Source organism: Chenopodium album, chromosome 12 (genome assembly GCF_948465745.1).
Source record: "Chenopodium album chromosome 12, dcCheAlbu1.1, whole genome shotgun sequence".
Taxonomy (NCBI): Eukaryota; Viridiplantae; Streptophyta; class Magnoliopsida; order Caryophyllales; family Amaranthaceae; genus Chenopodium; species Chenopodium album.
The window spans coordinates 47,358,979-47,423,286 of NC_137845.1; the positions used below are offsets into that span (position 1 = coordinate 47,358,979).

General features: G+C 35.7%; 5 protein-coding genes across 7 annotated transcripts; 2 read left to right on the forward strand and 3 right to left on the reverse strand.

The window, feature by feature from the left end:
• Positions 1-13,379: 13,379 nt before the first annotated feature.
• LOC145572476 (urease accessory protein D-like) lies at positions 13,380-25,927 on the reverse strand. 3 transcript variants are annotated; one of them, XM_081631448.1, is made up of 8 exons: positions 25,725-25,927; positions 25,563-25,628; positions 25,404-25,478; positions 24,868-24,912; positions 23,354-23,587; positions 22,174-22,256; positions 17,558-17,726; positions 13,385-13,856 (listed from the first exon to the last, which is right to left on the reverse strand). In XM_081631448.1, exons 1-8 carry the CDS (start codon positions 25,821-25,823, stop codon positions 13,743-13,745), a joined length of 885 nt encoding a protein of 294 aa, XP_081487574.1. In that variant the 5' UTR covers positions 25,824-25,927; the 3' UTR covers positions 13,385-13,742. The 3 variants fall into 3 exon arrangements, with proteins under 3 accessions (XP_081487575.1, XP_081487576.1, XP_081487574.1); XM_081631449.1 differs by lacking the exon at positions 23,354-23,587 and having other exon boundaries at positions 13,380-13,856; XM_081631450.1 differs by lacking the exon at positions 17,558-17,726 and having other exon boundaries at positions 13,382-13,856.
• Positions 25,928-28,712: 2,785 nt separating this feature from the next.
• Positions 28,713-30,504, forward strand: LOC145572477 (putative 6-phosphogluconolactonase 4, chloroplastic). Its single transcript, XM_081631451.1, has 3 exons — positions 28,713-29,005; positions 29,094-29,229; positions 29,836-30,504. The coding sequence occupies exons 1-3, from the start codon at positions 28,842-28,844 to the stop codon at positions 30,298-30,300; spliced, it is 765 nt and encodes a 254-aa protein (XP_081487577.1). The 5' UTR covers positions 28,713-28,841; the 3' UTR covers positions 30,301-30,504.
• A 2,846-nt stretch (positions 30,505-33,350) lies between these two features.
• On the reverse strand, positions 33,351-46,811 carry LOC145572478 (uncharacterized). The gene is made up of 6 exons (XM_081631452.1): positions 46,404-46,811; positions 45,202-45,784; positions 44,800-45,110; positions 34,314-34,361; positions 33,786-34,216; positions 33,351-33,639 (listed from the first exon to the last, which is right to left on the reverse strand). The coding sequence occupies exons 1-6, from the start codon at positions 46,677-46,679 to the stop codon at positions 33,567-33,569; spliced, it is 1,722 nt and encodes a 573-aa protein (XP_081487578.1). The 5' UTR covers positions 46,680-46,811; the 3' UTR covers positions 33,351-33,566.
• A 6,551-nt stretch (positions 46,812-53,362) lies between these two features.
• LOC145571239 (uncharacterized) lies at positions 53,363-53,857 on the forward strand. Its single transcript, XM_081630305.1, has one exon. It carries the CDS (start codon positions 53,363-53,365, stop codon positions 53,855-53,857), a length of 495 nt encoding a protein of 164 aa, XP_081486431.1.
• Positions 53,858-58,738: 4,881 nt separating this feature from the next.
• Positions 58,739-61,309, reverse strand: LOC145572479 (homeobox-leucine zipper protein ATHB-22-like). Its single transcript, XM_081631453.1, has 3 exons — positions 61,045-61,309; positions 59,628-59,983; positions 58,739-59,031 (listed from the first exon to the last, which is right to left on the reverse strand). Exons 1-3 carry the CDS (start codon positions 61,136-61,138, stop codon positions 58,807-58,809), a joined length of 675 nt encoding a protein of 224 aa, XP_081487579.1. The 5' UTR covers positions 61,139-61,309; the 3' UTR covers positions 58,739-58,806.
• Positions 61,310-64,308: the final 2,999 nt, after the last annotated feature.

Below are 64,308 nucleotides of genomic sequence, written 5' to 3' on the forward strand. Positions count from 1 at the left end.
TTAAATCAACTTTTAAATTTAATTTATTAAAGCAATGAAAAACAAATTTGATTATTTTATTTTCCAGAAATTTTATCGAGTACGGAAGTCGAAAAGTTTCCGAAAAACGCCGAAATTTTCCCAGATATCCCCAGAAAAACGGCGCCACTATTTTGCGTGTGTCGCCGGGCTTTTATGTCTGTCGCCGGGCGACAAGCTTTGTTGCTCTGCACTGCAGTTTGTCGGCAGGCGACAGACTTCATTCTGTGGCGCTCCTATTTCGTCGAATTTCTTCTTGTTTCTGGGATGCGAGGCTTGTAAAATTTAAAGTGGCCGCACCCTGTAAAGGGTTGCCTATGTATCCTCTCTTAAGGAATCAGGCCAAACGTAGCTCTCTTGAGTGTCCGACTTAAGTAGTTATGGGTAGTACTTTTTAAGTTGGTCAAGGTTCGTCATGTTTGAAAACTCATTGCCATCCATGTCAGTTAGTTTTGCTACTCCTCCTGATAGGATGGTTTTGACGATATATGGTCCGGACCAATTAGGCTTGAATTTTCCTCTTGGGTCCAAAACGTTTTTCCTTAGTGCTTTTAACACCAAGTCTTCTACTTTGATGTTTCTTGTCTTGACCTTCTTATTAAAGTGCCTAGCCATACGGGTTTAATAACATTGGGTATGATGTAGAGATTCTAGTTGCTTTTCATCGAGTAGGATTAGCTCTTCGTATCTTGCTCTAGTCCATTCGACTTCATCGAGTTTACTCTCTAATGCAATGCGTAGAGACGGTATCTCTAGTTCTACAGGTTGCACGACATCCATTCCATAAACCAAGGAGAATGGCGTATTTCCTGTTGATGTGCGAATTGACGTGCGATAACCCCAAAGTGCAAAATGGAGTTTGTCAGGCCAATCCTTGTAATTTTCTGTCATTTTCTCGATAATAGTCTTTAGGTTTTTATTGGCTGCCTCAACTGCTCCATTTTCTTGAGGTCTATAGGGGGAAGAAAGATGGTGTTGAATACCATATTTTTGTAACAATTCTTCACATTCAGCTTGAAAAGTGAGTTCCATTGTCACTTATCATCTCACGTGGGACTCCGTATCGACAAATAATATTCCTTTCAATAAAGAGTGCTACATGTTTCGCAGTGAGTTTAGCATATGATTGTGCTTCAACCCACTTTGTTAAGTAATCAATTGCTACTAAGATGTATTCATGACCTCCTGTCCGGGGGGGGTAATTTTACCGATAATATCAATTCCCCATGTAGAGAATGGCCATGGTGAAGTGTAGGTGTAAAGTAGAGACGGAGGGACATGTTGTAAGTTAGCGTAAATTTGGCACTTAGGGTATCTTTTTACATATTGATGACAATCCCTATTCATGGTAGTCCAATAGTACCCTTCTCGCATTATCTTTTGGACTAGCATTTTGCCATTAACATGGGTTCCACAAAATGCCTTCGTGGACTATTCTCATAACTCTTTGGGCGTCTTTTTTCCCTACACATAAGAGAGCTCGTCCCTTAGGTACCCTTTTATGTAACTCGTTGTCTATGAGTACGTATTGGGAAGCTAAGAGTCTTAATGCTCGTTTTGCTCTTTTGTCAGCATGAGAAGGATATTCTCCTTTGGTGACGTAATTGAGTATATCCGTATACCATGGTTCTTCTTCTTCTTCGTCTTGGACCACTTGGTCATCTTTTATGGCTTGGATGTAAGCCGGTTTATGCCTTTTCTCTATGGTTAGAGGCATTTGTTCGATTTCCACGGGAATCCTAACCATTGAGGCTAGTCTTGCCAAAGCATCAGCAAATTGGTTTTCCTCTCTAGGTAGATAGGTGTATTCTACCTTTTCTAGCTGGTTGGTGAGAGTTTCCAAATAATTTTGGTAAGGAGCTAGGCTTTCACTCCTTACTTTCCATCTTTTGGAAATTTGGTTGATGATCAACGAAGAGTCTCCGAATATTCGCAATTTCTTCACTGCCAATACCAAAGCTGTTTCAAGGCCTACCACGCATGCCTCGTATTCAGCAGCGTTATTGGTAACGTCGAAATCTAGCTTTATAGAGATTGGAATATGTTCTTCTTTAGGTGATACTAATAGTACTCCAACTCCACATCCTTTTTGGTTTGAGGCTCCATCGAAGTATAAAGTCCAAGTATCATCTTCTGTGACCATCAAGTCTTCATTTGGAAATTCGTTGTCATGTATTGGCGTCGAATCTTCTATTGGGAAATCCGCTAGGAAGTCTGAAACCATAGATCCTTTGATAGCTTTTTGAGGCATGAATCTTACATCGAAATGGGCTAGATTGACTATCCACCTTGATATGCGCCCATTAGTGTAGACTTTTCGAAGAGATACTTAAGCGGATCCATTCGAGAAACTACAAAGACTGTGTGCACGAGCATGTAATGTCTTACCTTGGTTGTGGCCCACACCAGTACGAGGCACAATTTCTCAAGCGGTGTGTAGCATACTTCATACTCGAGCATTTTCTTACTTAGATAGTAGATTACGTTTTCTTTACCTTCTATTTCTTTCCCAAGCATAGCCCCCATTGTCTCCTTGGTGAATGTTAAGTACAACCTAAGAGGGATCCCTGGAAGCGCTGGTGCTAATACGGGAGGATTTGTGAGATAGGCTTTGATCTTTTCAAAGGCTTTTTGACACTCGTCGTCCCATATTACTGGTACGTTCTTTTTGAGCTTCTTAAATATTGGTTCGCATATCGTTGTTAGCTTCGATATGAACCTACTTATATATTGCAACCGGCCAATAAATCCTTGAATTTGTTTCTCGGTTTTGGGCGGTGGCATTGACATGATCGCCTTGATCTTGGTTGGGTCTATCTCTATTTCTCTAGAGCTTATGACATATCCCAAGAGCTTGCTTGAAGTGACTCCGAAAGCACACTTAGATGGATTCAGCCTCATGTTGTATTTTCTTAGCCTTTCGAAAAAATTTCTTAAGGCCACTTGATGTCCTGGGCGATCTTTTGATTTTACAATCATATCGTCTACGTGTACCTCGACTTCTTTGTGCATCATATCATTGAGTAGGGAAGTTGCTGCTCGTTGGTAAGTAGCACCCGTGTTTTTCAACCCGAATGGCATTACCGTTTAACAGTAAGTACCCCACGGCGTTATGAATGTTGTTTTCTCCATGTCTTTTTCTGCCATGAGAATCTGGTTGTACCCTGCATATCCATCCATAAATGAGAGAAGTGCATGATTTGCTGTATTATCTACTAAAATATCGATGTGTGGTAAAGGGAAGTCATCCTTTGGACTTGCCTTATTTAAATCTCGATAGTCGACACACATTCTTACCCTTCCATCCTTCTTCAGAACTGGGACTACATTTGCTACCTATTCGGGGTATTTGGATACCCTAATAAAACCTGCAGTTATTTGTTTCTGGACTTCTTCTTTTATTTTAAGGGCTAAATCGGGTTTCATTCGACGCAGCTTTTGTTTTACAGGTTTCATTCCTGGAATTAGTGGTATAGTGTGTTGAGCTATTTCTCTATTAATGCCTGGCATATCTTCATATGACCAAGCGAATACATCGATAAATTGTTTGAGTAGATTAATTAAATCGGTTCTTTCTTGTTTGTTAAGTGTTAGTCCGATTTTAACTTCTCTTTTAATGGTTGGATCTTTTGAAATATCAACCGTTTCAGTATCCTCAATTATCAGTGTTTTCTTTTCAAGTGTTTCCATTGCTTTAATAATTTCTTTGTCATTTTCATTGTTAGTTAAGCAATGCTCGTCATCTTGGGTTAATGAAGAATACGATGAGTAAGAGGAAGAAGACATATTATTGAATTCTGAAACCATTACATCGAAAAGAGAAATGTCCTCAGGGACTTGATTGCTAACTATCCTAGGAATAGAATTAGAAACTAGGGGTGTTATGACTAAAGACTTAGAAGACTCTACAAGAAAAGACTCAGACTTAGACTCTGACTCAGACGATTCTTCAAACATTGGTCCTTGCCCTGTTGTTATTGAGATTTTCCTTCCATTCGGAGTAGTCACCTTAACCGTCTTGCGCCATCCTTGCATTGAACCTTCCGCTGGAGTGACGAGCTTTGAAGGGTCAAAGTTCTCGCTTTGTAGGACCGTTTGGATAAGCGAGGAATTATCCTCTACATATTTCGGCTCATCTTTTTCACGCCCAAAGAGGAGTCCCATAACATTAAAGTCAAAGCACGGGGGTGCTTTCTCCTTGTGAATAGGAGTTGGGATCTCATCTAGAAAGTAACAATCCAGAAAGATTTCGAACCCAGGTTGCCTTATGCCATTTACAACAAAGGGTTCGGGAAATTCATAGCATGGATAGTCTTCTCCTTCTCTTACGAACTGTCCGTTGAGAGTAAGAGGGTACTGGTCCATTGGGATTGCTTTCTTTTGGGTGCGAGCGTTCCTACGCGCTTTAGACTTTTCCTGGGCTCGCTTAAGATCTTCCTGAGTCAGTTCGAAACCAAGTCCGAAAGTATCTAACTTAGGGAGGCCAGGCGATTCCATTTGTTTTGCTATCTCCTTTTTCTTTCCTAGAGTCATTCCGGGAAAGTGTCCCTGTCTCTTGAGAATAGTATTTACCGTTATGTTGGAGTGGGGGTCGTAACAAGGAGGGGTCCTTTCATCCTCCTCGATTAAGGAGACCTCCTCACTAAAGCCCCACAAGTCTTCGTCATCTTCATCTGCTCCACATTAATGATCGGATTTTCAACAGCTTTAATCCTCATAGGTGAAGCATCGACCGTAATAGGGATCCCTCTAACTATAGCTTTTACTTGTTGGTGAAGAGATGAAGGGACTGCCTTGAGGTCATGAAGCCAAGGGCGTCCCAACAATAGGTTAAAGGAAGCCTTAATATCTACCACTTGGAAGGTAGTGGCATGTTCTATTGCTCCCGTCGTTACATTCATAGTAATTTTTCTAAGAGCTTGGCGACGAGTATTGTCGTAGGCTCTTATTCCTTGTGTTGACGGGGTTAAGTCCTCATCCCTTATGCCTAACATCCTTGCAGTTTTGAGTGGACATACATTAATTGCCGATCCGTTGTCTACAAGAGTAATTGGGACATTCATCCTCTTGCAGATTACCGTGAGGTTCAGAGCCTTGTAATGCTTATCACCTTCCGGAGGTACATCCTTGTCGGAAAAGGTGATTAGATTGGTAGGACTAGGGAGATCACTCGTAAGGAAATTAGCCAACCCCCCAGGAGTGGTATCGGAATCTATCCCTATCTTATCCAAGGCATTCATTACCACCATCCTATGTTCTCAAGATGTAGCTAAGAAGTTTCCATACATTCATTTCGACTTTGGTCTTTTTGAATTGTTTGATAATATCATTGTCCTCTATAATGGGTATGGGAACTTGCTGCACAGCAGGAATAGGCTGTGTGGAGATGGGAGGTTGCATTCTCCCGGATCTTGTGAGGACGTCTATGGGTGAATCTTCTTCATCCCAAAAATCGCTTACAGGATATACGACTGAAAGTGGAGGTTCTTCGATATCCTTAAGATAGACGTCTTCGTCATCGCTGTCCCAAACCCCATTAATGCTTATATCTTGTTCTTGTGGGATTTGAACTAGCTTCTTGTCATTAATCATCTTCTGAATTAAATCTTTGAATTTAAAACGATTTTCAATAGTATGTCCCCTGATTGATGGTATGGACAGTAGAACCTATCTGTCCTCTTTAGAGATTCAAATGGTCTTGGTTCGGGAGTTTTGACTTTACCACTCTCGGAGAGCATTTTGAACATTTTAGCGTAGGAAGTCCCAATTGGAGTGTAGAGTTTATTACTCTTCTTGGGTGTGTCAATTACTTGGAGAGGGAATGGCTTCTTCTCCCTAAGTGGAACCTTAGCATGTTTACTTTGAAGCTCTTTTCTTTGTTCTTTCACTAATTCAATAGCTTCACGTAACAAGTCTATTCCCTCCCACATTGATCGTATGAGAATCCATACTTCTTCCTTGGTTGCAAGTTCTTGTTCAGAAGGAAAATCATCCATGGCATTGAAAAAGGTTTCCTCCTTTTCTTCGATAGCATGAATTTCTTCAATAGGTTTGATGAGGGATGAAGGATCAACATGGTCTTCTTCATCAGAGATAGCCAAGGAATCGGAGAGAGGTGCATTATTAATACTTGGCTTCTTGCTTGCAGGGGGCAATGGTAACTTATTGTTGTCTATCAAATCTTAGATAGCTTCCTTAAGCTTCCAACAATTCTCAGTGAGATGGCCCCTACCTTGGTGATATTTGCAATGTGCGTTGGGGTTCCAATTGGCTGTCCTCTTTTCAACAGGTGGATCCCCGAATGGTCCAATAGGAGTTATAAGACCCTTTGCATTCAGTCGATCGAATGCGGTGTCATAACTCATACCAATAGGAGTAAAGTTCCTCCTAAATGGTTTCTTTTGTCCTTGGTTGTTCATAGCAAGGACTTCACTCAAATTAAAGGTGCTAACAATATTTGAGTGGGTGGTCTTGGAAGAAGAAGGGTTGTCGTTCTTCTTACCTTTCCAGCCACTGTTGGAGTTGTTGTTAGCAGCTTTTTGTTTAGCTAGGTCATCTTCAATATTAATTCCAATGTCATAGACAGCCTTGAAAGTATGAAGATTGTTTTGGTACCTAAGGTGCTTAGAGTACTTTTCTTGGAGGTTCTTAATGAACATCCTTACAGATTCTTTCTCACTTGGTACTTCAATCATCCTAGCAGAGGTTTCTCTCCATTTATTGAAAAAAGAAGTGAAACCTTCGTTTTCTTTTTGTTTAAGTATTTCAAGTTCCCTATGATCGGTTTCGACTTGGATATTGCATTTATACCTATCAATGAAAGCGTTTACAATTGATTCCCAAGTAGAGGTTTTCTCTTTGTCAAGGGAGAAGAACCATTGTTGGCAAACAGTCTCAAGAGATAAGGAAAATAAAGAATGAAATACTTTTCTATAAATACCCTTAATATTCATTATAGTTTCAAAGGCTCTTAAATGAAAATAAGGATTATCAGTTGCCTTAAACTTTGGGATGTCGTTGGCATTGAACTTATGTGGAAAAAGCTCCTTGTCCACAGAGACCCCTTGCGAGCTAATGCCCTGGAACCTGTAATCATTAGATATCTTGCTTAAGCTTTCTTGCATGAGCTCCATTTGTTGTTGTCTCACAGGGTCATTGATTTGGAGGGTCAAAGCCTTCAACACCTCAGTAACGCTAGCCATTTGCTTCTTGAGCTCGTTGACTTCTTCTTGACTTGCCATTATTAGCTTTTCTTTTCCAAGTGATTGGTTTGTCAAAAAGCTGAACTTGAACGAAGAGGTTATCCTTGATTAAACGCCCTTCCTTTCTTAACCACGCGCTGTAAATTAAACCATTTATTTGTTTTAATAACTTGACTCAAATTGACTTTAACTTTACGGGTTTATAAAGAAAAAGGAAAAAAGCAAAAATAGGGTATATTTTTGTGGAATCAAGTATATGGGTTCAAACAAGTGGTTAATTGGAGGATTAATATCCGGGTATATTTTTGGGGAATCAAGTATATGGGTTCAAACAAGTGGTTAATTGGAGGATTAATATCCGACTTACCCCCCTAAAAAAAATGACGGAAAACACGCGCATACAAGACTCTCTAGACATGGTCAAAGTGTACATACATGTTAGTGTGTGCTTTATTTGTGGGTGTAAGTGACATGCTTTGACTCTTGTGTAAGACCATGGGACTAAGTGTCTAGACTCAATTAAGGACTAAACAAGGGTATTGTTATTAACAAAATAATCGAACTGATTAGCAAACTGTTTAATTAGACTCTTCGTGATGACTCGAGCAAAATACCGAACTGTCGCCGAAACAACAGGACTGTCGCCTCCAGCTTCAGTGCAGCGCCTGACGACAGGGTTGTCGCCCGGCGTTGCACAGTAGTGTGCGGCGCTGCAGCCCAGATTTTTGCGCCATTACCGGAGTATTAATCTGGGACTGCTTTCGGTATTTTTACTCTACGGGACAGGCCTAAAGTCGTACTAAGTCAATTCTGATTAATTTATTCAACCTTGATAAAAAAAAAAATTAAATAATTAGGCAAAGTCCTTTTAGTCATTAATTAATTTATTTAGATTTGATCACGAGTCAACAAACGGTTAGGAAGAATATATAAAAGATGCACAACCAATAATGCACAAGTAGTCAAGTAGTCACGACATGATGCAATGAGTTTGCAACCTAACCATGGCTCTAGTTCTCTAAAGTTCGGGATATGGGTTAGTCAAAGAGGGTCCATGGTTATGAGTCCGGATGCACCGCGCGGAAGCCTTACCTTTGGAAGGGTTGGCGCGAGTGGATGGGACCCCGCGAGTTAAACTCGCTTCCATGGTTTGGTGGATTCAACATTCTCGGATGTACCCTTTGTTGCTCAGAGCGTTCAATCGGGTAGATGGAGCATGAATCCCCAGAGGGTTATGTCCATATGTAGAACACATATGGGTTTCAGAAAAGTGAGAAAAACTCAATCAGGAAGTAGAATCGAGCTAACAGTGCTAGAACTGGTCGAAATTAGAACTCATATTTCTGGCTCGGTATTGGAAGAACGCAGCGCCAGCCAACAGAGACTGTCGCCGTAATATAGACCTGTCGTCTGGCGACAGAGCCATATGTTTGGTGACAGGCTCTGTTTTCTGGACGCCGGTTCCTACATGCCTCAGTAGCTTTCTGTGTTTGTAAAATTTTCCAGTTTTTCGCAGCATTATTTCGGTTCTAGTTGTGAAAGATATTCCTCAAATTTCCTACGTGCAAAAATCCTATGTTTTAACTCATTACGGATGGTCTTTCCAATGAGATGTTTTTTATGCATATGACAATAATGTAAATCAAAATTACGCACATGAAATACTTAGAACTTTTCGAGTCTTATCCACTCATTCTAAATCATTGCCGAAATAAATTTCAGGAGTTAAAATAGAAATCCTCCCCAGTGGAGTCGCAAAAAACTGTAGGGAATATTTCAAGCATTACCCCAAACTTGAACCCCACTGTGATCATACACTTTAGTATGGTGGCGTCCAAAGGGAAGGAAGTTAGAGCAAAAGAGTCACCAACAAGTTTTAGGAACTTGTAAACCGTTCATGAGGTGAAGGTTACACCCCTTAACGATCCATGAGATCGTCAACTCCAATAGGTCTGGAACCAAGACTGGTGTTCGGGATGAAGGTACAAATCCAACCTAAAAGAGATTGAACCTGCCCTAATAATAGGCCTCTACTTTATTCTTCTCGTATTCATGTGCGCTTTCTAATTAACATGCAATCAATAGGTTAACCCTAAACCTGTTTCTCTATGTTGGTTGAATATTAATACACAAACAAAACTATTATTTGTGATCACTTGAATTATAATCATATTAGCCTAAACAAGATTATTAATTATCTTATTAAGCGTGATTACAAGTACAAATTCCCTTTAAACATGCATAAAAGGCGTGATCAAGCAATAACAATAATAATAAATATAATATCAAGCAACATAATAACAATCATAATTAAAATAATAAATAATCATGTTAAAAATAAAGCATAATATTAATAGCAAGATCCTAGGAATGATACTAACAAGATTAATAACAAACCCTAGCATGTCACTAAACAATAAAAATCAAAGCTTTAACCCTAACATGGTACTAACATGATATTGATATGATATTAGAAAGCATAGGAAGCACCCTAAACATGATACTAGAAAGCAATAATAACATCCTAACATGATGCTAGGAATTAATAAATAACAAACATGCTTTCTACAAGAATAGAGCCATAAGATTACATACTTTGATGCCTCGTATCTCTTTCTAATAACAAAATACACGTGTTAGTAACTTCAAGGAAAATAATAAAACAAACAATCAAATTAAATAATGGAAATAGAGATTAGGAACCAAACCCTCAGAAATTATAACCTTTCACGTCTAGGGCGAAGGCAACCTCGAACTAGGCTAGGTGTGTCAAGATCTTGTGAATGCGGAATTTTGTTCGAGGAAAGGTTCAGAAAAAGAGAGAGATGATTGTAGATGAGAATTGGTGATTGTTGATGATTGAAAACGGAGGTTTAAGGAGCCTATTTATAATGAAAATCAGCCCGGATATGATAAAAAAGAATCAGAGTTCGAAAAGGAATAAAACACGACGCTGTCGTCGCTATAGCCTCTGTCGCCGCGCGACAGGCCTATCTCCAGGTGACAGCCTGTGGTGCGGCGCTGCAGACGATTTTTCCACACGTTTTCCTATTTCTGATAAAATTTAGCGTACGAGGGATTAAACTGTAATTTTATTTAAAACGTTTCTTTTATTCTAAATAAAACTCATAAAACTCTTTTATCAATGCTAATCACATTAGGATTCAAAAAAACCTTCTAGAAAATTCTAAAAGACTATAATCAATCCTAATTGCGTTACGAATCATAAATCATAATGGGCCCTCCACTAGATCATTGGGCCGCATATAAAAGTCAAATCGGGCCCAGTTAAGTATTTTGACCATAACTTCCTTATTATTCATCGGAATTGAGCTTATAATATATCGTCGGAAAGCTCCCTTCGAGCCCAATCCAACTACATCATTATTGGACCCTTGCCATGGACCAAAATAAACTGGATTGGCTATTTTTATAAAATAGGTTTTCGAAAACAGAGAGAAAGAAAAAGAATTAAAAACTATCCGCAACACTAGACTTTCCACACTTTCACTTCATTCGATTATGATTCGACGTGAAAGGTACTCATCACCGGGTTTTGTTTTGGGGAGACACTTTTGGGTGTCTACACCCACAAATTCAAAAGATTCCTTTTCAACCAATAAGGTGCTTCTGTACAAGATTCTTTTGTACACCATGTGTACCCCTACTCCCTCCCGTGGTCATTTCTAAAAGAATAAATATGCATTAGAACATCGATTGAGTAATTCTCTACGAAAATTAAATACGTAGTAAAATTTTAAGCATGCATTATATGCATAAACACTATTTATTACGTAAGTCAGTTAATAAATCGTTTAATGTCCAATATATGAACTTTAATTTTTTTTTACTACCTCTTCATATATTTTAGTCCGTCTTGTGCGCTGCTTGCTACACCGTGTGACCAGTTGTAACAGAATAAAGTAACTCCTATAATACTGATAGGTAATAACCCCTTTAATATTGATCAGTAACCCCTTTAATACTAATCGAGTAACCCTTGTAAAATTGACAAAGTAACCTTTATAACACTGACGAAGTAACCCCTATAACACCAACGAAGTAATTCTTATTATGGTTGGCCCACTGTGCATATATTTTTCTAAAGAGATTTATATGGAAAATATTTAAGTATTGATTGACCTTTAATAGGAAAGATATTCAATAAAAAAAAGAATGATTTACAATTAAAAGTTACCTTATCTTAGCTTTATATTGTTTTTGTTCTTTCCATTAGTGTAATTTTTTTATCAAATCAAACATATTGATGAAATGGATTGCACGCACCGAACGCATATAAAGATAGTGTCTTATGAGGGAGGTAAACGTTACCGAATAAGGAAATTCATTGAAGTATTTGTTTTGGAATGGGCGAATAAGAATCAAAGAATTTAAAGCAACTAATTTCTGATGGGACTATAGCTTTTCCATCAACAAAGAATCAAATAAAGAGATTCACGTTTTTTTCATTTGGCATTTGGCAAAAGAGAATAGAAAGACATGAACTGTAAGTCTGTAAGTTAATTGAATAAATGACACAAAACACTAAAAGGCCCTAAGAATGCATTAATTTATACTTGGATAATAATAGTTTAAAACCACTATGACAAGAAAGGATTATTCTCGTTGAGCATCACAAGTTTAATGACTATACTAATCAGTAATCACATACTTTTCTACTTTCTCTATTTTCTTTAACTTGCAACTTAAGTTTATGGCACGCCTAATGTATACGGACAAAAATCATACTCTCTCTATCTCTTTTTGTTTGCTCCAATTTTTTTTTTTTTGAAATTGTTCCTTAAAGATTACTCCATACAATTAATATACATAGAGACTACTACTTTAATCTCACAAAAATACTTTAGGTCCTACCACTTTTCCCTCTCATCAATTCCATTCAACTAAAACTTACTCCATAATAAAAATGAAACATTTCTATGGCGCAAATAATTGGGTTACAGAGGGAGTAACAAGTAATAAAACTGTTGATATTGCCTTCTAAATTGTGTGGAACTTTTTTAATCACTAAAATTGACACAACAATGACTTTTACATTTTTTGAATACAAAATCTCCAATTTTTGCACAAGAGTCGAGTAAGAGCATCCTCCTCAGCAAGAGTCATTTCCTACTCTCTCTGTCACATTATATAGTCCATGTTTTCTTATTTTGAAGATCCAGAATGTTGTTTCTGTTTCTACTTTTAGATTGTATGTAAAAACCATTATAACCTCACTTTTTTAACTTTATTCATTGTATTTCCTAATTTACCCATGAATTTTACACATACTTTGTACTTTTTCCAATTTTTCTCTCTAATTTTTGTCTATGATTATAGTTTTCACTTTTATTAATGTAATTCATCCACATTCTCCTCCTATTTCTTAAATACTGTGAAAAAACACAAATAGAAACTATATTATGAGATAGAGAGAGTTTAGTTAGGTGGATCCTCTCATCATCTTGCACATTCATGAGGATCAGGATCCTCTCATCATCTTGCACATTCATGAGGATCCTCAAGATATGCAATAAGTGAATTAAAAGGATGGACAAACCTTATTGATGCCGGCGCTCTAACCATCCCAAATGATTATTGGTTGAGAATGCTCTAAGGGTCTGTGTCTGATTTACTGAACTGAGCTGAATTAGACTGAACTGAACTGAACTGAACTATTTATGAGAGAAGGAAATTAGGAATTGAATTGAACTAAAATGAAATGATTGGAGCTGAGCTGAATTGAACTAAAATAGACTAAAATTAAGCTGAAGAGAACAGACCCTAAATACTACAATTGGGGTTAGTGGGAGTGGAAAATAATAGATTACAATAGTATAAAAAGTCTACATCTCTTTAACTTAATTTAGAGATTTGATTTGTACTTGGTGAATTTGCGACCAGGAAAACTTTACAAGAATTATCTTGCACAAAAATTTCCTAGTTATTAACTTAAGGTCTGTAGGCTTTAGCCAACATATGAAATTGGGTGGGATTTTTTTACTCTTGCCATTTAAGAAAATTCATTTGTTTCTCGTGTATATTCAATTTTTATTTTTACATGCATTACATACAATAAGCTCACCTATAATAATTTGGAGCTAACTATTTATGCTTACCTTACTAAATCCTATATAATATTACTCCGTATTGTCTAGTTGTATATCTGCAACACTCTCCTATAAAAAAACGTGAACTTATCGAATTTAAGTTGTGAAGGGAAAATCAAGTTGAAGAGAAGAGTAAATACAATATTACTCCGTATTGTCTAGTTGTGGTATTATTATCCAATCAATTTTCCCTATACAATTTCAAATCCTACACAGAAGGACAGTTCAAAAACCATTGAAAGTTGTATGTCATCAATCAATATGATGACATTGTAGCTTGCATATGTAGCACTAGATTCTGATCTGTAGACTTCACTGAAATTCAACACATAATTGCAGCATTAACATGAATGGCAGTTTATTGCCAATTATTACCGATGCAGAACCCAATTTCACCATCTTCCCTAAGCATTCAGGTATATGGACAGGCCCCAAGATATGGCTCTAAGCAAGCCAGCTGATGGCGTAGAAATTGATGCACAGGTTCAGTTGTTAGAGCTGCTATGCGGACGATAAGACCAACACCCTGCCAAGGCATAACACAGATGATTTAGACAGTAGTAACCTGGTAGTTGGTAAGTCGAAAATAATAAATCATTAACAATTAAAGGTTCAAATTGCTTTTCACATAGGACACATACGTTGTTGTATGTCTCCATCATGTCATAAATCAACATGCAGCCATGACATGAAATCCCAGAGACTCAATGTATCCTTTGAACGTTAGTTATAGGCAAATGAAAATTTTGACCTCAACCCGAATTAATGCACCTAAAAAAGAACTCTGAACTTAATCACGATGATAAGCAGAAATTAAAAAAAAAAAAAAAAAGAAAGGGCTGGAAGTAGTTGAAATTGATGCTTGTTTGATTATTCATGGTTGCATGTTTGGTAAGGAAAAAAATGCAGAATTTTAACTAATACGGAATTCTTCTAGTTTACAATGATAGAATGACTGCAAATCACATGAAATATGGAGATAAGTGTAGATATTGAAGGAGTGAAGTAGAAGATCCTATGAAGTAAAGATGCTTAAAAAGTGGAAGCAACCGTTTTAACTTGCTAGCATACTCCACCAGAGGTAGTCAGTCTTGAGCTTGCTGGTTTGGTTAAAATTATTCACTTTATACTGATAAAATTAATTAAAACAAAAAATAAATAAGACAAGAAAATTGCTGTTTAGCCCTAGGTTCAAAGTGCATTGGCTCCATAGAATAACAGTCATTGTCAACATTCATTTGTATGATGTATATGCGACAATATTAGACATGTCAAGACAAAGACATAACGGAGAAAAAGGACCAGGATAATGTGGAAATTTGTCATGCCCAATTAGAGGCGGCTCCTAAAGGTTTCAAATGGGCCATTCAGATCGATTCCGATCAGATCATATTCAGTGATGAGCTATTAAATTCAGCAGGTATGTTGCGTTTAGTATTCTAGTCATGTTCAATAGTATCCATAAGTTATATAATATTCGGTTTATTGTATTCTACTAGGGATAGATTAATTAATCGACATTAGTAACATAAAACTTCAAGTCTGGTCAAGTTGGCTTTGGTTTCACACACATACACACAAAAGCACCTACTCCCTCTTCCATCCACATCCCCTCTCTATGTTGATTACCTTACGAAATACCAGTAGTCCTCTCCCTCTATCACTGCCTCTCCCCTCAACATGCGTCTCCATTGCGCAGACCAAATCATTAATTTTGGTTGCTCATGAGAGTGATAGCGGATAGCCTACAGTTATCAACTTATTCTTGTAAACCTTTTGTTGCAATCAATCAATTATCAAGCTTTCCACCTATTTTTTGTTCAATTTCAGTTGCTTAGTTCGAATTTCAGTTCATTACATACAATCAAGAACCTAATTGATGTTTTGGCTCAAGGCCTCAAGCTATCCCAAAAAAATTGCTTGCAGATTTAGGCTCATATGGTCATACATGATAAGATTCCTCATCGGCTATGCACACGTTAGGGTAATCCACGTTCAACATAGTCAAGGTAACTGTGTGGTAGCATGATAGTTTTGGCTCAAGCCCTCCTTTCGTACATGGGTGACCCCTAAAGTGTTTACATTACTCTGTAATTACTAATTTCTAACAAATGAGAAAAAGGGACGTGTTTTAACAGTGGACTAATCCAAGTCATCTTGCCCAAGCTTTAGGAGTGTAGTGAAAAAAATCTATTGTTGATCGAGTAAGCTAAGGGAGTCAAAATCATGATAAAAACCAAGAGCAAGAATGTAGTTCACAATTGAATTTGATTCTCAGTCTTATAAAGCTGCATTTGGGGTGTAAATTTTCTCTATCTAATAGTTTGTCACAGCTGGTTAAATTTCAGTTTTTTTTTTTTTTTTTTTTTTTTTTTTTTTCTGCGGCAAGACTGAGTTCTATTCTCAAGATTATATAAGTATTTTAAAATCTTCCCCTGGTCTTAACAAAGGGGATGATTGCCGAATCACATCCTTTCTCTTCTTCTTATTTAGAAGAGAATAATTAGTATCAATCAACAATTCCTACCAATTCAAATTTGCTATGAAAAGAAATCCGCTGGAAATCAGGTTATCTCAAACTACATTTTAGAAAGGGAGGTACTAAATGCAGGTATAATTTTACCTAAATGCAAGACAACTTAAATTTTAGTCAAAATTTATTTTTCCAAGATTACCCTTGTTTTAAACCTATACCCTATAATATTTAATTACCCTTATTTTAAACCTATACCCTATAATATTTAATTACCCTTGGTTTTAAATATAAAAAAAAAAGAAAAAAAAAAAAAAAAAAAAAGAAATTACCCTTAAAATTTAACTTGTAGACATGTCTCTTAGTCTTCAAGCTTTAACATTTCATCTTCAACAGACAATATCAAATACTTTACATGAACCAAGATTGAAAAATACAACGCTTAAATCCGGTTATTTCTCAATTTTCAATACCAAAGTCATATTATCACTAAAAAATTTCGATACCCAAATTCAACCCCGTTCATAAAAATTTCTAGGGCCTTCTTCATCTTATGACCGACTATGATTTCCGAGCCTCCTCGCTGCCTGCCGGAATAAAAATTCCGGGACCCTTCACTACCTACCAGAGTTAATTTCCGGGGCCCTGAACCACCTACCGGCGTTAAATTCCGGGGCTCTTTACTGCCTATCACCGTTATATTCCGAGGCCTTTATCTAGGGAGGCCTTTACCCAATAGCCTTCTTGGATTGCTGGATTTGGGTACCGGTAGTCCAAGCCTACTACCAACTAGGCAGTAGGCAACTACAGATGATAAACCAATATGTTTGATTTTTTTAAATTTTTTTTTTTTTTTTCAATCATTAAGAATCAACAAAATTAAATAGCCAACTACAACGGAAGCGAAAGGAAGAAGAATCATATTGAAGACCAAAAATTGTAGTTCCAAATAATGATGGAGAAGAAGCTGCTAGTTGGTTTGCTGTATTCATCATTTCTACTGTAGTTTGGAAGAGGAAGAAGATGGGACAGTAGGGGTAGGAGTGTAGATTATTGTAAGGGTAGTTCGGTCTTTTGTGTTTATACATGCATTTATCTATCCTGCATTTAGGTTATTTTGTACTGCATTTAGTACTTGTGTTTGGAGAAAGTGGCTCACTTGAAAGAAACCGTGAGTACTCTTGTTTGAACATCATCATAATGTTCATTGTTGAAGGACATTGTGTGCTTACAAGTTACTATATCTATGAAAACCAAGTGAATATAGCCTGTGCGAGGCAAAGGCAGTAGACAATGCGATTAACCAAAAGTAGCACAACACTAAGCTGCTAAAAAAAAAAACAGTTCCCATCTGTATAAATAATATCAGTACAAGGACTTACATCATTAATGGAAAAAAAATATTCTGGCAGTTTTGGCACGGCCATGACGATCCCAAACTATGTTTCAGAAAAATTGGCACACTTGAATGTGGAGGGAGTGTACTATTGTTGTATTTTATCCTTGCTATAGTGTTCCTAGCTATGGGAGTATTGTGTGCTTATAAGTTACAATATCTATAAGAAGCAATTGAATGACAAACTTTGCAATGGCAAGGGATGCTTTGCTTTATCGAAAGTAGCACAGCAGTAACAAAAAAAAAGGTTCCCATCTCTAAGCATTCAGTACATGATTAAGTTCATTAAAAATATAGGGAGCATAACTAACATTCAATATCAACTAACTGTGAAATGAATAAGACAAGAAAATCATACCTTGGGGCCAAAGGTACTACACGATGCAATAAAGCTTGGTTTCGTGAAGCAAACCTCAGAATTTGTTCTCATGCTAAGCCTTGGAATGCTAGTTTTGACTTGAAAATATCCAGACATCATATTTTCTACATTTTTTTGAACCTGGTTCTGTAATTGCTTCATCTTTGGTCTACAGCCAGTAAATCACTTAATCAAGCATGGTAAGTTCCATAAAACAAAAGAAAGGCCTATGTAAATAAGTACCGTCAAATTAAACAAGGATGTTGACATGATTCCTACATCATAGAATCCCATATAAGGCATCACATTACTGCATAATACAATTAACACAATTGTTCCTTCCCAACATAGTTTATCTAATTTACTTCTTCATCCTTTCATACTAAGTTAGTCTATTTTTAAAATTCGCAATGTATAGATTTACTAGCTAATATGTATATTTTTTTCATATTACCTCTCTCTTCCTACTGCTAAAAGTTAGGATCCCGCACAGGTATATAAAAAAACAAGCCTAGGTGAATAGGGTACTGAAAAATATAGGATAAGGACCCACCAGCCCAAGCCACATTTTAGTCCAAGTTTAGATATGAGCCTAATAGGCAATTTTGGTAGAGTTACCTAATACACAGTACACTCCATACACAATATGAGTACACAATATGCTAGTAATAATCCATAGTATGTTTACTAGTTATTTAGATAAAAATGTTATATTTCCAACGTTTATATTTGTATATAATAAAGGAAAATTTCCCAAGAATTACACGACCTTTCAACAAATCAACGTTCTTCCAAAAATGAAACGGCCTTTAGATTATTTCAAAATAACACAACCTTTGACACATATCTTCCGTAGTAGAACGTGACCTGTTGGTAACTTGTTTAATAGGTTACCTATGACACATGCCAAAGTGTCAGTGGTCAATTTCATTATTTTTAAAAAAAAAATTTTTTTAAAAAAAAAAACCTTAAAACTTATAAAAAAAACCTTAAAACATTAAAAAAAAAAAAAAAAAAAGATTACCCCCTGCCTAACCTCACCGACCCAACCACCCTCCTCCTCGCCAGCGTCGTCCCACCCATTCCCCGCTGGCTTTAGGCCTTCACCCAACCCCTTTCTCGGTGCCTTTCCTTCCCTTCCCCGTTTCCGTCCCTCTTTCCATCCCTGTCCGCGATTTCGACCCCACGTCCTACCCAGTTTTATCTCCTTTCCCTACCACGTTTCAGATGCTAGCACCCCTTTTCCTTCACGCTAGCTCTCTCTTTTCCCATAGTTTAGGGTTTGGTTGGGTTTCAAGGGTGGATCGGCGCGCAATTTCACGGTGGTAGGAAGGGATGGCGGTGGTTTTGCGGCGGACTCGAAGGAGGTGGGTTGGGATTTGTGGGTTTGTTTCAAGTATAGATGTGGTTTCCGAGGAGTTCGTGGTGGATGTATGTGGAGGTAGAGGAGGTTCACGGGAAGAGGGTTGTGTTTGTGTTTTTTTTTTCCTTTATTTTTTCAATATTTCAGTTTTTTTTTAATAAAATTAAGATCATTAGTATTAATAAAATGTTAAAATTTAAAAAAAAAATCTTAACAAATTACAACAAGACACGTGTCAAGTGTAATCGGTAAAACAAATTACCGGGTTTTCGTTCTATTTTTGGAAGATATGTGTCAAAGCTTATGTTATTTTGAAACAATCCAAAGGTCATGTTATTTTGGAATAATCCAGACTTTGTTTTATTTTTGAAAGACCGCTGAAAAGTCGTGTTATTCTTGGCAAATTTTCTTATAATAAAAAAGAATTAAAAAAAAAGGTACATGCATATTCCTTGATACATGCATAAGTACTCCATAATAAATAAAAAGGTACAACAAAAAAAATTTAATAAATAAAAGGTACTCTTGAAAGATAGTGCCAACAAAAAAAACAAGGTAATCTAGCTAAACACTGTGACATAATCTCTCTTCCTTTCACATTTCCCAATAAACCTTATCCCTTTCCTTTTCTTTTCTATTTCTTTTCTGTTAAACCATAGAATCAACACACTTGTGAGACATTTGGAAGAGTTGATGAAAATAAATGATGACAAGGATTCTTTGTAGCACGGAAAGCTTAGATGATGAAGTCGAAGAAGCTAAGGGGTACAAGTTGTTGCTTGACCAACCTCTATAACACAAGGAAAGGGAATATGATTTGCTTAATGTGGAGGTAAAAGAGTATAGGACTATACCTCCTCCTAAGGTTGAACTTAAACCCCTTCCCCTTCTACTTAAATATGTTTTTCTTGATGATAGTGAGAATTATCCCGTTATTGTCAATGCTAAGCTTGATGACACTTTTGTTGAGAAACTCCTAATTGTTCTAAGGGAGTATAGAAGTTTTATTGGGTATACAATTGATGACAATAAAAGGATAAGTCCCACCATTTGCATGTATAAGATCTTACTTGATGATGATCATGCTTCCTCAATTTAGCACCATGAAGGAAGTTGTGAAAAAAGAGGTTTTAAAACTTCTTAAAGTGGGCATAATCTACCTTATCTCCGATAATATGTGGGTTAGCCCGGCTTAAGTTGTGCCTAAGAAAGGAGACATGACCATCATCAAGAATGATAAGGGTGAGACCATTTCTACAAGGTCAGTCACCGGAGAATGTATATTGATTACCGAAAATTTAGTAAATTCACCTGGAAAAATCACTTTCCACTCCCCCTTTTTAGATCAAATTTTGAAAAGATTGGCATCACATAGTTCCACTATTGTTTCTTGGATGGTTATTTGGGATTCTTCCAAATCCTAATCCAACCCGATGATCAAGAAAATACTACCATTACATGCCCATTTGGCACCTTCTATTTTTCAAAAGTGTATGATGTCTATTTTTTTCCAAATAGTCAACAAGCAAATCCAAGAATCAAACCACAAGAAGGACAACTAAATCACACATGGAAAAGAATAAGACTGAAATAGAGTGAAATCAGTCGGACATGGCTCAAGTATCTCACTGGGTACACAAGTTATTCACATAAGTAGAGCGGGGAGACCATCCTAGCCACAAACATGCTCAATTCCAACCAAATCAGTAAATGGATTTTCGAAAAACTTTTCACAAAGCACAAATGTATCATAAAAACATGTCATATAGCCACCTTTGGTCAGTCGCTGACCCATGGGTAAACATCTTCCCCCTAAAGAGTTTTATTTTAATGTGGCTAAGAATTTCTAGCGAACACCTTTGTTACCTTAAATGGGCTCAACCACCTTGGAGCAAACTTGTGGTGCAATCCCATGATAGCACGGCCAGTGGGCTTTCGATAAGATGAAGAGCCAATATACTTTGATGCAGTCGGAATATTATGGTCTTAGTAACATGATGCGACATTATTTTGAGGGCGGTCCTAACTCCGCCAATTGGGCCTAGTGCTTACTTTCCCCTTTTAATGCTTTTATCATTATATGTACACATTGAGGACAAATGGACAATAATGGGAAATTTAGCTTGGTTGAAGGAATACTTTTTCTTTGTATATATTAGTTGTGTTAGTTTTCTTTATTTTTGAGTGCTTAGCATCTTTAGTGTCTTTAATACGACTAATGCCTTAACAATGATGTTAATGCATGTGCGACTTTTGAAATTGGAAAACTTGTTTTTGAAAACCCATTTACTGATTGGTTTGGAATTAAGCTTGTTGGTGGCCAAAATGGTCTCCTTACTCGACTAATGTGAATAGCTTGAGAACCTTTGTGAGATTTTTGAGCCATATTTGACTAACATGTCTTATTTAGTCTCTATCTTTTCATGTGTGTTAGTTTTCATTCATGTGAAACGATTTTTTGATTTGCCTTGCAACTATTTGAGGTTTATGATGCAATATGTAAGAATGATTGAAGTTTTACAGGCTATAAAAAAAGGCAGATTTTTAAGTACTGTAAAAATCAATATCTCTTTAGTATTTTCATTTCTTTTTTCCATTTGGTAAACTTTTTACATTACCTTCTATGTATAGAGTAATGATCTCATTATGTGTATAATTAGTAGGATTAGATGATTGAATGAAAAATGAAATTAAAAAATAATACTTGGAAGTGATTCTTGTTTAAAATTTATGGTTAACAGAATTCAGGGTTTTAGGAGGTCATAGTGTTTGTGGCATTTAGTAAGGTCAATATCCTTGGTTAGCAATCTGTCTAAGGTGTGAACCCTTTAATTCAAATGTAAGCTGTTTTATGTTGAGCAATCTGTCTATGAAAGCTTTAAAGTTCTCAGCTTAAATTTAGGTGAGGCATCCTTACTAGTTTTCCATACTATAGACTTGTCTATAACATTTTTTTTAATGGAATCATTTTTTTTTTTTCTTTTGGTCTTCAGTGTCCAAAACATTGCAGTTTGATGCTCTTGGCACCAAATGTGTTGTACTTCTTATTTTTCTGGAACCGTTGTATTATAAACAAAACTATCTTAGTAAAAATCTAAAGGCCGAAATCTAAATATGAGCATGCCGTAGAATTACAATGGGAACAGCAAACAGTTTCACTCAACCTCATACAGTTCATTAAAACAGTGTAAAGAGCATGATTATAGCATGCTAAAACGAAGCTCAAAGATCCAGCATAAAGAAATGATCATACCCCAATACTACGATCATTGCTGTAACTTGATAATCCTGCATGCACTCTGAAATACTGCTAATGGCTCCTTTCTCCAACAGTATCTGCAGCAGCAAGATCCAGTCATTCTTGAAAAGGGTAGATCATTGGAGCTAAACATCTACAGCTTCAGCAAGATATGATTTGCATGTGTGACACATTCTCAAACTACATGTCCCCATAAAGTCATTTTTTTTTAATAGCCCCATAAAGTCATACAAAAATAGGGTACATTGTTCATACTACATTCTCCATAAAGTCATTTTTTTTTAATAGCCCCATAAAGTCATATATAAATAGGGTATATTGTTCAAACAATGAGAATATGCGCAGACTATGGTATATAGTATGAATTGCTGCTTTGACCAAACAAGAAATCAAAGTAGGTTTAATTGTATTACAAAATATATATGTATAAAAATAAATAAATAAATAAATAAGCCTCTTGGATAATTTACGGTCAAGAAGTCAGACTGTGACTCGTGCTCAATAACCAAGCAAATGGTCTGCATCAGGATTTTGCTCTATTGGTTAGTAAGACTACAGAAGAAAAGGTATAATCTGTGCCATGGGATCACCTCATAAGTAACAGAAATGTAAAAGAAAACTACAAGAAGGCATTATATCAAGCAAGCCTGTCTTCCACCCCCTAAAAATTTTGGTAAAGAATACCAAGAAATTAGACGCTTTATTAGTCCATACTTATAACTGGATACTGCAAAAGACTAACAAATGCATACGGGCAATATACAAAGGTATCAACAGCCAATCCTGGTACTTTTTAGTAATAGATGAGTTTGTGCAACTAAATGCCGGGAAGAAATCAGAACTTCTGTAATTATATAACATTTCCATCCTCAGATAGAAAGCTAGCTGGCAGATGATTATACAGGTCAATATGCACTGACAAATATATTGCATTATATTATGAGTAATACATAAATAATTATAATCAGAGAAGTTTCATGACATATCATTTTTATGTAAAACACAAAGACTATGTACACAAAGGGCTTCTGCCTTTGGTGGACATGAGAACATATGTAGACAAACCAACCCAGAAAAAGCAGGGACGCCAGACATAATGATATATAAGGAATTCAAGCAAGGGAGTATCACTAAGTCAAGATATAAAAGTTGCTCATTAAAAGAAAGAGCAAACCGTATCAAGAAACAAAGGTTGGCCATCTTCACAGAAAATATTGTTGGTACTCTTGTATGATTCAAAATTCCATCTTTCTCCGCTTTCATAGCGTCCACTTGTAAACCAATCAACAACCAATAAGTTTGAGTCTGATAGCACCCTGAATACTTGCTTTTGAGTATACCTTGCGGTAGCAAAACATGTCACTGGATCTGGAATGATAGCCAGTAACGCTTCATGTCCAACCCGTGCCTATTGCATAAGAAATTTGGGTATTGTTACTAGCAATAATTGGTGTATACAAAACCCCCCGGGCAGATGACACAAGGACACTGCCATTATAAAACACTAAGCAACTACCTAACCACCGACTAAACCACCAGAGCTACAATGTTATAATGTTCAAATACGCTTAAGAGAATAATGACCAACAAAAAGTAATCTTCCAATGCCAAGATAACATAGTCCAATGGACGGGAATTGGTCCTTGATTGAACTTGATCAGGACTAGCAGAGAGCATGACTTAGAGGAGGGGATCTAACTACCAATCGGAAAAATTGTTGAAGCAAGCTACAAAAAATTAAGTAGAACAATATACCATCCAAAACAGCACCTTTGGATAAGCTTAAACCCACACTCTAGTGCACTGCCAAAAAACTAAAGCATCTAGTCAAAATAGCTTCATCTACATCATATTCTTTCATTTTTTTTTTTTTTCATTTAACATCTTAATGATCAATGATTGGGAAACCCTTACAATTTCAAGTCATAAAATGCATACAGGCTTGTCAGGCCAATTAACTAGAAAGAGAAACTCAACATGACTTAATTTAGGAAGTAAGCTTCCGAGGCACTTGAATAACCAAGAATCATCACAAGTAAAAACACAAAAGATTTCTAATGACCTTGGACCACATGAGGCTTCTTACAGAAACAATGAGATGGATAGGCTATCAAAAGCTATACAAATATGTGCATTCAAAAGATACATTAACAAACAAGTACTATGCTCTTTTACCAGTCACTAGGACTAGAGACATCACGACAATTCCTCATAACCTTGATAAGAAAATGGACAAGTATCTTAAAAATGATGAAGATCCACTTTCTCAAAATTTTAACTCGTGGAAGATAAGTTTGACGGAAGCTAGAATGTTATACCCAAAATGAGTGAAAAAGTTTCATATGAAACTCAAAATCTTCTTACGATAATTCTCTATGTTTGTTGTTTGGCTTCAACTTTCAAGTCTTGAGTTGCAATCATTAACTAAACTCAAAATGACTCATAACACATATAGTGCCTTAAGTCATATCTAGTCATACATAAACAAAAGAAGCTTCATAATTTAGCACTAATAAACAAAGTGGCATACATCATTGCCATCACCAATCAATCTATACATGGAAATCTTTGACAAAAAAGCCAAAAGATTTGTGCTGAACCAATTGTCTTCCTTACATCAAAATAAATAGAACCTAAAGAGTATGCTAGGTATAATAGCCTTATTAATTATTCAAATGGGAATCATACCTCCAAAATTTGCTCTGAGCCCTTTGATGCAACAGATTTGTATACCTTCACACATAGAAATATAAATTTTAATGTCTGATTTCCATTGAAACATATTTACCATACAAAATAATTCAGGATTCTTTCCTCCCAACCAAACCCATCATCTTTTCCCTCCCCTTCCCTCATATGCTGATACCAAATCAGCCGGTGAACACATTTTCTATTCTTGGAATTAAACCATCAAGTCGGTACACTATTGTATGGTAGCGGTAATATTAACGATTTTATATGTAATTTTGCAAGGAACATCACATGCTAATGTCAAAACATGTGTTTTTCTTACTCCACACTTATTGACTAATACCCAACAATTTTTTCCATACATAAATACTACAGTACGGAGTAAAACATAAAACGAGCATTACTCGGGTATTGTATTACAGAATTACATACACCGTATAAACTTATTATTATTATCGCCTACCAAACCGGCCGTTAACATCGAACAATAGACCACATTAAAATAACCATAAGTCCAAAATTAAAAAAAGTACCTTAGTTGAAGCCTGTGTAGTCAACACAGCAGTGCACCCATCTCCAATGGTGAAATTACATTTTATTGAGTCACCCTGAATCCCAACAATTTCCACAAATTCAGGCCAAATATAAGTTAATTAAAGGCAAAATTAAGGAAAAATTGAGAAAACACATACAGAAACAATTCCACCTCCATAGCTAAGAGAGTAAATCCAGACGCAATCAGCATTTCGATTACCCACCTGAAAAAGTGTTTTTTACAAGATGATCAAAATCAAACGCAAATGCTTGAAAAATCATAAACCCAGAAAATTAAAACTTGAAAATCTGTTGAAAACCTTATTGGGTACAATGAATTTGAGGGGATACTTGGAGAAACAGCGGGTTACAGTGGATTTGCCACCGACTTTTGCAACTTCAATCGACCCTGTTTCCATTGACTCTTGTTTAGGCGTTGGCACTTGTCAAAATTGAAATTTGAACCTGTGTAACGGCCTAACGGCTATCACTTACTGAAATGGAGTACAAGGTTTATAGCGTTTTTTATTCTATTCTAGTGAAGAGTATCTTGTAAATTTGAGAAAAAAAGAGTTTTTTATTCTATTCTAGGTAGTATTTATTTTTATTTTATTTTTTTTTAAGTGCTACCATACAAATCCACAATGTTAAATACTACCTCCATTTCATAAAATCTGCAACAACTTTCCAAAACAGAAGCATTGCCTTTTGAAATACTCCCTCTGTTTTTTTTTTTTTTAAATACATCACTTGAGTTTTCACACTTGTCGAAACACAACTTTGACCATTAATATCTTTAATTAGATATTAGTAAAATTATAACAAAATTATATTATGATAGTAGACATTGTAACAAATCCAACAATATATTACATGACCATGTTTATAAATTATATAGTAGTGAAAAAATCAAGTCAAATGTAACATATGAATAGCGCAAATTCTCAAGTGATGCATTTAATAAAAAACGGAGGAAGTAAATTTTTTCAAGATTTTAAACAACTAAATTAGTTGACATCCACAAGCAGTTTTTTTTGGTGTTTTATTACTCGTGGTATAACAAAGTGCAAAGCCGCAATGACGTTAGTTGAGTTGTAATAAAAAAGTATCCAAAGATGTAAAATGGAGGTTGCAAATAACCTATGCGTATGATTGTATTGACATAACAGTGTACATTATAATTAGTTGGTGAGTCATCAACATCTTTTTGTTTGATAAAAGCTTCATATTTTTTGTTGTGAAGGTAACCCTCTCGTTCAGTGACGGAGTCAGAAATTTTAAACCGGGAGGACAAATGGAAGACATCACATGACGTGGCAAAAATATTAAGAAAAAAAAAAGGACACAAAAATAATTAAATAGCTGAAGTTCAGGTTGTTAAATACTTGACATGTAAATTGTTACTAAGTAGTCGGAAAAAAAATGATTATTTCCTTTGGATTTCATTCTTTCTTGTAGGAATTTTCGAAAATCAAGTTGTTTTCATGTTGTCTTAGACTAGTTTGAATTAAGTGAATCATTTGACATGTTATGAATCAATACCATATATAATTTTACAATCAAATTATTAAAAAACTTAAATAATTAGTAAGTTAATAACCAAAAAACCTTAATATTCTAATAGAATAACATAATTTTATACTCCATAATATCTAATTCAAGCAATGTGGAATTTAAATTTCAACATACACCTCAAGTAATAATCCAATATATATACATATAAAAATTTTATCATTCAAACAATTAGAAATTACTTTGTATGATTACTGTAGAAAATATAGTATGAATTCTATGGAGTAGTTAACTAACTAATGATTGCAAAATAAATTCTTAATATAAATACAAGTTAGGAAAAAAATAATTAAAAAAATAAATTTTTTTTTTTTTAAAAAACCTGAAATTAGGTCACCAACTTCCTTGACCTTCTGGCCCTGGTAGGCGTCAACCCCCATACATGATCTTACGACTTTGCAGAGACCTGCCAAGATCTACTTTCGTGGGCGACTCTCGTGACTTCCTTTCCTACTATGTCTAGGGCGAGCCAATGAAAGCTCGGAATTTCATTCGACTTCGTTCAACCTTCCCTCTTTGGCCGAGCTTATACCTCCCAGACTAATGCTCGATATTCCATTCTTCTTATTATGATAAATCGAATTTTGGTTGTCCTCAGTGACTTATTATCAAGGTTTTTAATGCAATCGTCCATTGGAACTCTAATAAGAAAGGGACTCGTGCTCGTTGCTTTTCTCGTCTATGGTTTCTACCGATTCTAACAATTCTGCTAATACTAAATAACATGTAAAACCTTATAGTTCGTCTTTGTACTTGTATCTTGCTACATACTCTATAATTAACATACACATTGTGTTTGGGTAAAAACAATGGGACCTTCGGATGAGGTCCTTTGCTGTGGGATGAAGACTGATCTCGGTCCAAGTGATGATTGGGCCGAGGATTTCCTGCACAACAAACACACATAAACTGGCCTCAGGGATTGTGCCGAGGAAGGTCCCTATGATGCCGAAGTCAGTACAGTGTTTAGAGAGAGAAAGCTATGCAAGAGTATTAATTGCTTAAGGTTTTGTGTGAATGAATGTCAAGAGAGAGGTTTGATGACTTTTATACCTTTGTACAATTGGGAGAAATGGGCTTTGAGTCAAATGGGCTTGCCATGTTGACTAGATCTTTGACTGACTTGGCATAACTTGGGAGAGTTGAACCTTAGCCATGGGCTTGATAATTGAATCATTTATGGACTGAACCAATTGGAGTAAATTGGACCCAAACACACAATTTTTTTTTTATTTTTAAAATATATATCGTAATTTATTTGATGTCAACTTTTTCAAATATAATACTCCGTAATATGAACATAAAATAAGGTGAACCAAATACTACTCCTTCCGTCCCTTAATACAAAGCCCCATTTCCATAAAGGTTATATTTTTGACATTATTACCCTCTTTTTGATGAATTGTCATCTTTATTCCTTTACTTTTTTGTAGTCTTAACATCAATTCCCAACCCTTTCTCTCTCTATCTCTTCAATTATTTCTAACTATTTTATCTTTTTCTCTATCTCTCCCTAATCCCACATGTATATATGTACTTCTAATCATTAGTTTTAAAAAAAGTTACAACTTTCTTAATTCCCGCGCAAAAACCAAAGGAGGCTTTGTATACAAGGGATGGAGGTTGTATAGTTGATACAATTTCGAGTTGTGGCAATAAGGTGGGGGTACTCCTTTAGGAAAAACAACACGTATTACATACTACTTACACGAGGAACTCAACTTCTTCGTGCCAAAAAGTCAAATCATCCTTCCGTTATTCTAGTCTACAAAGACTCACATTTATTTTCTGACTAAAACCATCAAAATCCAGAACAACAATCTTTCAAATACAATAAATATACACTCGTAGATCAGAAAGCGTCAATGTCAGAAGTAAAATCTTCTGTTTATGTGAATATCTTAGATTCTGAAGAAGTTGTAGCTTCAGAATTGGCAAAATACGTCGCTGATTTGTCTGATAAGTTTGTCAGAGAAAGGGGCGTTTTTACTGTTGTTCTTTCTGGGGGATACCTTATACAAAATCTCAGGTATGAATTTTTTTATTATTTTCATGTATTTTTAAATTTGGTTAATTGGGTTTTTATTTTTATATATTTATTATTGGAAATAATTTAGGAAATTGGTGGAACCACCCTATTCAAATTCAATTGATTGGTCTAAATGGCATGTGTTCTGGCTTGATGAGAGAGTTGTTCCCAGAGATCATCCTGACAGTAATTATAAGCTTGCCTTTGATGGTTTCTTGTCTAAGGTATAATTTTTTCTAATTTCATTGATTATACTTTCATTTATATCTTTACAGTTAATGATCAACAATTCGAATAACTTGCATAATGTTTGGTTGGTCGTGAGAGTTACTGAGCTTTTGTTAGGGAGTCGATTACATAGATAACATGAAAAAACTTTATATATGTAAGAATTTATGACAATTGGATATTCTTTCGTCTCTAAATTTAAGTGTTACATTTTGACTAGCATATAGATTTAGACAATTTAATTGATCCAAGTAAAATGGATATTCAAAGTCGATTACTTAGACGAGTACGGTTTACTGTTAGCCAAATTTAAGGCCAATCAATCTATGTATCGAGTACAGATAATGAGGTGGTTGTTTTCTGACTATAACCATCTGTTTGTGAAATTAGTTTCACATTATTGTCAATTCTTTCAATAATACTGACTCTGGAAACTGTTACGGAAAAATCTAGAGGACAATCAGAGTGATATATGAATGAAAAAATTGGTTTTAATGATTGGTCAAAGTTGGGATTATTAAAACTAATTTTTCCTATATGAATTTGATGCAAATTTTTCATATGGCTATATATCACAATGTGACACCACCTAAATCTACCAGGTACCTATCCTAATTGGGCAAGTTTATGCCATCAATGATGCACTCTCCCCAGAAGGGGCAGCTGAAGATTACGAAACCCGTATCAGACAACTCGTCGAATGCAATGTGATAGCAACATCACAAGCTACAGGCTTCCCAAAATTCGACCTTATGCTTTTGGGCATGGGTCCAGATGGACATGTCGCGTCTTTGTTTCCTGGTCATCCTCTCCTTAAGGAGCATAAGAGATGGGTTACCTTTATTAAGGACTCGCCAAAACCACCACCTGAGCGAATCACTTTCACCTTTCCTGTAATCAACTCTTCTGCTTACATTGCTCTTGTGGTTTGTGGATATGGCGAGGTCAATGCAGTGAAGAAGGTGCTCGGTGACAAGAGTACTACTGATGTTCTGCCAGCTCAAATGGTTTCGCCGGAAGATGAGATGACTTGGTTTCTAGACAAAGAAGCAGCCTCGTTGTTGTAGATCAGATCTCATGCTTCTAGATGCATCAATATGTACCTCCTATTGTGAGGACTTGTATGTCTTTGATTGTATGGTTACTACTGAATAAACTTGATGTATGTCATGAACTTCATGAACTATAACTTATACTATGGAATTAGAAGTGAAGTTGCCCAGCAGTAATTGGGTTAGCTCTATAACATAATTGTTTTGCTAATCAGGTACATTTAACAGCACATCTTATGTTTTTATTATGTGTTAAATGGTATGATTATCTATCCTAATTTATTAAATAAGCCTTAATCCATATGGTTTTTATAAAGAGACATTTGTTTGGAAGTAAGTCTTAAGTATCATGTAGTTATCTTTTTATATATTTTTTTCCTTTGTCTCAATAAGATTGTCTCATGCCTCTACTTTTTGAAAGGAAGTCTATGAAACAATGCATCTCTATGCATATGGCCATATGGGAGGATACAATTATTGATGAGGAGAGGGATAGAACGAGAGAGCAAGTCGAGATGCAAGTGGAAAAGCTTACCAATTAAAGTGTAGAGTAAATCTTTGTAAACACTTTACACATATATATATATATAGGACAATCTTTTAGGGACGAAAGGGGTAACATGTGAAAGTTGTAAATAGTGGAAGAAATTCTAAATTTGATACTAGTATACGCAACTAAAACAAACATATTCACTTCGTAATATTTCTCCAAGTGTTGTTAAATTTAAAGAGGCTGCCCCCATTTATCTCCTAGATTAACAAAAATTAGATATCTCAAGAAAGGCTGAATAAAATATAATAAAACTTGAAAAAGGTGAGTGAAAAGTAGTAAGTGTGGGTCCTTTCATGAAAAAACGTCTGTTAGTTTTTGATTCTAAAGCTAACCCATGGTTAGAAGTGAACTAGTTTTCATTGCAAAAGCATGTTCTTCTCTCTCCTTCGTATGACCACCATTGCACAATGACCGTCGCCGTTAAAGCAAGCCGGAAGGCCAGCCGGCCGGCCATACAAACGATACCCTAATTGCAAAGCTTGTAAAGTGGGCCCATACTAACCCCTAAGGGAAAGGAATTAGCTTGCGCGGTGGTGTTAGTGGTTGTGACGGTGGTCCGATTTTTTCTTGTTCGTCTTCTTCTTGTTCCAGTTTCAACTTGAAGTCATCTTTTTCGTTGGAATTTTCTGGTTTAATTATTCTCTCTCCTCCATATTTCTGATTTAGTTTTTCTTTCTTCTCTCCCCTATAGTGGCTGGTTATAATTTTTCTCTCTCCTCCATTTTTTCTGACTTAGTTTTTCTCTCTCCTCCCCTAAAGGCTGGTTACTTTAGCTAACCCATGATTACCTTCTGTCAATAACGTCTGTTAGTCTAGTCATTCATTTAACTAATAAAATTACGCATTTACCCCTGAGATAAACATATCATGTTTATTTAGGAGATAAACTTGAATTTCCTCAAATTTAAATACCTTTAATTTGTTCCATCTATTATTTCATTTATTTATTATATATATATATATATATATATATATATATATATATATATATATATATATATATATATTTTTACAACAGATACTACTTAAATTTTAGTAGGTAACTTTAATGGATTTGGAAAACTCTATATATATATTTTTTTTTTATTGGTGCAAACGAGGGACTAAGCCCTGAGAAACAAAAAAAACAAAAAACAAACTAAGGGGGAACAAAACATGGCATAGCCACCCCCACTACATCATCATAAAGAAATCTTCCTAAAGCTAAAAGAGGGACTTGAATCAACTCTATAGAGTTGTTCGGGCTAACGCCTTGATTTGCCAACCAATCCGCAACACGGTTTGCTTCTCGGTAGATGTGATGCACCTCAATAGTCCAGCTGCTGTCCTCCAACATCTTCTTGCATCTAGCAATCATATGCACACATTCTCCATTATACGGCATAGGTATTGTTAAGCACCATTACCAAGGCTTGACTATCAAGTTGAACTTGCAGCTTCTCAATTCTCATTCTTACAGCTAACCCAAGCCCATACTCCAAAGCACGAGCCTCTGCCATAAAGGCCCTGCAAGCACCCAACTTCAGAGAGAAAGCATACACCATCTGCCCCATATAATCCCGGATTACACCCTCCACCTCCAGCAGGCCCCGGAGCTCCCTTAGCTGCTCCATCAGTGTTCAGCACCATCCACCCTTGAGGGGGAGCAATCCATCTTACAAAAGCCTCGGTCCTCCCCCTTTGCACTTGCCTTGTATCCACAACATCATCACCCATAACTCTCCATGTTTCTTCAAAGCAATTAAGCAGGAATTGTTTAATATCAATTGGGTTTTCATTCTCTTCCCAAAAGCCACATTGTTCCTCCACTCCACCAAAGAACCATAGCAAAATAAGTAGGCCAAATTTCGGGGGACATATCATCGTTTCTCACCTGAAACTTGAGGTTGCCTACTATCCATTGCTGTAAAGTACCTGTTCTGAAATTACTTGTGTTAGCCGGGCCACCTACTTGCCTCCATACTTCTCTAGCCATTCTACAATCTCTTAACACATGAAGTGAAGTTTCATCACAAGTAACACACGATTTGCATTTAGGATCCTCAGCTAAGTTTCTCTTGAAACGATTAACGTTGGTCATTATGCGATCATGGAGAACCAGCCATATGGAAAACTCTATAATTGTAATAATTTTTTATTCTTTAAAAATGCACTGGCTTAGATAACTCAAATTATTTAGAGGCATTATTGATTAAATTAGACATAAAGGTAAAAAATATACAACAGTAAAAAAGGGATAATAATTAGATAAATTCCTAATATATAATGATAAGCTGTTACTATGTTCAACCAACTCGGATCAAAGTTTGTAGATTCCTGTGAAACTCAAAAGCCTTTGGTACTTTCCACAAATTAGGGAAAATAAATATATTGTCAGTCAAAAGGGAACGGAGACGATTAGACTGTTCAGTAATTCTCTCGTGAAGAATCAAAATTCGGAGGTTGATATCAACCCCATTAAGGAAAAGACCTAGATTAACAGAAATGCGAATAATACAGTTGACAATGTATAACAGAGATGTGTGTACTCTTAAGCCAAAACCATTCCCTTTAAAAGCAAAGCAAAGCAATAGTAGACAAAATTTAGATCAATGTCATTAACAAATCAATAAGGTTGGTTGCAATATGGTACATTAATTCTCTTTTCATAATCGACAAGGTATCAACAGGACAGCAGTAGTAGAGGTTAGACTTGATCGTACAAAACAGAACCCCGTCAACAACTGCCTCAAGATTCGCAATAAAGTTCAGAATCGTTGGAGGGCTTTTCTTTGGAGCTACAGCTCCGGTCAAGGTTTTCCCTGCACAATAAAAGAATGCATCGAATCCCACACCATCCCACCCAACATCAGATCGAGCAACAGACAAGATTTTTAGAGTATAATAAGAAATTTAGAATGGTTAGGTTTAGAAGAAAGTTTTGCTCCAGCACAGAGTAGTTTCCTACCTGGATGAACCAATTACAGCCGCTTTTGAAGGTTTAGGAGAAGATAAAGGTTGTTTGCTCGGTTTTAAGTCTGTACTGATAGCAATACTCCCCATGCCTTTCTCCATCGCTTCTCTATCATCCTTTTCTTTCTCCGTTTTATCTAGAGCAGTAGAATCCACTGCCTGACTTTCAGGTGGCGAAGTCTCTACACGAGGAATGCCTCCAGCAATCCATGGATGAGAAAGGCATTGACCAGCAGAAGGACGCTTGTCAGGGACAAAATCAAGAATGGGAACTAGAAATTCTGCAAGGTCATTTGCATCTTGTTCATTGAACTCGTACTTCTCAACAAGGACCTTGTTTAATGGCCAAAATCGAAGCCGACGTATGTGTCGCAAGTCTCCATATCTGTTGAAGAAGTCCCGAGAATAACGTCCCCCTAATGCAATCTGGAAATGATTCATGGTAAAATTCACAGCTTAGAAGCAAATGCCTTGCAAAATTTACTTTAAAACATTCCCTGAAAACACTAAAATATATTCTAACCTTGCGCGGCATCATCCCCAAGAGCTCCATCATTAAAGCTAAGTGATCCTGAAGAAAAATGAGTCAAGACTAGCTCATACTTATGTATCAACTCATTAGATATATGAAGAGTAAAAACTACAGGCATCATCAGTGTTAAAGATGTGCACACAAGGTATAATAAATAAAAATTATTTTACAATAACCACAAGTATGTTTTATAATGTTGACAAGAATTCACAAGGGAATGCACATCTAATAATATTGGGATACCTCACTGATATTTGTAAACACTTTAATTACAAGTGTGCTAAATGACACTCACGCACTAGCACACTCACACTTGCTAGCTTACACTTAAGTGACACTCATACATATATCACAACTACTAACACTTGCTTAGCTGTACTTATACAGTGCTAATCTACTAAAGTCAGCTAAGGCTTTGTAGTGACACCCAACAACTAATCAAAAACACGTCTACCTATTGTACGCATGCTATCTAGATTTTTCTACAGCTAGCCACATGCCGACCTAATGACAATAAGATGAATGTGGACTCTTTCTATATTCTTTCAAGACTTGCGGAGGTGAGCAGCTTATTTGCTGCTTAGGTAGATTATTCTAGATTTTCTTTCTCACTCTTTTCTATTATTTTCGAACATGCACAGCAAAATATCAAAACCTATCACTACAAAAACTGCAGTGGTTAGTGAGTACTATTACCACACAACAATATCAAGTAAAAGCAATTAAACAAATTTGTACCAACAAAGGGACAGGTAGTTAAATATTGTGTGTAGATTATTTCATAACAGAAAGCCTGCAAATTAACATATGCACTAATCTATAATAAGTGGAGAAGAATAAAGCCTAAGGACCAACAATAACCAGCTAAGATGAGAAATGAGGTTTGGACCTTTGGGGATATGCAAGGACCTTAACCAGTTACACAACTACAACAATTGAGATTAAACTTTCCAGAAGTTCAACTAACCAATAACTTGTTAAAAATTATTTTTAAATTACTACAGGGGCAACTCATGGCACGAAGGCACAGTGGCGATGTCAAAACAAAAATCTTACCCAAATTTAGTCTTAGAATTATCTGTGAACACTATCCACAGAAAAATAATGATTCACATCCAAACAGAACACATTCTGAAAAGAGCCAATAGAGGTAAACAGTTAAATGTTATTACTTAACACGGATGATGGCGTACCATTTTGCAATAACTCAAAAGTAGCAAGAGTAATTGACATCTACACTAGCACCGTAGCACGCATAAGCATTAAGGCCAAGGTTTTAACCCACAACATGGTCCAGCTTATAAAATCATTTTGTCAATAAGCAACATTTGACAACGCCTCATAGCGCAATTGTTGCAACTTCGCATGACTCAATCAAATTGAAGTGAATAAATCAAACCCACAAGGTTATCAATTCAAAGTTAACGCAAACAAGAAAGCTCGTCCATTTCTCTAAAAGCATCCACCTCAAAAAAAGAAAATCTAGAAGAAAAGGCTAAAGACAAAAACTAGATTAACAGAAAATTGACCATATTCAAAAAGCTAATCTTTAGTCTTAATTTGTTCTTACAAGAGGATCCTATAAAGTATCTGACAGCAGGAACCTATGTTGATCAAACATTTCATGTCACTTCAATCACCCATAATTTAGGAGCAAATGCATGAAACTTTTTTCTGACACTTGTGACAAACTAGACAAACCCCCACATAAGGTACCCAAGTCTGAGACTGAATAACAAAGGTTGGAAGTGACCCTGATACATTAGTAAAGCAGGATACCCAATGATTTGTTAGAATTTGAAAGACCACCCTTGACAACACAAAGTCTACGCTCCAGCCCACTATGAGAATAAAATTATACCTTAAACCATTTGTCCCAGCCATTTTCCCGAAAGTAAATGAAACACCAGTGCAATGATACAGTGGAAACTGAATCAAAGCCATTTTCCCGAAAAAGAAAATGAAACACCAGTGCAATGATACAGTGGAAACTGAATCAATCCTTAGTCAAATTATGAAAAGTTCCTGTACTGCAGCCACAAGCAGCAAACTACATTAACCTTTTGTATTAGAGCCAATGATCGGACCACCCAAACGACCAATATGCTTTATCAGAGAAAGGGGAAGCAAGCCAAACAACCAGCCACACCACAGGGGGAGGAGACACAAGTGGCACAAGAGGAAAACCAAATTAATGTTCTGATTTTCTGAACAGAAGGGTGCACACAAGTAGTGGAGCAGCATTGCAATGTGGAATGAGACAAAAACAATTAAATGTCAGCTAGCTTTTGTAGCCTTGTTTTGTATATATAAGGAATGTTTTGATAGTAGGAGAGACATGTGATTAGACTTGTGTATTTGAGATTGTACCCACAGGATACTTCTTTGGAGAGTTGTAACCTAAAGTTACTAAATCATTCAATCAAACTACAATCTTTTGCTGGCTGAATCTCTTTGTTCTCTTTTATATTTGTGTGTGTGTTGTGGGTTGTTAAGTCCGTGACGCTTTTACCGTTTTAGAAAGCAGTTGGCCCAGATGAAATTCCTACTAAGGTTGAGGGATGTCTGGGGTAGGTTGGAACTAATTGGCCAACAGATTTATTCAACAAAGATCTGGAGGCAAGATTAGAGAAAGAACACCTTATACTAATTTATCAAAAAAAAGGGGATGATTAGGTCTACTCAATCTATTGAAGCAATTAAGCTTATGGACCATACCATGAAGTTGTGGGAGAGAGTGATAGAGCATAAATTGAGAAGATGTAAAGTATTTTAGAGAACCAATCAGGGTGTATACCAGAGCATTGTACCATGGAAGCTTTACATTTGATAAGGAAAATGATGATATACTATAGGTTGAGGAAGAAAGATTTATAGAAGATTCTCATTGGCTAGGAGACGGCTTATGATAAGGTGCTGAGTGACGTTATCTGGTGGGCATTGATTAAGAAGCCTTATTTCTTGTAAAAATGTTTGGAGAAGTGAAAACAAATTCAAGGGCTTTTGCTGGAATTATGAAGGACTTTCCTATCACCATTGAACTACATCAAAGAACCTACACAAGCCCCTTCTTCTTTACAGCAATTTTAGTATTCTCCCTCTCTCCAAAAATTGATTTTACACTTTCTTTTTCAATCACTCCAAATTAAAGTTTTTTACACTTTTATTTTGAAATTTGAAAAATGCCTCACTATTATTTTAATACATCTCTTTCCACTTAAAGAAATTTAGGGCTTCACTCTCACTCACATTCAAAAACAAAAAAACCTTCTATCTACTATAAAATTTAATTTTCATTAAAATAATACTCTGTTAGCTTCCTTCACGTCTTTCTCAAACAAAAAAAAAAAAGCTTCCTTCACGTCTACTTTTCCAATAAATAACAATTGATAGCCAAAAAATTTAAGAAAAATTAGAAATAATAATCACAACTTTCATCAATTTTGGTAGAATAATCCCAACTTTGGATTATTCTGGAATAATCTGAACTTTTGGGGGTCTTTTTTCTTCAATCCTAAACCGGTCAACAAAAGTCAATGACCTATTATATCATGTCGCTTGACACGCCCTGATTGGTCAAAAAAAATTTAAAAATTAAAAAAAAAAAAAAAAAAACCCAAAAATCACCAACCACCGGTCAGCCTCCCCTTCCCCACCACCCACCCTAACCACCACCTCAACGCCCAGCCTGCCACCCCTTTGTCGTCGGCCAGCCGCTTGAAGCAACCTCCACCGCGTCGCCGCTTTCCTCCCTCCCTGAAACACCCGCCATTCCCCACGAAACCACCACCGAGGAAAACCAAACCCACCACCCCAAATCCACCAACGAAACTCCTCCCCACTGCCGAAAACCCCCAATCATTCCTCCCACCACCCGAAACCCTAAGCAGCTAGGGTTTTCGACGGTGGGGAGGAGTTTTAGGGGGTTTTCGGGAGTGGGAGAGGAGATTTTAGGGGGTTTTAAGCAGCGATTTTCGAAAACGGCGCAGGGGGGAAAGGGAAGGGGAAATCGGCAAGTAGGGAGTGAGAAACCGACGCAGGGGGAGGAGGAAGGGGAAACCGGCGCAGGGGGAGGGGAATTAGCGCTGCCGTTCAGGGTTAGGCCGGTGGTTGTTGGGGTTGGCCGGTGGTTTTTGGGGTTTGCTGGTGGCTGGGATTTTGGGTTTGGTTAGGTTTTTTTTAAAAAAAAAATTATAAATTGTTTTAGCTAATTCAGTTGTGACGTGTGTCAATTTTTTAAAAAAAATAACTCATTCAACCGGTCACAGGTTTTTGGGATTGAAGAAAAAGAGGAACCTATAGAGTTCGGATTATTCCAAAATAATCCAAAGTTGAGATTATTCTAACAAAATTGATGAAAGTTGGGATTATTATTTCTAATTTTTCCAAAAATTTATCACCTACAACTGTGTGTTGTGATAAGCGTCAAAACTAATCTAGGATAGAAGAAATAGATGAATTAACAACCATGGTGTATGTTGGTTGCAGATGAAATAGTATTAGTGGACAAGAATAGAATTGGGATTAATTCTAAATGAGAGCTATGGAGGCAAAAGATGGAATCTTTAAAGTTTAAGTAGGAGCAAAGCTGAGTATATGGAATGTCTTTTTCCATCGAGTCATGCAAGGATGCAGTAACATTGGATGGTAAGGAATTGTCAAGAGAGAATGTTTCAAGTTAGATTCTATGGAGGAATGGATATATATACTAAGATGTGACTCACAATGGTCTAGATGGCACAAATGGAGAGGGTGTTGAGTAACCGTAATATACCTTTAAGGATAAATAATATTCAATAGATTAGTATGAGTCATCTAGGAGGGATCATATTTAAAAGATGGGACTCATGGGAGTGGCAGAAATACTTATGTTGAGATGAATGCGCAGAGACACCTAAAGGGATAAAATTAGGATAAATATATTCATAAGAAAGTTGGATTAGCATTGAAATAAATCTAGGGAGAACAAAGATGACTTCGAAGGAGTAAAATGAAAAAATTAGACTATAAGCATAAAGCACCTGATAAAGGTCATGGAAGGAGAGGATCTTGGTTGACAATAGCAAGAGACGAATTCTTGGTTCATGTAGTCAACCCCTTAATTGAGATTAAGGCACTAATATTGTTATTGTTGTATATGTTTATAATAAATATAATTTTTTTACTTTAAAATATAAGGTTTAAATAACCATAATAAAGTTTCAAATTCCCCCTTATTCCGAAGAAAGCTACTGCTCGCAAGGTAACAGCAACAATAAGTATCAGCCATATCTAACAAGCAATAAAATCATTGCATGCTCAATGGAGCCACAAAGAACACAATAGTACAACAATTAAAGCTGCTATATATCTATATCCAAGTCAGAAAGCATCTCCAAGGACCAATATGTGGATAAATATTAAATAAAAACCACCCTCTCCAAACAGATTTTAGGCAAGAATCAAGAGTGAGCCCTTTCAATTCCCTCCTTGGGATGAAGCATTGATCCTCCGCCCCCCCTAGTGGGACACTTGAGTAGGGGAATAAAATATCTAATCATTAAAATCTCGAAAAACAATCATTCGTACCCATCAAAACACACCATAAAATCGCCTAAAATTATTCTCATACAAGCTCCATACTCCCTATCCTTCCTTGAACCAGTATATTCAGGATGCTCCACATTGAAATTCAAATTTCTTCTCTTAACAAAAAAAATATCAAGTTTTCTCATATAATACGTTGCAGCTTACAGATAGGTTTAGGGTGAAAGTAATTCGGATTAAAACTGAACCGAATCGAAAACCAAACCGAATTAGTAATTCGGATTTTTTTTTTTTTTTTTTAAATTCGGTTCGAATTGAAAAAATAAAAAATATGGATTTTCGGTTTGGATTCGGTTTTGGCTTGTTAAAAACCGAAAACCGAATTAGAAACCGAATTTTAGGCCCAAATATACAAGCCCATCTCACCCCTTCACATAAACCCTTTAGACTTTAGGCCTTAGGCCTTTAGTATATAAACTTAAAAAACCCTAACCCATATTCTTATTTTCTCTCTCCTCCTAACAAACAGCCACTCCTCCACCTTTTCTCTCCTCCCTCAGATTCTCACTATTCTCCTTTCAGATATCATGCATCCTATCTATCCTCTCTCACTCTATTTCCTCTATTTTTCATTCTCTCTTTTGATCTTCTCTATCAAAACTTTTTAGCACTTCTCCTGCACTGATTTCCTCTTTCTTTAAGCTTTGATCTTTACGGATTTACCAACAACAAATAAGTGATTTGCTGCCGACGAATTCGTTCTTCATTAGGTTTGTCAAGCAAGCAAGAGGATCTGAGTTTTTCTTTTTCATTTTTTTTTATGTAATTTTTTTTTTTTTTTTTCATTTATTATTTATGTAATTTTGAAAGTTAAAATTGTTAGGACAAATTTAATCTTGAATATTTGTCAATTTATATATGTTGTTAATTTGTCTTCAAAATAATATAATTTGCTTGTGTTTTTATAATAAATATCGCGAATCTGCTAAAAAAATTTCGGTTTTCGGATTGGATTCGGTTTGAGCATTAGAAATTCGGTTCGGTTTGGATTGAACCGAATTCTAATTTGGAATGGATTTGGATTGAAAAATCTAAAACCAAATTATTTCGGTTAGGTTTTGGTTTGGGCTATAATTCAAACCGAAAACCGAACTTTCACCCCTAGATAGGTTGCATATTTAAGTGACTTAAGTCACTTATACACATTAAGCATACTATGTGCAATAACATTATTTGGCAATCAAATATAAAAGTATCCCCGTATAGAAATCCAAATATGAGCCTTCATCTAATGAGAGACTTAAATATGAGGCATCAACTATCCCTGTATAAGTAACAACTATCATGAGGTATCAAGTATATCCCTGTATAGAAATCCAAATATGAGCCTTCATCTAATGAGAGACTTAAATGCCAAACTAGAAAGATTTCGAATGGAGACATTTTAGCATAAGTAACACAAAGAGATTAGCAAAATGAAGCACTTAAAAAGTCCCCTTGCTATCCATTGAACCTTGGATGTTGAATAAAATCATAATCCAACACATAATTGTGTTGCAAATTTCATACAATGTGTGCTTCTATTGATACATAGAGTAATATGGAAATCAAAAAAGAAGACAAACTATAATGTTCAGGACAATAGTTCAATTCTCTTTTTCAGTAGTCTGGTGCATAAGATATAATGCAAACTACGGATTAATATGGGAAGACAGCCCAAACATGGATATTATAATGAATATTATTCTAAAAGAAAATTAATTATCCCAAATTGATGCACAAACAAACAGCTTGAAGAAAACAGAACTTCCTGATTGACAACAAAGATAAACCCAATGTATAAAAAAGCTCAAGGCGCACTAAAGCGAGAGGGGTTCTGCTGCGCCTAGGTGCACCTCTTTGAAGTGAGGCGCACTATATGGGCAGTTAAAAAAATTTGGCTGCGCCCAGTGTTTGAAAAAGCGCGCCTAATGCGCTGAGGCGCAAGGCGATCACAAAAAGCGACCAAGGCGCACATGAGTGCTTAATTAGGTTTGGGCAAGGCGTTTTGGGTTAGGCACACAAAAAGCGACCAAGGCGCACCTAAGGCGCATGAGGCGCACATGAGGCAAACTTCAGCCAAAAATTTTTAACTGCACATATACTACGCCTCACTTCAAAGAGGCGCAACAGAACCCCTCTCGCCTCAGTGCAGCTTGAGCTTTTTTATACATTGAGTGCGCCTCAAGTGCACCTCGTGCGCCTTGGGCGCTTTTTGTGCGCCTAACCCAAAACGCCTCGCCCAGACCAAAATAAGCGCTCACCCCTGATCGCCTTGCGCCTAGGCACGCCTAAAGGCGCGCTTTTTCAAACACTGGATAAACCTGCGTCCAAAATGCATTACTCTACCAAGAAATCTGATTTTGCATTGTTCCTTATTACCAACAAAAGCAAACATCCTCAAATTTTTCATTATAATAAAAAGTAAATTTAAAAAAAAAAAAAAAAAAAAAAAAAAAACAACAAATAGAAGATATCTAAACTGGGAATGAATGAAGCACTACAACCACATGCAAATAATTTTGGCTTACCCAATGTAATTAAAGGCTCTAGGCACAATGAGGCGATAAAGGTCCTACTGTGTCTCTTTGAAATGAGGCACACAATTTAAAACCATTTACGTGCACCTCTTTGAATGCACCTTGCCTAGAAAAAAGGTGCTATACCCTAATCGCCTAGCACCTCAGGCGCTCCTTTTCATACACTACCCAGACAGCTCCTTCTAGAAAATTCACAGAGTTTCTAGGGGGGAAAAAAACTACCCTTTCCCCATATCCAAAAGATTTCCTAGGTAAGTTAAACCCTACAATCTTATTAAATATGGCTAGGATAGTGATCCTAGAATACTAGATGTCAGGCAAGAACCAAATTTCAAAAACTATTGTTCCCATGCATTATAGGAAAAGGAAATAGAAGCCTCAGAAATACTAACTAAGCAACTTAAGTACAAGCGTACCACTTTGAAATACTTCAATAAATTATTAATCAAAACTGCATTTCCTGTCTTCTTTTTAAGATGATTGATTTCTTAACATGACGTTTCCTTCATACTTCCTCAGATTTAATTTACTTGACCTATAATCTTTTGGCACCCAGCTAAAGGAAGGGATTGAAGAAAATAAACATACTCTAAATAAAAATAAATTAATACCATAAAACCCCCAATATATCCCTTTTATTGGTGATTTTTTTTTTTTTTTGTGCGTGTGTGTGTATTAAGAACATTGTTTATCTTTTCTCTAATTTCTTCCTTAAATTGCATGCCATATAGGTCAAGTAAAAAGAAACGGAGGAAGTACATGATAAACTTAAATTCACATCCCTTAACTTCACTAACACTAATAATTTTCTGCCCTCTATTTCACTATATTCTTTGCTAAATTCACATCCCTTACCTTCACTTAAGTTAATACTTTTATGCCTTCTATTTCACTATATTCATTGCCTTCCCCTAATCTTCTCCTAGAGTTCGGCCCGCTCACTGCATAGTGTACTATGGGTACACATTTCCTAAAAAGTTACCCAAAATCAAACCACCTTAATTATTAAAAATAAAAAATAAATAAAGAGAGGCTACTATGTATAGCTAATATAGTGTAAGAGGTGAGAAGAAAAAACTACATACACAACATAAGGTAAGTTTTTTTTGAAGAGGTGCAAGAAAACCATCCCATAGGGTGCATAGTTAGTAGATTCTGGATATGGTTCTAAACGTTGAGCAAATGGGTAAAACAGAATTGAATTTTAGATATTGTGTTTTTGGTGTTTCTAGTGTTGTTACATGAAGCCATCAACTGTTCAACTACCTTACCTCAAAAAGAAGGAAGAAGATAAAGAACTGCAGGGGGAGGGGTGGGGGAAGAAGATAAAGAACTGCAGGGGGAGGGGTGGGGGGGGAGCAGTATCTTTATGGTGGAAGCCAAATAGAAAACAAAGAAATGAGGGGTTATTTATTATAATAGTTACTGAGTTAGTACAACATCCATGGATAATATTCACAGAATGAGCATAAAGTGCACTTCAAACATATTCAAAGGCCTCTAATCAACCATGATGAGATTGATGACACTAACATAAGGATACCATCATTGAAGCTCTCACAACTCTCCTATGTTTTAACAAGATTCAGATTCTCTCTTGTGGTATCAAGTGAGAAGTTGAAGACAAAATCCAGAGACTTCATAAGGGAAGAGAATAGTGGTCTACTAGCAATGTGGCAAGGTGCAGAACTTGTGGCAAAAGAGAGCGGAAAAGGAAAAGATGACTAGAAATCATAATTACAAGGAACAGATCCCAAAACTGGGCATAGAAGATAGACAAGAAACCAGAAACAAAGTTATACAAGGAAGGAAGATCTAGCCATAAGCAATTACAGGTGGGTGCACGTCAGATGCTAGAAAACAAGGATTGTGCTAGGTTAGGACAGCATAACACAGAGTTAACTCAATCCCAGAATAATACATACAATACATGTTTACAAGCCAGGAACTATATGATAGACAGGCTATATGGCTTAGGATAACATACCTTTTTATTTCCTTTAACGAAGTTATCATCAGATTAACTAGACCAAACACATGTGTACATAATCAACGTTATGATTTTAATCTAATATCAATCTGCTGGATGTAGGAATGCAGAATAAATACTGGTTGTTAATGACCTAAACAATACAGAATTGGAATCATGAAACAACCACTCTTTAATGTAGGAAATGCAGAAAGAGTTTAAAAATTACAAATATTATTAGACACTACTAAATATTTTCTAAATAATATTAAGAATACATTTATCATAGTTTATATAATCATTCTCTAGTAGCCATAATTGACAAAGCAGCAAAGATATAATGATATAAAGTAAAAAAAAAAAAAAAAAAAAAAAAAAAAAAAAAAAAAAAAAAAAACCATACCTCGTCTCTGTCGTAATTGTCACCGCTATGAGGATCAAAGAGAACATCACCAGTTGCGAGCTCAAAACAAATGCAAGCAAAGGACCACATGTCAGCAAAGGTAGAATATTTTGATCCAAGGATCACTTCAGGACACCTGTACTGCCTGGTCTGAATATCATTTGTAAACTGTTTGTAAGTCCAGCAAGCATTTCCAAAGTCGACCAATTTGCATTTGAGGTCCACAGACTCCAAAAGTTTCCGCCTTGTTGATCGGCTCCCTCTCTTATGAACTGAACTTCCTCCACTTGTCCTCTTCACACCATCGACATCTGATGATCTAACCACAGTGTTAGAATATTCAATTGAACTTCCATGCAATCCCTATTTGAAACTTTTACAATGATTAGAACTATACTCCACCTGATGCATCAGGATCTTGCTCAGATTCACCAGCAGCTTCCTTCCCAGCACACCCTTGTGCTGCACGTTTCGCCTTTCTCCGAATCTTTTTCTTTTGATTCTTTGTCAAATCTCCATTCAACAACTTACTATCCTTTGTGCTACTAGACTCATAAATAGTTTTGTCCTTGGTATTAGGAAGAATAAGAGGAGCACCAGTTTTTCTAGGGTCCTTAGATGAGTCTATCACCGACAACAGCAAAATGTTTTCTGGCTTTAAATCAGTGTGTATGATAGACAGCTGCTTATGCAAATAATCCAAGCCAACTAGAATATGATAACATATCTCTTTCACCTTAGCTAGAGGCATCCCACGATAGTCCGAATACTTAATAAGTGTCAAAAGATTGTCCCCCAAATACTCAAACACCATACACACATGCTGTCCATTTGGACCGGAATGTTTGAAGTGATCCAAAAGCTTCACAACACACTTCTTATCATCTGGATCACCATCAGCAATCTGTTTCAATATCATTATCTCATCCATTGCCGCTTCGGTGTAATGTTGCGCACTCTTTTGCACTTTCAATGCTACATATCGCTAATTCATAAAAACAAACAAAAAAAAAAAAATGAAAACAAAGCAAAGAAGAAAACAGAATAACATAAACCTCCTACCCAGCATTTTCAATAAAATTTGAGTGTTAACATAATGTAGACAGAAGGAATGGAAATCAGTACATAACAATAATCCCAACAAACTTACAGACAACATTTCAAAAGAAACCTAATGGTAACTACCACAGCCTAATCTTCTGTCAACAGTAATGACGACAACACAATACCTCCATCTTCATTACATTTATCAACAGTTTTTGCTAGAACTATAACATAATTTCAAAATCAACCAAAAAAAAAAATTAAAAATCGAAATTATAAGATAGCCAAAAACGGAAAAATACAAACCTCCTCAGTAGAACAATTTTTACAAATATTTTCCCAAACATTTCACAGAAAACAAACGCATACAACATACTGACTCCCATAACATTATCAATAAGATAATGCAAGCTTCCACAAACAAATTAATCATCAATCAAAAACCAAAAACAAGGTCAAAAACTCAAAATCAAACAAAAACAATCCAGATCAAAAAATCTAAATTAATTTTGCAATCAAAAATAGAAATTAATCAACACAACAAAAAATTGGAGAAATACCGAGTGTTTGGTATCCCAAGCAAGCCAAACGGTGGAGAAATGGCCCCAACCAAGCTTACTCTGAACAACATAAGCTCCATTTTTGAAGGAATCGCCGATTCGAACAGCATGATAACCTCCTCTTCTATAATCATCTTTACCTTCGTCTTCCGACGTATAATCGCTTCCACTTTCGCTTACTTCGTCTTCTTCCTCTTCGTCGACCGCCGGTTCTTTCTCTCTTAGCTCCGCTTTCTCCGCCGTGACCGCCACCGTGGATTTTCGCCGGCTGTCCATTTCCGGTGAGTTTTTCCGATCTGAAGGGAGGTAAGGTATATAGTCTTTGTATGTCAGAGAGGATGGGAAAAAGAATGAATTAGTTGTTTAACCTTTTGATGATTGGGGTTTTTTTGTTCTTTCGGGTTTATTTGTTCTTTATCGTATCATATGAATTTTTTTTTATTTTTTTTATTTTTTTTTTAATGAAAAATATAATGTGGTAATCGTTGCGTTTTCTGTGTGGGTGGCTGACGCACACCAAAACGCCACTAGGTAACTTCTAATCAATCTATTGACCGATCAAGTAACCCTTGAATAGATAATTCGTTGATGATATTTGATTGATAATACTTCTTTCATTTCTTTTGTTTGTCTCATTTGTAACCTTGAGAGATATCAATAGAAATGGAATCTAGTAATTTAATGGAATCTTACTTCAAAATACAGTCACATAACCACATGTGATCTTCTTATATTCATCTTGATAAGATATAATGTCATAGTTTCTAAATGTAATTTTTAAAATTTTTTTTTATAATGTGTAGCTTAAGATATTTTAATTACAATGTTGCATTGAAAACTGGTAGATATAAAAAATGACAATAATGTAATAACCGATAGAGTATAAAGGACAATAATTTTCAAAACAAAGAAAGCAATAGTCGTTAAATTTATTTTTATAAGAAAAAAAAGACATGAAATTTTGTAAAATTATTTTAGACAAAGACAAAATTAGTTGCAAATAGTTTAGGAATTATTTTAGAAAATGAATTCTATTGTAGCAAAAATAGATTCTAAATTGATTACATATAATTATAACATATGTTGCTCTAATAATATAAGTCTTTGTTCAATTCAACTTATTTTTGTTAAAAACTATCTTATTTGAACTTATTTAATTTTCAACGTGCCTTGTGTGTGGCTGGTTTGAAGTAAAACTTTTTTATATGAATTTGGCTTTAAAAAAACAAAACTTATTTTGCCCAATTGTATTTGAAATAAAGTTAATTTGTCTAAACTAATTTGAGCTTTCTTCACAAAAATAAAATAAAAAAGTTTTTTTTTTAATTAAAAAAAAAACCTAATTTGAGCTAATAAAGCAAGACTAGCTCAATTATATTCAAAGAAGCCCAAATAAAAAAAAAGTCAAATATAATAAAACTTAAAAGTGACACAATTATAACATTATAGCCTATCCTTGTTCCTTCCCACAGAGAAAGTGTGGAAAAACTCATTTAGATTATGGTTATAGTCGCAAATTCGCAATCAACAAGTGGGAAGAGGGTCTCCACCTACTAGGTCAACCTTGATTCTTTAATATAAGGTACATGCCTAAACTAAAAATGATTGTGTAGGTTTAGGTAATTCTCTACTTAATAATTGATTTTGTCTCTGCGTAATCCGCATGTCTCGAGCAATGCTCTCAATTTTTAGAAAAACTTGTGTGGGCCTGGTTCACAATAATATTATTCTAGACCCAAGATTCTACATGTGCGCAACTAGCTTTGTATTGAATATAGTGAACCTAATATTAGATATAGTAACCTTAATTTTAACATGGTAACCTTTAATAAAATTTGTATGATTTTTAATATTATTGCAAACCTAAAGTATGACATTATGACCCTAACTTTAACTTAGTGACTAATATTATTCATATTGACCAATATTTTAAAATTTTCATCAAAAAAATTAATCTCTTATGACCTTTATAAAAACACAATCACTTTTATTTTAACATAATAACCATTATTATAACATTGTGACCTTTTTTTTATTAATTAAACGACCATAGTAACTCTACTATTAGTGGTCCATAATAAATTAATGTGAAATAGGTCTATTTAAGAGTTTGTACTGAATTTTTACTTTGAATATCATATTGTAGTTTCTATACATGCATATTAGATTGATTGGATAGAAGAATTTTCCCTAATATAATAATTAGAAACAAATTAATAATTGTATTGAAATTCTTTATTTATTCTACTTAGATTTTATTATCATTCTTAGGTAGTTCATCTATAGTGAACTATACCCAATATCTGTCTTGTATGTCATGATGTGCAGACTATAAATTACTCTTCATTTTTGTGTTTTTGGGACATGGTAACTTAAAAGTCACAATTTTTTTACACCATAAAATTTCTAATGATAGTCTAATTAAAATTTAATTACTCTAGCATATAACAAATAAACAAATGAAAGTAAGGATATTAAGGATATTTACAAAAACTAAACAAGTTTTCCAAGTAAGTGAAGACTCCCTCAAAAGAAAGGGCTCCCTACCCCGATAGGCTGCGCTACCATACTCAGAGCGGTGTTTGCTGGTTTCCTTGCCGTTTTCTCTGACGAAAATGGCAAACGACCTTATCTCGCGCTACTCTAGACTTAAATTAAATGACAATGGTGGTGGAGTTGTTGACCTTGGCGAAATTTTGACGACTTAACCACAAGAAAACCTAGAATTATTACTTGTAGGTAAATTACTCACAGAAAGGCCTTTCAATGTAGAGGCTTTCAAGAGAACAATGCTGAAAATTTGGGTGCCATCCCACAAAATGGTAATTAGGGTTTTAGGACCCAACTTGTTTGGCTTCCAATTCTGGCATTGGAGGGATAATGGAGGACTGTGGTATTTTGACAACATCCTTATTCTATTGAAGGAGGTGGAGGAGGACGAACAACCAGAACATATTGAACTCCGAACTTCGCCTTTTTGGGTACGAATTAAGGGTTTGCCCTTTAATTGTCGTTCGAATGAACATGTCAAAGCCATTACTAGAGGCATGGGTGAATTTCTTGAAATAAAGGATGACACTTTAGGCCTTGATCATTTCCGGCGTGCTCGTTTGCTCTTGGATGTCACAAAACCCTTGCAGAGATTTCAGAAAATAATTGATAGAAGGGGGAAGGAGGGGATAGTTGAATTTGCTTGTGAGAGACTCCTGTTCTTCTGTTTCGCTTGCAACATTATGGGGCACTCAGAGAAGGACTGCTCTGCTTTAACTGAGGATGAGAAGAAAAAGGGCCTGGGTTGGGGTACTTGGCTGAAGGCTTCACCTAGGAAGGGGCGTATGAAGGAATTGGAAGAAATGAGTGATGTTCCTGACTATAAGCGCTCCCTATTTGTAACTAAGGAGAGTGAAATTTCAAAAATTAATGAAGAAGGGGAAGCAGAGATGTTGCACAGCCTGTGATCCTATTACCTGACCCTCGGACTTATGCGAATAAAGAGGGAGAGAAGGTGATTCCTCCTAGTACTATGATGGAGTCCACCTTTGAGGGTATTATTAACAATCCAAGCACCTTTGTGGTGGGCACACATGTGCCGAATGAAGAACGTAAGTTAGGCAAAAAAGTGAAGAGGGTGGATAGGAAGAAAGTGACATACAGAGTATCGGAAGGAGGGCCCCTTAATCCTCTTAAGAGGGTTAGTGACACTGTTTTTGGAGAAGCTGATGAGGGAGGAGGAGATTCTAAGAAGACAAAGTTGAATTTCCTTGATTCGTCAGATTTCATTATGTTGGCGGAGGTTGGCTTGGACCAACCCCGCCAGGGATTATGAGTCTATTATGTTGGAACTGCCAAGGGGTAGGCAACCTTTGGTCAATTCGACAGCTCCGCAAATGGAGTAGGAAATTTGCCCCCGACATTATTTTTTTGTCGGAAACAATGATAAAGAGATGTGATTCGGAGAAATTAAAAGATCGCTTGGGTTTAGCTCATGCTTTTGGAGTTGATAGTGTGAGGAAAGCAGGTGGCTTGTGCTTATTTTGGAGGGCGAAAATTGACTTAACTATTATTTCGTTCTCCCAGCGTCATATTTATGGCGATGTTCGTTTGAGTGGTAAGGCTCCTTGGCGATTTGTAGGGATATATGGATGGCCTAAGGAGGTGGAGAAATACAAGACTTGGGACTTGATCTGGCTTCTATACCAAGAATCGAGTTCACCTATTGTCTTTGGAGGTGATTTCAATGAGTTGTTATGCTAGTGCAAAAGGAAAGAGGAGCTGATAGAGTTCGTAGAGAAATTGACAATTTTCGAGTGTGGTGGATGAATGTTCTCTTCGGGATCTTAATTTTGTGGGGAACTAGTATACTTGGGAGAGGGGGAGAACCATTGCTACAAGAGTTCGAGAGAGGCTTGATCGTTACTTGGTGTCTGATGCATGGGCTGCTATGTTCCCGAATGCTTACACTGAAAATCTAATAAGAGTAAGCTCTAATCATATAGCCATAATCCTTCATCCTTTTGATAGGGGAAAGTCGAAGAAGAAGAAAAAAAAAGAGAGAGTTTAAGCTCGAAACATGTTGGTTTCTCAATGATAATTGTGAACAAGCAGTCAAGAGTGCGTAGGAGGCTTCCAATGTGCTTTCAACTGTGGAGAGAATTGCTGAGGTGGGCAGGGGTTTAGTGAAATGGAGTGGCAGCAAGTATAATAAAATTGGTCAACAAATTGATGATATAGAGATGGCCCTCAAACACGCACAACATCAGCCCATATCAAGTGTTAGTTGTGCTAAGTGTAATATGCTAGAAAAGAAACTGGAGGAATTAAATGAACGACATGAGGCGTATTGGTACATAAGATCGAGAGTGAGCGAAGTAAAGGATGGTGACAAAAACACCAACTATTTTCACCACAAGGCATTGTAGAGAAAGAAGAAAAATACGATTGAGGGACTTATTGATGACTCGGGCATATGGAAAACTGATGAGAACAAAATTAAACAGATAATTTGCCTCTTTCGTAAAAATCTGTTTAGTACTTCCTCTCCCTCAGAAATAGATTTTTCTACTGTTCTAGAACACATAGAAAAGGTAATCACCTAGAGATGAATGAGGACCTCATACGCCCTTTTACAAAGGACGAAATTTTCCTAGCTCTCTCTCAAATGCATCCCTGCAAAGCGCCTGGACCTGATGGTCGTTATGCATGCTATTTTTTACCAGCGTTTTTGGCATATAGTTGGGGATGATGTCACTAATTTTGTTAGTAGTATTCTGCATGGTTCTGGTTCTCTTTCGACTGTTAATCATACAAATATTGTGCTTATTCCGAAAGTGGACTCCTTTAACCTCACCTCGGAATTTAGACCTATTGCTCTTTGTAATGTGATTTATAAATTAGTGTCTAAAGCCATTGTTCTGCGGTTGAAAAATATTCTTCCAAGTGTGGTTACAGAGAACCAAAGAGCTTTTGTTCCCAGCAGACTTATTACTGATAATGCTCTCATAGCCCTAGAAATTTTCCACACTATGAAAAAGAGAAGCAAGGGTCGGAAAGGGTGGATAGGAATTAAGCTAGACATGAGCAAAGCATATGATCGAGTTGAGTGGGGTTTTTTGCGACATCTTCTTCTCACTATGGGTTTTAATGGTAGGTGGGTGAATCTGGTGATGGAATGTGTGTATACTTTGACTTACTCTTTTGTCATAAATGGTGGAGTTTATGGCTCGGTTGTCCCAACCAGGGGCATCCGACAGGGGGACCCTCTATCCCCGTACCTTTTTATTCTAATTGCTGATGTTTTTTCTAGAATGATTCAGAACAATGTGCGTAGTGGAAGAATTCATGGGGCTAAGGCTAGCCGTGGCGGACCAGAAATCTCTCACATTCTTTTTGCAGATGATAGCCTCTTTTTTACTAGGGCTAACCGACGGGAATGCACTGTGATAGTTGATATACTCAACCAGTATGAAGCGGCAGCCGGGAAGAAAATTAGTTATGAGAAGTCGGAAGTATCTTTTAGTACGGGAGTGAAAACTGAGCAGAGAGATGAGTTATTGGGTCTTCTCAATATGCGGCTAGTTGATATACTTGAGAAGTATCTCGGCATTCCTACAATTGTGGATTGATCTAAAAAAGCTACTTTTAGAGCTGTGGTTGATAGATTTGGAAGAAACTACAAGGGTGGAAGGAGAAATTATTGTCACGAGTCGGAAAGGAAATTCTCCTAAAATTTGTAGTACAAGCAATTCCGACCTATCTCATGGGGGTGTACAAATTTCCAGTATTAATTATTTTAAGCCTTAGATCGGCCATGGCTCGATTTTGGTGGGGTTAGAAGAATGCTCAACGAAAAGTCCATTGGGTGAGTTGGGAGAACATGTGTACTCCGAAGTGCTTGGGAGGTATGGGATTTAAAGACTTGTCAGTCTTTAACGATGCATTGCTAGGTCGACATGCTTGGAGACTAGTTCGATTCCCGGAGTCTCTCTTGGGCCATGTCTTCCGTGCTAAATATTATCCCAATCGTACTTTTCTTGACTCAAGCTTGGGGTATGCAAACAGCTACTCATGGAAGAGTATTTGGAGCTCAAAGGCTCTAATCTTGGAAGGTCACATATGGAGAGTAGGAGATGGGAGGGATATAAATATATGGCATGATCCTTGGTTAGCGGATGAAGATGGCAGATTTGTGACTAGTTAAGAAAGGAGTGACCTCACGAAAGTGGCAGACCTCTTCATCAGCGAGACAAATGAGTAGCGTGTCGAGCTAATTGAAGAAGTTTTCAATGAAAGAGATGTAAGGTGTATTTTGTCTATCCCTATTAGTAGGTGTAATAAAAGAGATGAATTAACCTGGGCCTTTTCTGACGATGGTGAATATTCTGTGAAAACCTCTTATATGCTGGGAAAGGGGTGCGATTTTGACAGATTTCATCGTGCCTTTGTGATCTTGTGGGGGTTAGATGTCAGTCCTAAAGCATGCCATTTCCTGTGGCAAGGGGCTTCTCACTGCAAGGCATATGATCGACTCATCAACTTGTCCAATATGTTTGAACGAAGATGAATCAGCTGCTCATGCTATTTTTGGGTGTGTGCGGGTGAAGGACTTGTGGATTGACAGTGGTTGTGCTCCTATGAGAAAATGGGAGGAACATGACTCGCTTTGTAGTCTTGTGGAGAGTTGGAACAAGTTGGACAAAAAGATGGTGCAGCGGGGACTATTTCTGGCGTGGTGTATTTGGCATGAAAGAAACAAGAAAGTCTATGAGAACACCACAACCCCGAATGAGATTGTGCTTCAACGGGCTGCTAGATTGTCACAGGAATACGACAATTACAACAGGCGCATTTACAAGACTTTGGCTCCAAAGGCTGCTACTAGTGCGAAGATATGGAAGGCACCTCCCTTGGGCACCATTAAAATAAATATGGATGCCTCACTAGCTGTTGCAAGATAGGTTGGTTTAGGTTCAGTGACGAGAGATCATGAAGGAAAGTGGTTTTCGCTTCCACAAGGAGAGTTAGAGCCTACTGGCCACAAGAGGTTTCTGAAGCAAAGGCGTTGGACTGGGCTATCAAACTTGCTAAGCACTACAATATGGAGGATGTGATCCTCGAGTCTGACTTCCGGCTGCTTGTGCGAAGGCTGACCAAAGGAGCTGTTCATTTCACTGACTTTGTAATACCCCGTATTTTTATAAGTATTTTATTTAAAATAAGTATTTTGTGGGGTATTTAAATAAGTTGAAATGAATTATTTATGATATTTTAATTATTTATTTTAAACAAGTTTGGAAATATTTTATAAAAGGAAAGTTTTATTTAAGTAATTATTTTACTAAGTTGGAATTTAATTTAGGAAAGTTTTACTTTAGTAAAGTTTAATTAGGAAATGGATTAGGAAAGAGTAAAAAGGGAAAGTTTAGATAAGAAGGGTTTCTAGAGAAATGGGTATAAATATTCAACACTTAGGCAAATTAAACTTTGCCCAGAGTGGAGAATACCCAAGGTAAACTTTTTCTCCCTTCTCCTTTATTTTTCTCTCTTTTTCTTTCTTTTTCCCCTTCCCCTTTTTTGGTTCACCACCGCCAGCCACCACCACCACTGGTGGGCCGCCGGCCACCACCAGCACCAGCGGCGGCGCCACCAGCAGGCTGGCAGCAGCCTGTTGTGGTGCCGGCCTGCTGTCTGGCCACCTTCTTTTCGAAAAAAAAAGTAAATCTTTTTATTTTTATTTTGTTTAAATCCTAGATCTAATTATAAATCATGGATTTTGTGTTAATTTTATGATGATTGTTATTAAGTATGGTGAAAATTAATTTTAAGATTTAATTCTAATTAAAAAGCCCCAATTTTGAAACCCTAGATTCATAAATAATTGATTATTGAAGGATTATGATTTAGGGTGGTTTAAGCCTTTAATTTAAGGGTTTTAAAACATAATTACAGCAAGTTTTATTAATATATATTGCTAGAATTTTTGGTAGTATGCTAAAAATCAAGTTTCTTGAAAGAATTTTAATTACCCATTAATTGGGATTAGAGTATGAGATTTTAAATAAGTTTTCAGCTTATTTTAATTAAATTATGAGTGGTTTAATAAGAGTATATATTGTTGGACATTTGTGTAGAGTGGATTTTAATGCCGTATTATGATTTTGGTTTGTAGGAGATTTTGAAGTGAGTGATTTCTATTAGTCGTGGCGATTTTAAGATCGTATTCAAGGTACGTTCGCGTACTTAGCATATTTTTTATGATGTAGTAGCATGCTAGATATGATTAATTAATTCCAAGTAGTATCATGCTAGATTATGATTGGAAATTGTGGTTTGGTTGATATTGGCGATTGAATTATGAAGCATGATTTATTTGTGATGGATTAATGATTGAAAAATAATAGTTTGACATGTTGAATATGAACCACACTTTTATTTATGGCATGATAGAAAACATGTTTAATTAAACTAAATATTTAATTTGGTTTGGAATATTGAAAAGGAATTTTATTATGGTTCATATAATTTTTATTGATGCTATAAGCATGAGGAAGGAGCTATGTAAGTGTCTATGAACACGAGGAATAAATTGTATGTTGGTGCCTTAGTGCACTTAAGGTGTTTTTAACACCGAAGGATAGGATTTGTGGCGCATTATGTGTTTAAGGTGTCTTTGACACCGAGGTAGATTTAAAAGGGTTCAACATTAAATATTATGTGGTCACTAATTATTCAAGAATTAAATTGAAATGTTTAATTGTTTGAATAATTATAATGATTGATTTTGTTATGATTTGAGAGTCATCACCAAGTTTAATAATATGTAAATAACGTAAAGTAAAAAAGATTACGCTCCAAAACTCTTGGAACGTATATACCTTGAGTATGAACATATGGGGGAGTTATGGGGTTTTATATTTAACCATAACGTCTACTGGGAGTACAGGAGCTGTATTTTCCTTTTATTATTATGCGCAGGAATTCCGCCACTTACGAGTGGTTCTTTTATACTGGCACGGTTAGCTCCCGTGTTAGTACTCCTATATTGGGGCAGGTAAGGGGGGAAACCCGTTCGATGCGTAATCAATACTAAATAAATTATTTAGTTACTTAGTTGAGAAGTTTTGTGGTGTGTTGTGTGTTTGTAAACAGGTGCAACAAGGTAAGTTGTGTGTTGATAGGTAAAAGCAGGTTAGTGTGTTTAACTACACTTATGTACTCAGCTCTGCTGATTGTGTGTTTGTGTGTTTGTTGGCCTTGTCTTTACCTTGGCCCTATGATGACCCATTTTTAATGGAGAGTAGTGGAAACAAGTAGAGAGAAGCTTTTCAGGTGATGAAGCATATTCATGATGGGCATTGAGTGAAGAGCGATTCATGCTAGTTTCCACAAGTTTATGATATGTTTATCGCTTTAATTATTTTATGATATTAATGTTTGTGAGACTAACATGAAAGTTTTGAATTCGGTTCGGTTTTGTTAAGGGCCTACAATGGTTTCAAGTTGTAGGTTGACTTTGTTTTACTTTGGTTTGACTTTACTTTCGTTGGTTGACTTTTTAAGTTGAGTCGTTTTTAAATATTTTCAAGGAGAGTCTTCAGCTGTGTGTCTTTGATAGTTGCCTTAGCCGTTTTCACGGTGGCGGTAATGTCTTAAATTTTCCTACTTTGAGTTTTAAACAGAGCAAAACAGGTATTTTTAAAGAAAGGAATTTCTAGGGTGTTACAGACTTGGACTCGATCTTAGGTGACATTTTATTTGCTAGTTCTTCTTTTAAGTCGATTAGTTGGTCCCATATAAATTGTGATGGTAATTTTGTTGCGCACCATCTCGCTAAGATAGTACCTTTTGGTTGTGAACAAGTGTGGGAAAATCATTATCCTAGTGAAGTTTCCTCGTATGTACTCACGGATTTTACATTATTTAATTAAAACTAGCCTAGCTTTCTTCCAAAAAATAAAAAAATAAAAATAAAATAAAAAATAAAATAAAGAAAATGAAGGATAGCTCAAGTGGTTAGAGCTTTCCTCTCGATTTCATGAGGTCCTGGGATCGATTCTCACCCCGCCCTTGTGGCTCTCTAAAAAATAAATAAAATACTTCCGCCGTTCTATTAATATTAATAGAACGGAGGAAGTAAAAAATTGTCAATATGTTTCACTGGCAAAAGAGAGCATAGCTTATGCTTAGGCCCTGTTTGTTTGAGCAACAAGGCTCATTATAGAGCAGCTCTACAGAACGGGGCCTTAATCTATTTTTTTGAATTGCAACATTGGGAATGAAGTTGTCAATGCACATCTTTTACCATTAATATTTTTATTTTTTTTAATAAAAATATAAAAATTGATATTATAAAAGTAATGCATATATGATATATCTAGACAAATTTAATAAGATTACACATGACTATATTTTTCCTTATGCATAAATAAAATAAAGAAGGTCAAAGAAATATGTATAAATAATGTTAAACTCTAAATGTTGCTATTAAAGAAGATTGAGGGAAATATATAGTGAGGAATTTCAATAAAATTCTTATTGGTCTAAAGTGTAACTCTCACTAATAAATTTTTAAAAGAGTTACTAGAAGGGATAGACAATATGCATATTATTCCTATTATATATCTCCAAATTTTCATGTTTTATGATCACCACTCGGAATAACTTATGAATGACAGCCTTACTAGTTCAACACTAAGGGGCCGTTTGGTTGGGGGTAATCAGGAAAGGGAATGGGAATCAACTGGCCCCATTCCCTTTGTTGATGTTTGTTTAGCACTTTTAATCATTCCCATTACCCTCCCCATTACCCCAAATCCTTCCAACTCCATTCCCCACCCCCTAGACTTTCCCATTCCCTTTCCCTACCCACCTTCACACCACCACATCACCACCTTCACACCTACCAACACCACCGGAAAACCAGCCCGACCACCGCCGCCCCTACCCCGACCACCGCCGCCGCTCCACCAAGCCTCGCCGCCCTCCCCTCCCACGCAAAAACCACCCCTAGCCCCGCAAAACCCTAGCCCCGATCTCTCTCCCACCACCCGCGAAACCCTAGCCGCCCCTTCCCCTCCCCTCGCCGCCCACCGATAAACGCGCGCCGCTCAAAACCCCCTCCCCTCGCCGCCCAAAAACCCCTCACCTACCTCGAAAAACCTCCGAAAACCCTAAGGGAGGTTTTTCGAGGGTGAGATTCGTCGTTTTGGGCCCAGCGAGTGGTGGGGGAGAGTTTGCGAAGGGCGGCGAGGGGAGGGGGAGAGCCGGCGAGGGAGGGGGAGGGCCGGCGAGGGTTTCGTGGCTGGGAATGATGAAAACTATATGAATTGTGTGGTGGTGTGGTGGTTGTGGTGGTGGTGGTGGGATTGATTCCCTTGTTTTAAAAACAAACAACAAAGCAAAAAAAGGGTATTTTCATTCCATTCTTCTCCTTTCCCTTTGTTCATTCCATTCCGATTCCCTCGTGCGAACCAAACGGCCCCTAATAGTCTGGTAGATCAATTAAATTCCACCCAGGCCACGTCACCTACAATCTTGTCTAATAAAGTTAAATGAGGTGTCATACTAAAATTAATTGACAATAGAGGATTAGCCCACTTAATTGGGTTTTAAGTGAAAACTCTTTATTTTATTTTTCAACATGGGACATATAGTACTCACACACTTGCACTTAACACAGGCAATCCTAACTCATAATACTTTAGATTGAGCAAAATATCCAAAGTAGATTTTGTAGAACATCATCATATTGTAGTAGTGAAGCTCTCAATTACTAGTAGGCAGTAGCACATACATACAAAAGCACCCAAAATACAAGTTGTACCTTTAATCAACATATCTTGCTAAATAATTTTTCTAATAAAAGTTAGATTATATAATTAAAATTTAAAACATAAGGTGTGATCAATCATGCAAGGGAGCCCCAATAAGAAGGTGATGAAATTGCGTTGTAATTGTCAACATTGAAGAGAAAGTGCCCCTCTTTGTTGTGCTCACGACCAATACTTTTGTTTTGGTTTGCAACTGCAGCTGACGTACTCTCAACGGTCACTTCACATGAGGCTTCTGTATAGCTGCTGTAGACTTGCTTCTTTGTAGCTTGTTCCTTTAGCATAGACTTTAATTTTTGTACCTGTTCATTCATTTTATTTTTAACTAATAATTGATTGATTTATAAAACTTGTACGAAGTATAGCATAGCATATACACGTCGAAAACCCCATTTAATTGACGGTCGTTAGGCTTTAGTAGTAACCTTTTACATGCAATTGAATTTGCGTACCACTTCGTATAAGTATACCAGGTTATCTAAAGTTAATTAGACTCCAACTAATCCGAATTCGAGCGGATGAAGCCCCAATTGGTGGAATAAGCTCTCCCAACCTAAATTGGAATAACACCCTTATCAACTTATCCAATCCCTTAGCCAGGCCAGTTGATAATTTATGTACTTGTACCATTTTTCATCATCATGATCATTGCTACCTTTGTCTCAAATAATTTGTCACAAGTCACAATGTGATTTCAAATTAAATTAAAAATGTCCAAAACTTATATTAGTTATTAACAATGTGACACATATTATAAACATGACAATTAACATTAAAATGATGTTATATGTTTATGGTATTTATAATCCTTATCATTTGAAAAGAAGATCATGCAAAACTAAAATAACAAATAGATATAAACTCTTAGTCTCTAATAGAAAGATGAATAGATGCTAACCTCCTCTTGGAGCTTCTGCTTTTCTTTGGTCACAACTTCAAACTCAAGCTTAAGAGCATCATACAAATGCTCAAGCTTCTTAGCCTTCCACCTTGCTCTCCTATTCTGAAACCAAACCGCGACTTGCCGAGGTTGAAGGCCGAGCTCTCTAGCAAGCCTCATCTTTCTATGAGGGTCTAGTTTCCTCTCTTCATGGAAACTACTCTCCAGTGACTCTAATTGATTCGTCGTTAGCCGCCTTTTCATCTTTTCTTGATTGCCAAAGCTCATCATAACCATGTCTCTTTCCACATTTGATGGAATAACATTTGCTGCCATCATCTCAACAGCACCATGATGCTTCATCACCTCCAAACCTTGGGGAATATAAATAAGGAGCAAGCTTATAAGCTTTATAATGGTGCATATATGTTTAGTGTATTAAAATATCTGTACTCGTAGTTGTTATACAAGATTATAAACATCACATAAGCTAGGGTTTGTTCAGTATCACTATTTATACTGTTATAAAGAATGCAGAAGTTAAAAGTAGTAATGGGAACTTAATATTATTGGACTAACTCATAAATAATAATATTTTATTATTTTGACATATGCATGCTTAATCAACCTATTACAAACTACAAAGCTAAACAGTAATAAAAGCTAAGGGTCCGTTTGGCATTGCTGTGGTTTTCTGTTTTTTGGTTTTTTGTTTTTTAAAAGTATGTTACATATGTTACATAATGGATCAAAAAATATTTAGACTTATTAAAATCATGATAATTTTGAAAACTGACAACAAAAAAGTGAAAACACCTTTTTCTTGTTTCCTGTTTTTGGTTTTTAGTTTTAAAAAAAACAGAAAACTGAAAACCAAAGATGATTCCAAACAAGCCCTAAAATTTTCATGTTAATAACACCCAATGTAAAATAAAGGAGTTTGTTTAAAGCAAGAAATCAAGCTCCTCTAAACCTAATACTTCGTACCTCATAATAATAAGATATTTTAGGCCACACGATAACTCATAAACTAATGACTAAAATAAGATATTTCAGGCCACACGATAACTCATAAACTGATGACTATTAGAAGCCTGATTCAATTCAAACCAAACTAGTTAAACTAAAGAAGAATTGGAGAAAACAAGATATTCACTAACATATACTTCGTATGTAGTACAAACTAAGGTAACCTAAAACTCCTAAAAGATATTTACCAAAGATAACAATAGAATATTAACATAATAACCAACCGACTTCTAATATTAGTGTTATTAGATTTGAAAAAAAAAAAAAGAAAATTTAAAAACTCGCAACAGTAGCATAAAAACATGACTTATTCAATATGCTTGAAATACCTACTTTAAGGTTATATGATCTACAAAAATGTTCACAAAATGAGAATATATACATAAATGTAACAGTGAAAACTCACCAGAAAAACGATCATACTGATTACAAGAATTGTAAAGTGAGTTGGTGGAAGAGATCTCGGGAGTGCTCCTTAAGATTTTAGTATTCCAATCCATATTTGGTTACTTTCGACTTAAAACTATCCCAAAACATTTGGGTAACTTATCATTCAGTTTATTTAAATCGTTTGACAAAAAAAAGGACAACAATATAAAGAAAGGGACTTCACTCTAATAAGTTCAAGAAATGTTGGCTTAAAGTTTAGGATGTGAAAATTTTATCTTTTCAAAAAGGACTTTCTATGAGGGTGGTAAGCTAAAATTGCTACTGTAATAATTAATACTTTTAGCTAGCTAGGGACTGACGCCTTTGCACAACTTTGTTTTATGTGCTAGATTTTTCTAAATGCACTCTGCTCGTATTGACGCTGTCCTAAATTAATTGTCACGCTGTTAGTTTTGTTACGTACAACTTGTGATTTTGTGAAGCATGACGTACATCATACTTTGATAAATGTTGTTTAAATGTTTTGTTGTTTTTGCGCATGCCTTTCCTATTGGCTTATTCTTTTTGCATTCTCTTTTAAGTTATGTGACAGTGTGACACTGTTAGCGCATCAACTTTGCATAGATGATTTAACAAGGCTAAGAAAGAATACTGTTATCATGTATAGTAGTATGAATTTAATCACAAACGATTCTTTGTAATAGAAGAGATTGTTGATCTTCTTGCTTCAAAAAAGATTGTTGATCTTCTCTTTAAACAAGGTTGAAGCCACTACAAAGTGTTTAATTAAGTATTAGACCCTTTATTTAATTTTGCTAGAGTTTACTTCTATAATAGCATAGCTCTCAATAATTTGTGTTGTATTATCAACACTCGAACATAGGTAAAAAATTTACTACAAACCTTTGATTCGTTTTTGACATAAATCATTAAAAAAAATCACAAAATAGCCGAGTTGAACACTTGAATGCCGTAATACCTGAGTCCGAACAATACATAGTAGCTTTACTTTGATTTTAAAGATATCTTTTCAATCACTCTCATCTTTGTGAAACTAATTAATAACCTACTGAATTTAAAAAATAAATTATAAAGTTTTAGGTCTTTTTTTTTTTTTTTTTTTTTTTTTTTTTTTTTTTTTTTGAGGGATTATAAAGTTCTAGTTTCATAAGATAAACTAAACTGAAAGAGGAATAAATTTTGAAAGGGCGTTACTACAAAATAGAGAGCCTGTTTGGATGGCATCAAAAGTCACCATCAGGTCCCCAAATTCTGGTCTTAATTAAAACAGACAGCTTATGAATTCCTCTTCTCACGCCTTCACAGCCAAACAGAGCTCTAGCAGTTAACAGAGAAATAAAAACATAGCATAAGACAATTTAATGGAAGGTTGCTAGTATTTGAAGCATATAATGAGTAGATGTTACCTGCAATTTTTTTTTTTTTTTAAATTTTGTTTTTCATAACTGTTAATAGAAAAAACAAAATTGAGAAAGAGATAGTTGAAGAATGCAGAGTCCTGTATACTGTGTTTTCATCAATCCCGAGTCATTTGCTGCTCAAATACAGTGTAAACCCTTAATTCACTTGCACTGTTAACAGAAAGTTGTCTCCTATACTTCTACTTGTATGTTACACGAACTCCGGTACCCATGTCATACGAGTACTTGATACTTGTATGTGTCCAATACTTCAAGTGACAAGCTCAGCTATTTTGCTTTAAAAAAAGATAATTTTATTTTACGCACAAGTGTTGAGAATTTGATACGGATACTTGAGGTGAATAAAAGAGTTTATACATGAGTAACATATATTAATCTTTCATTTTTGAATAGGTTTTATTTGGGTATTAGTTTTGAGGCTAATTGCAATCAATAAAAAGTGTCAGAAATTCTGATCTGCTGAACTACTGGGTATTCGAGTAGAGTGATAACTGCTACTCTTTTAGGGAGTCAAGATTGTTGTAGAACTGCCCTTGGGCAAATTTAATTTTGAGTGGTTGTGATATGCCGCCTTATCTCTAGACTTTAGCATCGACTATACTCCCCCGTCCACAAATAATCTTTTTGTACGAGTATTTTTTTTTTAAAAAAAATATCTACAAATATCTTCTTGTTACTTATATTGAAAATTTTTCTTACTCATCAGCTTATATAAAGTGGATCCTAAAACTAACTGACTAAGGCCCTGTTCTTTTGAGCTTCTGGGCAGAGCAAAGCAAAGCAGAGCCGAGCCGAGCAGAACAGATTTTATTATTATTATTATTATTATTATTATTATTATTATTATCGCATTATTATTATTATTGTTATTATTATTATTATCGCATTATTATTATTATTATTATTATTATTATTATTATTATTATTATTATCATCATCATCATCGCATTATTATTATTATTGTTATTACTATTATTATCTCATTATTATTATTATTATTATCGCATTATTATTATTATTGTTATTATTATTATTATTATCGCATTATTATTATAATCATTAAATATTATTATTAAATATTAATTTTTATTATATTAATTTTTATTATTATTAAATATTATTTAATTATTATTTTTATTATTATTATTAAAAATTAATAATTAGTATCATCTTTAAATATTAGTTCTTATCTTTAAATATTAATTTTTATTATAAAAAATCAATTATTATTATTATTATTATTATTATTATTGTTATAAATATTATTAATAATAAGTATTATTATTACTATTATTATCATTTTATTATTATTATTATTATTAACTATTAATTATTATTATTAATAATATTATAATTATTAAATATTAATTATTATTATAATAATTCAATATTAATTATTATTATTAGATATTAATTATTTATTATTATTATTAAATATTAATTATTATTATTATAATATTCAATATTAAGTATTATTTTTAAGCAGAGCAGAGCAAATCAAATTGAAGCAGAGTAGAGCAGATTTCAGCAGAGCTGAACAGCTCTAAAGAACGGAGCCTAACACTCTCACACACACAAGCTTTAACCTTATCCTACTAGATTTATTTATATGCATGTTGATGGATGTGTGAGTAAATAACAAGTTTACATACTTTAACTAATAAGGTATTAAGACTCTTATACAGATTTACAACGGGTTTTCTTGAAAGGAAAATAATTTCTAAAGAAACTATAAATTTACTACCATTTATTATTTGTGAATTGGAATATATTGAAAAAAATTGTTACAACACTAGTTTTGATTACATTTTATTTTTATGATAGGGGCTCATTTGAGA

Coding starts and splice junctions, on each gene's coding strand:
- LOC145572476 (XM_081631448.1), bottom strand. CDS start 25,823: ATGGAAACAGGGTCGATTGAAGTTGCAAAAGTCGGTGGCAAATCCACT. Junction 24,913..25,403: donor CTACACAGGCTTCAACTAAG/GTACTTTTTTTA, acceptor CTATGTGTGAAG/GTATACAAATCTGTTGCATC. Junction 17,727..22,173: donor GCAATGATCGTAGTATTGGG/GTATGATCATTT, acceptor TACTGGCTGTAG/ACCAAAGATGAAGCAATTAC.
- LOC145572477 (XM_081631451.1), top strand. CDS start 28,842: ATGTCAGAAGTAAAATCTTCTGTTTATGTGAATATCTTAGATTCTGAA. Junction 29,006..29,093: donor TACCTTATACAAAATCTCAG/GTATGAATTTTT, acceptor GAAATAATTTAG/GAAATTGGTGGAACCACCCT. Junction 29,230..29,835: donor TTGATGGTTTCTTGTCTAAG/GTATAATTTTTT, acceptor TAAATCTACCAG/GTACCTATCCTAATTGGGCA.
- LOC145572478 (XM_081631452.1), bottom strand. CDS start 46,679: ATGGACAGCCGGCGAAAATCCACGGTGGCGGTCACGGCGGAGAAAGCG. Junction 45,111..45,201: donor GCAAGATCCTGATGCATCAG/GTGGAGTATAGT, acceptor TTAGATCATCAG/ATGTCGATGGTGTGAAGAGG. Junction 34,217..34,313: donor TGGGGATGATGCCGCGCAAG/GTTAGAATATAT, acceptor AATCATTTCCAG/ATTGCATTAGGGGGACGTTA.
- LOC145571239 (XM_081630305.1), top strand. CDS start 53,363: ATGTCAGTCCTAAAGCATGCCATTTCCTGTGGCAAGGGGCTTCTCACT.
- LOC145572479 (XM_081631453.1), bottom strand. CDS start 61,138: ATGGATTGGAATACTAAAATCTTAAGGAGCACTCCCGAGATCTCTTCC. Junction 59,984..61,044: donor TCAGTATGATCGTTTTTCTG/GTGAGTTTTCAC, acceptor ATATTCCCCAAG/GTTTGGAGGTGATGAAGCAT. Junction 59,032..59,627: donor AGCAGAAGCTCCAAGAGGAG/GTTAGCATCTAT, acceptor ATGAATGAACAG/GTACAAAAATTAAAGTCTAT.